The sequence below is a fragment of the Fusarium musae genome, chromosome 6 (genome assembly GCF_019915245.1).
Source record: "Fusarium musae strain F31 chromosome 6, whole genome shotgun sequence".
NCBI lineage: Eukaryota > Fungi > Ascomycota > Sordariomycetes > Hypocreales > Nectriaceae > Fusarium > Fusarium musae.
In genome coordinates, this window is record NC_058392.1 from 1,416,637 (window position 1) to 1,467,457 (window position 50,821).

General features: G+C 48.1%; 10 protein-coding genes across 10 annotated transcripts; 4 read left to right on the plus strand and 6 right to left on the minus strand.

Annotated features, from left to right (window-relative positions):
- Nucleotides 1-14,680: 14,680 nt before the first annotated feature.
- Nucleotides 14,681-15,333, plus strand: J7337_008317 (uncharacterized protein; the record flags this gene model as incomplete). The annotated part of the gene is made up of 2 exons (XM_044825938.1): nucleotides 14,681-15,159; nucleotides 15,225-15,333. The coding sequence occupies 2 exons, from the start codon at nucleotides 14,681-14,683 to the stop codon at nucleotides 15,331-15,333; spliced, it is 588 nt and encodes a 195-aa protein (XP_044678855.1).
- A 3,822-nt stretch (nucleotides 15,334-19,155) lies between these two features.
- Nucleotides 19,156-20,173, minus strand: J7337_008318 (uncharacterized protein; the record flags this gene model as incomplete). The annotated part of the gene is made up of 3 exons (XM_044825939.1): nucleotides 19,156-19,440; nucleotides 19,512-19,646; nucleotides 19,925-20,173. 3 exons carry the CDS (start codon nucleotides 20,171-20,173, stop codon nucleotides 19,156-19,158), a joined length of 669 nt encoding a protein of 222 aa, XP_044678856.1.
- A 6,167-nt stretch (nucleotides 20,174-26,340) lies between these two features.
- Nucleotides 26,341-27,136, plus strand: J7337_008319 (uncharacterized protein; the record flags this gene model as incomplete). The annotated part of the gene is made up of 3 exons (XM_044825940.1): nucleotides 26,341-26,742; nucleotides 26,803-26,962; nucleotides 27,030-27,136. The coding sequence occupies 3 exons, from the start codon at nucleotides 26,341-26,343 to the stop codon at nucleotides 27,134-27,136; spliced, it is 669 nt and encodes a 222-aa protein (XP_044678857.1).
- A 299-nt stretch (nucleotides 27,137-27,435) lies between these two features.
- J7337_008320 (uncharacterized protein) lies at nucleotides 27,436-28,980 on the minus strand (the record flags this gene model as incomplete). Its single annotated transcript, XM_044825941.1, has 1 exon — nucleotides 27,436-28,980. One exon carries the CDS (start codon nucleotides 28,978-28,980, stop codon nucleotides 27,436-27,438), a length of 1,545 nt encoding a protein of 514 aa, XP_044678858.1.
- A 1,284-nt stretch (nucleotides 28,981-30,264) lies between these two features.
- J7337_008321 (uncharacterized protein) lies at nucleotides 30,265-31,281 on the minus strand (the record flags this gene model as incomplete). The annotated part of the gene is made up of 1 exon (XM_044825942.1): nucleotides 30,265-31,281. One exon carries the CDS (start codon nucleotides 31,279-31,281, stop codon nucleotides 30,265-30,267), a length of 1,017 nt encoding a protein of 338 aa, XP_044678859.1.
- A 2,019-nt stretch (nucleotides 31,282-33,300) lies between these two features.
- Nucleotides 33,301-34,171, plus strand: J7337_008322 (uncharacterized protein; the record flags this gene model as incomplete). Its single annotated transcript, XM_044825943.1, has 3 exons — nucleotides 33,301-33,310; nucleotides 33,375-33,858; nucleotides 33,916-34,171. The coding sequence occupies 3 exons, from the start codon at nucleotides 33,301-33,303 to the stop codon at nucleotides 34,169-34,171; spliced, it is 750 nt and encodes a 249-aa protein (XP_044678860.1).
- Nucleotides 34,172-35,266: 1,095 nt separating this feature from the next.
- On the minus strand, nucleotides 35,267-37,284 carry J7337_008323 (uncharacterized protein; the record flags this gene model as incomplete). Its single annotated transcript, XM_044825944.1, has 2 exons — nucleotides 35,267-35,653; nucleotides 35,707-37,284. The coding sequence occupies 2 exons, from the start codon at nucleotides 37,282-37,284 to the stop codon at nucleotides 35,267-35,269; spliced, it is 1,965 nt and encodes a 654-aa protein (XP_044678861.1).
- A 4,609-nt stretch (nucleotides 37,285-41,893) lies between these two features.
- J7337_008324 (uncharacterized protein) lies at nucleotides 41,894-43,651 on the plus strand (the record flags this gene model as incomplete). Its single annotated transcript, XM_044825945.1, is given in 4 exon segments — nucleotides 41,894-41,994; nucleotides 42,006-42,103; nucleotides 42,157-43,528; nucleotides 43,588-43,651. 4 exon segments carry the CDS (start codon nucleotides 41,894-41,896, stop codon nucleotides 43,649-43,651), a joined length of 1,635 nt encoding a protein of 544 aa, XP_044678862.1.
- A 454-nt stretch (nucleotides 43,652-44,105) lies between these two features.
- J7337_008325 (uncharacterized protein) lies at nucleotides 44,106-44,659 on the minus strand (the record flags this gene model as incomplete). Its single annotated transcript, XM_044825946.1, has 2 exons — nucleotides 44,106-44,521; nucleotides 44,584-44,659. 2 exons carry the CDS (start codon nucleotides 44,657-44,659, stop codon nucleotides 44,106-44,108), a joined length of 492 nt encoding a protein of 163 aa, XP_044678863.1.
- Nucleotides 44,660-47,229: 2,570 nt separating this feature from the next.
- On the minus strand, nucleotides 47,230-47,607 carry J7337_008326 (uncharacterized protein; the record flags this gene model as incomplete). Its single annotated transcript, XM_044825947.1, has 2 exons — nucleotides 47,230-47,521; nucleotides 47,570-47,607. 2 exons carry the CDS (start codon nucleotides 47,605-47,607, stop codon nucleotides 47,230-47,232), a joined length of 330 nt encoding a protein of 109 aa, XP_044678864.1.
- Between the last annotated feature and the right edge of the window lie 3,214 nt (nucleotides 47,608-50,821).

Sequence of the window (50,821 nt, forward strand, 5' to 3'; positions counted from 1 at the left end):
CGGTTGAATACAAAGGTATTGATTGCCCGGATGAAGTTATCTTGATCTCATAGACGAGCTTTAACGACAATAACAAAACGCAAAGGACAGTGGTAGGCAGTGTAAGGGCCGAGGATGATGATGAGTAGAAGCACACTTGGAAAGCTTGAATCTAGAAAAGAAAGAAGGAGGGGAAAGACCAAGCTGAAAAATGGAGGAGGATCAAGGTAGATGAATGAATACCTCTGGAAGAGCTGAAAGTACAGTACAGCAGTCACGATGTTGTCGAGATTCGGATCGGGATGATGGGGTTGACTGGGGTTTTTGGGGTGTCGTCAATGAAAAGTCCACAGACTTTCAATAAAGTTTCTTTACCCAAGGTGGCGCTTTGGCGTTCTCTGGTGTAATATGTATATCTGGTCAGGGCTTCTGCCTCGATGCAAGAAGGAAGCATTTACTAACACCACGGGACGGGGGTGCGAGAGCGGAGCAGGGGAGCGAGATGAAAGTGAACGAGCGCAGGGGCCAGCTCTGAGCCAGGACCAACAAAAACGAGCCTAGCCTTAGCTAAAGCAGAGTGAGACTAGCGAGACTACAGTAGAGCGCTAGCAGGGGCCCTCAATTGCCCAGGCCGTAGCTTCTCGCCTTGGCGTCCTTCTGGGTCTAGTATGTATGAGTGTTCATCCCTGCTAGGTCCTCACTGAGACGGGATCTCTGAGGACTGACAACTGGCACTAAAACCGACTAGCGCGGGAGGGCTGAAAGAATCATGGGCCCAGGTGCTGTTGGCCCAAGACCGACCTGAGGGAAGCTGAAGTACGTACAGTACAGTACCTCCTGTACCTCCTGTACCTGCTCAAGTACAGACACCCAGCTTGCAGGACCGGAAGACATCATCGTACTTATCCATCCATCTGCAGGCAGATGAGGGGAACATACATATAGAGTTAAAGTTCGTAAACAGACGAAAGCATGCATTCAACTCAAAAGCAAGGTTGGTTGTGATAGCAACGAGGGGAGGGCTTTATCATGGCCGCCGTACAAGCATTACGCTCATCTATTAGTGGTTTCCATCACATCTCTAGACGAGGATGCATGCCCGCCCACCACCTTGGGCATTGGCAGCTGGATGGATGGATGGATGGATGGATGGATGGATGGATGGCTGGACTGCCTGCTGGTACCACCACCCACCACCACCAGTAGGCCGGAGCTGGAGCCGGAACGAAGAACAGGGGTGAGACCTGGAATGGCATGGGTGGAAACTCTACAGGTGTGGGTACAACCAAGGACAAGACATTCATTGAAGGCACAAACATCACCTTGGGAAGCAATTGTGCGAGTTATGCTCAACTGGGGGAGACAAGAGGCAACGAGACGAGCGTGGGATAAGGTAGCTCCCCCTCTTCAACAAGGCTCAACCATTGTCAAGTACATATGTACTCAAGCACCTGCGTAAGGTAAGCTGCAAATGTAAATGCTCTCCGTCCAACCTGAAGATGGAGTGAGGAAGAGGAGAGTCGGAAACCATGCACTGCGAAAATCCTGCAGTGCACTACACGACAAAGCACATTTCCAGCGGTTCAGCTCTTTGATAGACCATAATTCGCGATTTGCTGCAGTCGCGAGTAATCGAGATTGAGCTTCATTGAAGCAAGTTGGTTCGCCAGTGCAGAAGTCTGTTGTCTGCATCAAGCCTCATCAATGACAGGACAAATGACAAATAACCACAGATCGAGCTCTTCTTGACATGCGGTCTAGTCAGAAGTTTGGCTCTGTTGATCATCGTCTACTGTGTGTTCTGGCACACGGGATCTCCATCCCCGTCCCTACTTTTTACTGCGTGGCTTGGGCCAGATCGGGTACCAGGGGGTGGGAAAGCGGCTGATGCTTGCTTCGACACGCAAATCCCTCCTGTAAAATACCTACCTATGATGATGGAGCACAACTTGCACTTTGATGTTTTTCTTCTTGTTAAGCTACTCTTGGGTTTACTCCCATCAACAGCTCGCTGTTCAGTCTCCTTGTAGCTCTTGGTCTCCTGTGTCATAATTTGTTGGGACACTCCATCACACTACCACCTCATTCTCTCTTCTGCGAATGCCAACCTCATCTTACAAGCCCGGGGATGGCTAGACTGCCAAACTTCTGATCTTTCGACCAACAGCCTATGTTTCTCAAACGAATAACCATGATTTTCTAAAAGAACCAGGCTGATGGCCGCTTTTGGCTTCTGCTTTAGCTTGTCATGGCTGTCTTTTGGAGAAGCCATCTGCAACCCTGGCAGCCTGGTATCCCGGCTGTGGCAGTGGCGGGATCCGACCAGCTGGACTCTGTTTCTCATGCAACCCCTGAAGGCGTCGAACGCACAACGGGGGCGGCGTCCGGAAGGCGTCCCTGGTAGCCCAAAAGTGAAGGGCAAATGCTGCTCAACATTGATGATGATGGTTGTCGTAATGGGGGTGTTTTAAGGTGCTGTGATCCTGGTAGTTCCCAGGCAAGAACGCTTATTTAGAGAGTCACATAGGAGAGAAGTGTGTCTACTAAGAGTGTGAGTGGACGCATACAACGTGGCAGGTGAACACTTTCCAACCGCCCTCACCATCAGTCAGTCGACTTCTGCAGACCCTTCACCAGGCGTCCAGGTACACACGGACCTTGAAAATCTCAGCCCAGGCACACCAAGAAGAAAAATGGCTGTCATGGTCTTGTGGTCTAAGCTGGACCCTGAAGTTATCTTTTTCGGTCATGGCGAAGCTGAAGCTCGCCTGTCTTTGCAGTTCGGCGACTACCAGCAAATGGGTCCGCGTTAGACACCAAATCAACAAGTTCACGGAGACGATCCGGCATGGGAATGGCCATTTACGAGTCGAGACTCCGGTTGCTAGAGCCTAGAACCTAACCTCTATGTTTTTTAGGGCGCGATGGTTGCAACACCAGCGCCCAATAGTCACGGAATGCAGAATTCGTCTCATCCATAGGGGGCTGGATTTTCGGATCATCTTTCATCTGGGATGGACTTTCACATACTCCGTACTCCTTGCTCTACCTTATACTCCAAAAAGAATGGTTCTCATAAGACATCGAGAAGACCTGCCTGGCCTGGACTAAGCCTGGCGATTGGCGTCTGGAAGCAATCGGCTTTTAGCGTCATATCGACGAACTTGTTGTCCAGCAACTTCCAGTCTTGGAGCCCCAATATTAACTCAGAAAACAGTTCATCTTTCCAGGGATGATTGCAATCTTCTCTTGTCTTCAAGAGAATTGGACATTCATTAATGAACAAGCCTCAACAGCCATGTCCCAAATCTCCCCTGCCAAGAGTTCATGTGTTGGCCGCGCTCTGGCCTGAGAGGCCCTGCTTCAACAGCATGGCTGATCTGAAATACATTCGTCGTCATGATACATATATGAGAGACATTGAGACGTTGTAGAGGGAAGCATTTACACACTCCAAATCATCGGACTCCAGTAAGACTCCTAGATCAGGGCCTATGTTCCAGGCCAATTATTACATGAACGACAGTGCTTTCCCATTACCCTTGACTTCATTGTTTAGCATTTTGTACAATATTGTTATTCATACATATCTACAGAGTGTGGCAATGACAATACCAATCACCGATATCTCTGTACCACTGAGCGCCTTGTCTCCGTGCACATTCGGAACCCCAGGGTCCCCTGTTGCACTCCCGCATCTACAGTTCAAGATGCAGTGCAGATCAATATTGGGCTTATTTTTTTTTTTTTCTTTTAATGATGTGGATCCTGTGAGAGTGATCCGCGAGCCTCAATGAGGATGCCCAAGTTGTGATAACGGGGCTTGCATTGATTGTTTTCAATTATCTTTTATACGGCCAGCAGTACATATATCTCTCGGTGGTGAGATACATAGCACAGCGATAATTCTATCCAATAAACCTTTAGTTGTAATACCTGACGCTTTTTATGTACTACGTACTGTAGGATTACTCCGATACCCCTGTCGATTACTCTGCACTGTGACCAATTAGTAACGTCCCTGAGCCCTTGACTGTCTGTGCCTTCTACGGACCATAGGCCCCTTGAGCATTCCCCAGGTTTAATTGTTTGATACTGTATCCGTAGTATCAAGAATTAATGGGACTTTGGCTACGGTCTGTTGTAGGTAAGCAGAAGAGTAAGCGGCGATCTTTGGGATAACGATGAAATGGGTCTGTTAGATCTCTTTTCCTCTTTTTCCCTCCCTTCTATTAGGTAGCACGGCCTCCTTCATCTGCTGGTTTCAGCTGGAAGGAAGCCGTACTGTTTTCCTTTTTCTCTCCAAGAGCTAACGTTCTTTAGATGCACTAACCATTAAAAAAGGTTGAGTTTCTCCCACTGGATCGAAACCCCATGTCCCCTGTCCCGAGTCTTCCTAGACCCCTGCTCTCTGGTGCACACCCCTTCCCCTGACACTCTTACAAGGGCCCCCTCGTCAAACAACCGGGGAGAATGCTTAGCTCTCGCGACCATCGTGGATCCTGGCTGCAACACCTTGTCCCCTCACTCAACTCTGCCCTTCCGCCGCCATCAACGGATAGGCTCAGCCATGCTAACCAAGCTCCTGGGAACGCAACAAGAAAAGAGGCGCTCAACTCCCGCCGGCGAGCGACGCAAGTCATCAGTCGTAAAGTTTGCCAAACAGTAGCTCTTCCCCAAACTGTTCCCCTTTTGGCCCCCGGGCTTTCGGCGCTGCCATCCTTACCTCTGATCCGTCTGCACGATCAAGCCCTTCGGGTAAGGCGGCCAAGCCATCGTCACGTCCTGGTCAGTAGGTGAACCAACTGGCTGGAATGGATATGGGTTGGAATGTTAAATTTGCGATTGACGTAGGTTCTGTGAGGGTTATTAGAATAGTTCATGTATCAGAACGCTCTACGGAGTAGTATGGACGCAAGACAAGATTATATCATATGTGACGGATTGCGAAAGGGAGCATCAATACATCGGTACACCATAAGTGTTGTGTTTGTGCGTGTTATTTCCGCATCGAGAGCATTCATTCGTCAAAGGCTATATCTGTATGCAGCAAAACTCATCAATGTTGCTAGAGTTTGACTATCAACCGGAGAGGGAGAGCGTCATCTCACCTTGAACGCCGAGTTCCAAGGTCTGGATGGTCTGGATTTTTGTCGAGGGGATCTTCATAATCGACGATCATAGCCCGATACGTATAAGAGCTTGCTTGTGTAACAACACCAAACCCACTTTCTCATAAGAAATAACAACAGCTCGGGCCTAGCGACCGGTCAGTTGTACGAAGGCCCGCTGCATGTATCTACTATACCATTAGAACGAAGGCGTGTTCTCCTGGGTCAGACATTGATCTGGGCTGCTTGCTTCGGACAATTCTGTATGCTTTCGAATGCTACACTTGCTGACTTGACGCTAAAGTCTTGGCTGAGATCGATATGGCATTTTGCAGGGAATAAGAATGTCTACTCCGTACCAAGCATGAGACTAAATTTAATGAAGACTAGCTGCAGTCTCCCCTCACTTCTGCCCTCATACCGATGCGACTCTATATCATTGCTTTTGCGGCCGACCGATGGAACAGCATGAACAGTTCAAGACAGTTCCTCAAGATCTGTGGTGGGCTGGTCTAAGACCTATCCGTAGCTGCTGGGACTACGGATACAAGCCCCGGAAATGCTAGTGAGCTGTCTCAGACATCGATCGATACTAAGGCGCCCGTAGATTAGGACCAACGTGCGAGCATCGAGAAGTAAACCTTGTCGGGCAAATATCTGCATCATCACTGCATCGTGGCTTCTCAACGTGTCTTGCAATGTGTTCATCAGCGGCCGATATATCCTAAGATATATCCTAAGAATCGGAGGGCGTATGCAACTTCCACTTGAGACATCGCTCAGTGAACGAGTTGAGCAACCTGACCAGCTTCGGAGCCAATCATACGGACTCTCAGACCACAAGAGCAGCAAGCAAGGCGATTCTAGCAAACAACAAAGAGCTTTCACCAAACAAAGTGCACAAGCATGGGTCAGACCAGTGGTTATTATCCACTCTTTCCAGGGCCTCATTTAGTGCAAGACGCAAGAAGCAAGATGATTATCCACGCTTTGATCCCTTGAGAAGATATCATATTTCCGGACATTTATCGTGTGTTCATTATGGATGCTTGGAACGCAAATCCCTTTTGATTCTGTCTTCTTTTAGAAAATATCGTCGAGCAGGTTGATGAGGGATGCGCGTTGATCAGTTCTCACAATAAAATAGTTCGCATGCCCCATCGCTTGATACGTACACAGTCAATGATGAGTACCCATCGATGCCAAGAAACTCTTTCAGCTTTGTCTTTCTTTATTCGCTTCCCCTGCTATGCCAGTATTCTCAGTCGCTGTGTACTGGATCCGGGCTGTCCAACACGGACGGACAGTACAGGCCGATGACAACATTAACCAATGCTGAATGGCATAGTGGTAGAACCTGGTCTAGACTCAGCTGGGGTGCTTGGACCATTGAGGAACAAGGAGAATGGTCGACAGTCCTAGCTAAGCCTGCTAACAGCTGTGCTCACCCTAAGGATGTCATGAACGAGTATTGCCATGTGCCATGAGTGTGCATTGCTTCCTGGCCATGTTCCACATATCATACCGCATCCCTTAATAACAGTATGTACAGTATAAATGGGAAAGGTAGAATTGGAAATCTGTCAAGCCTAAATGGAAATATGCCGGGTCTCATGGTCGGATCCTCAGGCACGGTTGCGATTAATATTGAGGTAAAACACTGCAGATGCTGGAATCATAATGGAATGTGTACCTAAATCACTGTACCTCAAAACCTGCCTTTGTTCTTGACAGTCGTTGATCTCCCAGACTAAAGCACCTACCTAGAGTACCTGTGTAAAACGAAGTGATGATCAGAGTGTCCACGACGAAACCGCTTGCGCGTTACCGCGGTACGTATCTGTGTGGTAATGTAATCCGGACTCAATCACATGGTTGTATTCGTCTAACATCACTCGATATAGATAAGGTGGAGAGGTTGGGGTCTTGACGTTAATCTGCTTTTTGACTAGTTTATGCGGGAGATGAGGCTCTAGGGCGCTGGGTTTTCGCTCTGTTCGCGAATAGTAAGGAGACATGAAACTAGGCTGCCCCATCGCGGAATGCGAAGGGATATTCCGATTCATGTGCTACGTACAAACTTGACTGATGAACCATACTTGAGATGTAGGTGAAGCCTATCACCAAAATTCATCCATGAGAATTGGATGATGAGTCAAGATCCAGTGAATCTGTAGAAATGTAGACATACTTTTAACAAAGTTGAGTCATAGAACGTATGAAGAACCTCAATATGCGTCACACCTCGATCAGGTAAATGTGTGAATGTGTACTCCGTACAAACCTGTTGTAGATACCTTAGTAGTGGAGATACGGCTGAGATAGGTACCGTATGCTTTTCGAATGGTCCAACTTATTAGCTAGGCTTATTCACGACTTCATCACCAAGCACGTTCTCGCATCCACGGCTCATTACCCTATCACGCTGGTCCGCATTCATTTTCCTGCGGTTCTTGGTACGGTTTGCAACCTGCTCCAGTCAAGTTTATCCAAAGAGCAACATCGGGCAAATAGATCGGTTGTGGCCCATAAGAAGTCCTTGCTCTTGCTTTTGGCTCGAGTATTAGGGTTAGGCTTTATAAAGAGTCCCACCGCAGGAAAGCTTCTTTGCAATGGCGAGACAGTCTGCCTGACACTACGGAGCATATGGCATCGCGTGCCCCAGTTAGGATCATCTGCAAGATAGCTGATGCCACACTAACCGGGCTCCCAGATACAGGGTGTGCGGGGTAACCCAAGTCGAGAGAGATGGATGAGCTGATCTCGAGATACGCATCGTTGCTTGCTTGGACATTCGGTCATGATTGAAACAAGTCACGGGGAACTACAATCATTGCGGCGTTATGGTTGTTCAAACATTGTCAGACGGGGGCAGGCCATCAACCACTCAGTGAAATAAGAGCGGGACAATCGCTCCGTTGCCGGCTGTGGAGACAATTACGAATGCTCAACCCTGATGAAGGACTTGTACGCACAATCTTCGGCGTGTTCCATCAACCGTTTTTTGATCCATGATTCCATCAGTTCTGTCATGAGGAGAGGCGACTCTTGATGAATCTTCAACATTACACAAAGATGCGATGACTAAGGCATGGCCGCTGCCAAGATGTCTAAGATGTCTCCGGACAATGCCCCCTGTCAAAGAGGCTGCGGAATCCTACCGCCACAGTCGAAGCCAAAACCACTCCACTTGCAAGAACCCCTTTCTGAGGCGTGCGGGGATACGACGCCGTGACACAGTGACACAGTCGGCTACCGCTACCTAAGGTATACCTAAGCTACGGAGTAGCTAGTAGGCAGAAAATTAGCTTCGTGCATTGTACAGTACAGTAGAGCCGAAGAGAATCGATAGCTTTGGTTCAAACATTACCTACCCATCAACAATAGGAAGCTTGTTCATAGCTAGCAATCTCGCGTAAGAAACACTTCTGCATCATGGTCGATATTTATCATTCTTGAAAGGCCCTTGGTCCTACTGACTTTGCATTCAATCGTAAGACAAATGCTAACGGAAGATGCCATTTCACAGCCGCGACCAGGTTGCCTTAGAGTATGACAAAGCTGGACTACCAGTACAACACCACCTACCCAAGAAATTATCCCTGCTTTAGCACACCTGTAACAAAGGCATGATGGTTCGGCGTGGGCACCTCCATAAGGGCATAGTATGTAGTTCATTGCATCGTGACGGACAATGCTTGTCAACATCCGTGCCGTGGAAGCGAACTTGGTGCAATGTGCCAGAGGATAATCCTCGACAACCAGGGGCATCCGACATCTCCATACGGACAAGAGTCAAGACAGACTACACCAAGCCATCCGTGTGCCAAATTAACTTGGTGGGCCGCATCTTTGATGGTGTCTGCCGCTGGTGGAACCCTGCAACGCTACGCTAGCCTTACACCTCTATCGGTATGCTATGTATGCATTTTATAGCGACGATAAGGCTAGGTAGCTTAAACGTCACGCCAATGTAAGCTCCGTTCGTTAGCAGCCTAGCCTGAGCATCGTGCCATAAGGCGGAGCAATTGAAGATCGAGACCAGTCGAACATGGTCATCTCGGAGGTCTATCAGGGCTGAATTCCTCGCTCATCCCGGTGGTACGGGACGTGATGGGTCCCACTCCTCCTTGTCGCACAGGTGCAGAGGCCTTCGTTACACCATACCCGAGGTTACTGTAGATTTGATTTCTACGGATAGATAGCAGAAGACTCAAAATCGCCGACTTGTTAGTTGTTACGTATCACAATCACCTCCCACGGTTGGTGGGTCAAACCACCATCCATCAGCCCAATACTCTGGCCACGCTACGCTACCTGCGTCTGGGGACACGCGAAAGATAGTTACCGAGCCGAGACAAGCCAGTTTGGCCCTGGTAATCGCGACTCGCGATTACCCGGATACACGACAAGCGAAGCTCAGACGACAGGAGTGGTAACTAGGATGACTATCTCAATCATGGCAGTTCAGTCCAATCCTATGTGACCATATAGTCACCATCCTGGTCTAGGTATGTAAGGCTTCAAGCAGAAGGGACTGTGCTGGACATACCTAGCTGAGCTGACCATTCTTTTAAAGCACGTTGTGTAGCTGTGACACGGCCAGGAGGGTAGTGATAAACTTGTTCGGATATTGACACGATCCGCAACGCTGGAACCTCGAGAACTACATCGGATTATTCCATCTGTACCGAGTAACGTAGCTTTATTAGTGCGATGTGCCCGTGTCTTTTTGAAAGGGGCCGGCCTCCATCGATGACAGGCGCTATTGTTGGTCGTCCTGCCGGCAACTGACTTGTGTATGGAAGAACCGTTCGGCACGTGTGATCTACATCTTGGCTGCTCAGCCCTCAAAGAAGCTCGTTAGTGTCCGAGAATTGCCATTATCTTGCTAATCTCCGTTCACGGACGGCGGGACAGCCTGGAGGAAGGGCTTTCATCATCAGGGGCCGAACTTCGATCTTCTGCAATGGCTTATTACCACATACGTCAGATTCTGAACGGGTCCGCTGCTTTGTTCTAGGTAATCTGGCTACAACGGCGGAGCAATCTCTTCCAACACCAGGCAACCGCAAATGGCACAGATCTGCATAGAGAATGAATCCCTGCGCAGATCGTTCCTGGTGGCGTTTCGTCTCCAAGCCCTTCCCTTAGGCTAAGTTAGCCAAAACTCTTAAGTCGTTTATTAAGACGTTGGAGTGGCTATCATATGTTATCAAATTGCCATAGACTCAACCTGCTTCTGTCCAAACCCTACCGGAGGTGAGTACGATCTTTTGGCGGAGTTCGGAAGTGTTGCAAGACAATCAATTTGGTAAGGAGACGCCAGATGGATATGATAGCCAATGCACACCCCTCGTCAGGGGCGGCCGCTCATGATTGGTCATCCAGATTTTACTCCCTGTCGAGACATCCATCCCATATTTGTAGACTTTCTTTTTTTTTTTTTTTTTTTTTTTTTTTTTTTTTTTTTTTTTTTTTTTTTTTTTTTTTTTTTTTTTTTTTTTTTTTTTTTTTTCACGGCAACCGGTAAACGAAAGCAGCCCAGTCTGGCACATTCATTGCAGTCGGCGCTGGAGCCGCGCCTTACGAATTCCAATATGTGCTGTACGAGCTGACATCCAACTTTCGGGGACCACATCACACATGCAGCCATCCCATGCACTGAAATATCCAATTCATTTAAATTTAGCACAACACTTATAACATTGGATCTGTACGCTGATTCACATCTCCGTAGAGCGTGGGGGAATCGGATTTTCTATGTCTAGCTAACTCGTATCGTTCTGAGCGATAACACAAGTCTGTATAAACTCCTGTCACAGCCTGCGATAGCGATGTCTACTGCCGTGAAACCTTCAGCTCGTAATGGCAACCTGCCTCTGCCCCGAGCGCCTACGGAGTGTGTGTGTACTGTGAGAATGGTTGGGGGAACCAGGTTAGGTAGCCAGGTAGCATAACTATTCGATACTCCTTGTCGCTTACTTGGTAGATCCAAACTTACCGAGTCCAATAATCACAGGGTTTATTATGCATGTAGACTTGTTTGTCCATACTGTAAGCCTTTGGTCGCTCCCGGTCATCGTTGCTGAGGAGCGCACCCACCATCCGGTCCCGGTTCTAATGTCGTAGATGACGGCTGAACCCGTTCAAGATGATTGTCTCTTCAGCCAGAATGTATATCATTTGAACGATCAATTTATTTCGGTTTGATCAGTGCACAAGAGCCGTAGGTGCAGGGTACTCGGAAAGACTGGATCAACTTACGTGGTGTCGGGCGAAGAACAGCTCCCAGTAGCCAACAGGCATATTCCGTGTGTGGGACTCCTACTACTTACCTATCATGCTTCTGAGTATGTACTTGCTGTGACGCGTTCAAGCTCAATGGCTTGAGAGCTTGTTCTGTTTGAACGGTTTCGCTGAGATGATATAGAATCTTGCGAGCAGTCCAAAGACAGATCCGGTCTCGGATCTGGACAGGCATGTTGATTCACTAACACACGTGGGTTTGTAAGGGCAAGGCTGCAATGTTTAATCAAACATGTCTTGAATACTTTTCTATTTTCATTTGATACTTTCGTGGCAGCTTCATCATACGATGTGAGCCTATCTACCTTCTGTACGAGCCCAGCTCCGTGAGAAACTTCGAACCATGGTACAACGTCCGTTCCTGGCCAAGTCCTTGGATACCACACGTAACACTTTAAGAGATCATAGCTCATCAGTAAGCCTACACATGACATAATGGCCTCCTTATCTCTTCATCGACCCGGTAGGAAGTGATGCCCTACCTCTTGTCTTCTCCAACACCTCATGTAGGCCAGTAAAATATATACACGAACAAGACAGGCCATTACACCAGCAGCGTACCCAAATATGAGATAAATCCTGGCGACTACCCACTGTTTTCGCCTGCCAAAGAGAAGAGTCATTTATCCATGTGTAGATCAATAATTCACGGATAGAAGGAATTCTGGAGTTAAATTACTGTATAACAGGAACTAAACCCGCTGCTCTCGATTTCTTTCCAAGTCGGGAGAAGTCCCAAATGATAACTGAGACAGTGTACTCTTGAATTATTTAATTCTGCATATAGATGATTGCCGTATGATATCTTTGGAAGGTCCCTTTCGGTATCATGATGCTAATAAAATCGCGGCTGAAGTTGGTAGACGTCGGCTGTGATGATCGTTTCAAGGCATTTCCGGTATCAAACCTTCATTATTGCCCACCATTTTAGCCAAAGAAAGATTACGACTGCTCATACGTAATGATTCTATACAATGACACTCGGAAAATCACGAGAGCTTGAGAGGTTTGTCTCGGTGACTTTGCCTCTTTTGCTTTAGGGTAAGATGACTTACATCCATGAGGAAAGCATCTTTTGGTGGGAGTCATTTATATGTGGACGAACTTTGAACAATAACGAGGTAATGAGGATTCAATTATGAAATCTGTATGAGGTTGTTTGCAAATAAAGGTTATCAGCAACTGAATCCCCCGAGTCGATGTGTTTCTTCCACGCAGGTGACTGCCAATTCCTTCTGCCAATTCCTTCTGCCAGTTCTCGTGACTCCTAAGTTGGAGCCGACTCGAACTACCTCTGCATTGATCGGACTCAGTCGACATATAAGAAGATACTCACTATTAGGGGACGTTGTGAGGGGTTTGCGAAGTTATATAGAAAACTGCCATTGCACAGGCGAATGTGCCTCGTCAATAAAACAGTGATCTTCGGCTTTGCCAGCCAACATGTATATAATAGCCTCCACTGCTACTACTTTCAACATATTGGCCAAATACCAGCATAATGTTTCCGGTAGAGGGTCAGAAGCTGGAGGATTTGACCAGAGAGGTGACACCGAGGTGGATGACATGAGCAACGGTGCCCGTCACTGTTAGGTCCTAGGGATTATTCCCGAGACTGGGCGACTTCTATGCATTGGCGTCTGATTCCTTCTGGTAGTTCATATACAATATGTGACAGTCGAGCAATTTTGCCTCATAAAGCTATGCAGATAAGCCTGGCGGTTCTGTAGCAACTCCCGGTATATGGAGATATGAACATGTCGAGGAAGTATGAAGAGAACATCCCAAACTTAAGTACATTTTAACACCATGGAACTTATCAAATATCCTTAAATGGCGAAGGTCAGTCGAAAATGATGCTGTCAGGCCAAGAAGCGAAACGATAAACCCCCCGGAATGGAGGCATCTTCCAATAAGCCTCTTTCGTAGAGATCTGGGATACGTGATTACTTACCTGCATTACCGGAACTTATAGCACCCTGCCTGACTATCTTTGTGTATCCAACCGCAAAGTGATGAGTTACTAAATGGTATTCCGTCGCCACTTGGGCGAAAGGCGATCTCTTGAGATTCTGGGGAGCAGAAGCCATTGCATTCCTTCTGAGAATTCAACTATATTTCTAGCATAGATTCGCCCTTGAAAAGGCCTGATAGGATGTATAGAGGCTCTTATAGGCTGTCATTCAGGTCTGTGATGCTGAGTGTATACTTGTGATAGGGTGCTCTTGGAATACTGGCTCCATACATGACCGTTAACGAGCCAACCTCATCGGGCGCGAAGTCACTGCCTGATCATGGACATGAAGCACAACAGCCTTGCTCCAAGGAAAGAGTAAAAGCTGAATTTAGAGATGTGAGTGAGCAAGCGCCTATCCTTGTATAAGAGCAACACTATCACGGAAGTATCACAATGAACCAGTACCAGCTCGGAAAATATCTTGCAGGGAAGAAAGACAACGGCGCATAAGCATTCGAACTTGATACTGAGCTGTTACAATCGGACTTTCTTTTGAATCATCCGACACAATCAGAATCCCTCGGGATAGTATGAGTCCGAATCGAGGCTGTTTCAGGTTGCTTTGTCGTGGAAATCTAAGATGGCAGCATTAGGAGTCGGCACTGCAGCAGATGTGTTGCTCAAGTTCTGGCTTTCAGAAAGCACTGGACTTCTTCATCACCTGCTAGAAATGTAATTATATATTAAGAATGTGAAATCTCTGGGTAAAGGAGAGTTAGGTAATTGGAGAACTTCAAATCGACTTGTAGGTAGTTGACTGGTGTTGTTGTTCTATCTGACGGGAACTGTCAAGCGGGGCAGTCAGCGGTACATTCGCCAAGTATAGGTACATCCATTGATGCATCGGTTAATGCACCCTGGTACACAGAAATGAGTTTATTTGAGCAAGAAAGTATAACATCGTCCCTCGCCCTCAAAAAGCAGTCCTTGAACATGTAATTTGACTGATTAACGGCAGCTGGCTTCCCCGGATCGTTTCTGTGATTATTTGACTCTTGATCGATACGCCTGCCGTAGCCCAACTCCCTTCCTCTTTCACAGACCATTTATTCATTCATTCATTCACCACACTCAACACAATATACTGGAAATCCTACGAATTTATTAGCCCTGTGCTTTATTTTCTATCGATATAACGTCTAGAAACCGCTTGCTAGGACCCAGAGCCGTCGTGCGCCCCAAAGCATCGATCTATCCATAATCCGCAAACAGCAGGGCTGTTCGCGAACCGTCTTCCTGCTACTACACCACAACTACTATCGACATGAACTTTCCAAGGCACGACATGCCAGGCATGGATATGGGCGACGACTCATCCGGCTCATCGTCGTCGTCGCACGGGTCAAGCATGATGACCATGGTCTTCCAAACCGAAACTCGCACGCCGCTGTACGCCAACTCGTGGACACCAAATAATGCAGGGTCCTATGCAGGAACATGTATTTTCCTGGCTGTTCTTGCTATCATTGCGCGGGCCCTCGTCGCATTCAAAGCTGTCCAAGAAGCTCGCTGGCTTGATCGCGAAGCTGCACGCCGTTACGTGGCGGTCAATGGCAAGATCCCCTTGGCGGAGCAGATAGCTTCTAGCCCCGACGCGCGCCGCATGACCCTCTCGGAAAACGGTCTCGAAGAAACCGTCGTAGTTGTGGAAAGGAAACGAGCAGCGACGAGACCGTGGAGGTTCAGTGTTGACCCGGTTCGGGCATGTCTCGATACCATGATCGTCGGGATTGGATATCTTCTGTATGTCTGCGCATTGCCCCGAGAGCTTGATTATGACTGGACTATATGCTAATCGTGTCTTACAGCATGTTGGCCGTCATGACGATGAATGTCGGCTACTTCCTCTCCGTCCTGGCTGGTGTCTTTGTTGGCAGCCTAGCCGTCGGTCGATACATACCAACAGTCGAGCATTAGAGACATAATCAGAGCGTTGGCAGCAAATGATACTAGATGAGGTCGGGGACACCACTATGTGGTAATTCTCGCAATGGAATGGGCGGCGTTTGGGGTTTTCGATCGAAATCAGCATGACACGAGCACGCGACCAAGTTTATGTGACAGCATTTAATAAAGGTCACCAGGTGTTTCTGTCTCATTTTTATTGATGTTCTTCTCTACCTACCTATGCTTTGAGTCCCATGCGTTAGTACTTCATTTGTCGTTTGGGTGAATTCGCATGTCACTTTTGTACCGGTACGTCAGCGGGGTTTGAAAGCCGAAAACCTTCTCAAATATGCTCACCATCAAGACCATGACAAAGCGGTACTAGTGGTACGAGAACTGCATACGACAGAAACACACCCGAACATAGCCCCAGGAGCGCAAGAAAACTGGTAACACAAGATAAATCAAGGTGCCAAAAATATTTGACTCTTTATCACTTAGGATAGAGGTTCTGAGTTTTGTTACCTCCTCTCCTTGCATGCAAACCTAAGCAAAGTACCTTATTCCTAGGAAGAGAGGACTCTCGTGGATGCACCGGAGTTTCACCAGGGGCACAATATCATTGTTGATGTCCTAGAGATCCGAGAAATGGAAATCGGCACGTCATAGCGAATTTGGGAGCTGCACGCCTTGCAGTATCGTTGGCCATCCAGATTTACCAAGAGACAAGTATCTTCAAATGCCTCAAGGGAGCAATAAAATTCCAGGCAGCAGAGAAGGCGGCCAAAATAAACTCATGAATGAGAGTCTATAGATCCCTAAGCTTAGATTAACTCACCTAATACCTTTTGCCTCCCTTGGATGCCAAAGATGCTGAAGAACTTCAACGCAGCTAAGTCGTCAAGGTTAGACCTGGATCCATCCTCATCATCACTATGTACGCTGTGTTGAAACAAGACATGAAATTATTGCTCATAGGAACAACGGCCACAGAACTCCTAGCTGGCTTGGGTAGGGTGAGAACCGTCGGCGGGTGCTCTTCAATTCCGAGACAGTTACCATCGCGGGCATCGTTCGGACGGGCTGGCGAGAATTTATTGATGGACGCAGTCGAGTAGCCGGCTGTGCTGGATTTTTTATGATCCTTATAGACAAGAGAAAGATACTTTCAAGATTAATTCCATATCGGCAACGCTCCAGCCTCGTAAGGCGCTTTGTTAAGGTGTGTGATGGCTCACGGCCAAGGTTGTTGCCTGACAGGAGGAGGTAAGAAAACGGATCGCTTTTCGAAATGAGAAGAAGTATTAGGCAAATTTTGTATAACCTAGTGTATTTGAGTGAACTCTGGGACCATCTTATCTTGGTTCGCTTATTCAAAGTCAGGAGTTTTCTTGCTCCTTGAGGCTCCAACCACGACTGACTACTCATCACCAGGGGCTTCACTACCTCTACTACCTCCTTATCAAACACATGACTGAGACACTTTCATAGCTCATCTATACTAAATCGTCATCTCAGTCTTGATACTGGAAGGAGGCTTTCGTGTCGCGTGCTCCTGGCCACGGAAGGCAACTCGTTTCTCCTCACTCTTCGGATCTTTCGAGGCAAATATATTACAGCTAACTTTATTGCCTGCAGTTATCTTGCATTGTGCATATAGTAAAATAACATTCTCATCGGATCGTGGGAAATAGCGAGTTGCATGCGTTTCGTTGCAAGTGTGGATGAGCTGGAGAGTTGGTAATGTTGCACCTCGATGCCGCTGTCTAAAGACAATGCTTATATGAACATACTCGGACCATATTAACTTAATGAAAAAAGCCGAGTCTGTGTGAACTTATCTTTGAGTTTATCTCATAATTCCTCCAAACATATCCAGACAAGGTCATAGTTTCAAGGACACTATATGATACCTGAGCAGGCTATGATCTTAGGGAATTGGCTACTTGAGGAATAGAAGTAAACAACACACACTTAATGGCACATACTTATATTTTATTGTTATGATCTGTAATATATTGTAGTTCTTGTCCCGTTACCTTCCACCCTTATCCGCAACCTGATGTAAAAGCTTGAGCTCTCCTGGCTTCAAACCTTGACAATATTCAGCCTATTACGATTGAACAACACTGAAACTTTGGCGAGTTTGTGTAGGAGGCGGCTTAGTTAGCATTTTTGCGAACTGTAAGTGCTTATATAACTGTATCATGGCTGACTGTGGCTAGCATGCGTGGGAGTGGAAGGTTATGTTTATCCGTCTTAACGTTGGGCTGCCTGTAAGTTTTCCGCCCGTTACAGAAGTGAACTTACTCCAGCGATCTATACCATGACTATATATTCCAGTAATGTACCGTTTGATGCAAGGCCACAGAGTTCATGTAGAGTTATTCGGCTCCCTAGGTAGCAAGGGAAATAGATACCTCACTGACTGCAAGGAATACCAGCAGCCTCAGCGCGGGTCTGTTCCCAACACAGTACTGATCTGCTGTCTGCCTCAAGACCTCATTGCCAACTTCCACACACCTACACGTCCGACTCTGACTTGATCTATCGACTCATCCCAACTAAGCCAAGATGATCCTTCATCCCCACCTCACCACCAAAGTGGAAAAGGCCGACCCCAAACCGTTTCTGTCGTAGGTACTCTTTTCCTTCAAGCAACGTCATCTCATCTTGTCAATCCACGCGCACACGCTGAAAGAAGAAAAGAAATTATGACAGAAATAGCAAAGTTCCCACATGGGCGCAGCCGCACACGATCGATCTTACCGGCCGAGAGAACCTCCCAATCATATGCCACCAACTCTCCAAATGCGGTAAGAGATCCATTACAATAGCATTTTACATCTAACAAGCCTGAACCTTCCTCAATCCTTTCAAGGTTCAGACCAGGGACCTAGAGTTAAGCAAAAAGAATGATTCGCCAAATTTGAAGTTAGGCTTTTAACTTACGTGGAATACAATCTGCAGCAGATAAAGCGCAGCATATTTCGAAACCCCGTTCCTACAAATCTGGGGTAGAGTAGCTTTTCAGCGGTGGAATGTCCATATTGGGAAAGTCCGGTTTATACTTATTCATTGGGCCAAACTCCAATAACCCACTTGCAACATCTTGCCTGAGCGCGGAGATGTTGGCTCACTAGTCCAATACATATTTACATTCGACATTCAATGCGAAAAGAGGAACAGTTTGGTAAAACCGCGTTGAAAGCATCCTTCCTTCGTCTCTTTTGGCCCATGATAGACGTCAAATCTGCATGAAGTACCCATTCCGTAAACGTTCGTGCCTTCATCCCATCCATTCCCTGCCATCCCAAACACTCTGATGTAATTCACAAGCCAAACGCGCCTCTTCGTGATCTTCAATGACAACACCTCTTCACTCCAACATGCTTCCACCGCACGCAAATGTCCCACGGTGCCAAGACACCAGCTTCCACGGAGCCTTTGATCACATAAAACCATGGCAGTGCTGTTGACCATGGGAGCTCTCCCGGCATCGGCCGCAGACTGTTGATCTCGAAAGCGACACGTGTAGTTATTCGTGGTCGCGAGGTTGGGATTTACTGCCCGTAAACCCACTGCTCCCAGATGCGATTATTATATTTCCGCTCAAAGGCTCGTCAGACTTGGCTGTGGCCTGAAAGCCTTGATGTAATTTCAAGAAAGTAAAAAAAAAACCAAAGAGAAATGCAGGTGGCAAATCAACACCAACCAACGCCTTTTCACCGGGACCTCACAAGACAGCTCTGGTGTCAAGGAGGGGCGTGCAAGGTCGAGAGACGGCGTCTCGAGAAAGCATTGAGCGCCGGGTATCATTGACCGAAGACGGATCTTTGGAGTCGGACGTCATTATGACTGGTGATGACTGTTAGCAGGCATACCTGGTTGAGGAGGTATGCCAGAGCCATAAGCCTGATTCCGTTGTACGTAGCTCTGATAAGCCAGAGCCTGCTGAGGATCCATGGGCATGTTGGGCATGTAGTTGTTGGGCATGTGAGGGTTTTGAGGCATGCCAGGTCGGTTGCCCTGAGGAGGGAGGTGCTGGTTAGGTGGTTCTTCTGGAGACTCTACTTGGTCGCCGCCATCGACGCCATTCTCGTTGCCTGGAGTGGGCTCAGGAGCATTAAGACAAGCCTGGCCATGATCAGTCCATGGTCTGTGAAGGGACAAAATCTGCCATGTCAGGCAAGCAAATAGTTACGTACCTGGATCAAATTCTTGCCCTCAGACTTGGTAACCAGGGGCTGCAGCTTGGGTGTGGTGAAGGTGTAAACGAGACCGGTTTCTGAAACTACGAGAAGTAGAACCTGGGTACCTGTGAGGACAGAGAGTTCGTAGGCCTGATGAATTAATATAAATTAGCTTTCCGTGCAACAAGGAATCGGGTTGCGCCAAAGTTTGGCGCAGACGAGCAAACGCGGGAGCTTGTTTTGACGCGACGGGGATCTCAACAGCAACCAAGATGCGTCAAAGAGACCAATGGATGCTGAAGTTTGGTGTAGTAGAAACGTCGAGGTTTGCGCGTCCAGATTGCACGCGATTTCAAACTTGGGGTCAAGCATCATGGCTGCCATAGCAAACCTGGTGTTGTTGGAATCGTCGAGAGGTTGGACCATACCTTCTTCATGATTCCAGCCTTGCGCTTGGAGAACGTAATGTGTCGACGAGATTTATCGCTGATGAACTTGATCTCAATCTTGCGACGCTCGCGACTGCCCTTCTCGTCATCATCGTCGTCGTCGTCGCCAGCTGAAGGACGCTGGCGCTTGATGCCGCGAGACTCAGTGGCGTTGCCATTGCCAACGTTCTGTGAGTCGTCGAGCTCAGTGGGAGAGGTCTGGTCGTGCTGGTCTGTGATGTCGGCCATGGTGTCTGCGAGTCGATATTCGTCTCAAATTGGCTTGGATTCGATTATCTCAAAAGAGGAAGAGCTCTTGTTTGTATTACCACGAACGAACCGCGACAGGAAGAACAAAAAAAGGTGGTGGAGATACTGCTTTGAGCGTGGTGCCGATGGATCTATACTGTATCTGGAGTGGGAGCGGAGAGAAATGGAGGGAGCTGCGGTGCTCTGCGTTTAATTGTCGCAGAAACCTGGTTGGGCACGCTCTTGCTTGTTTGCTGCTTCGAGTCTGGTCTGGGTGTGTCTGGGTTTGGGTCGGGGGGGCCTTTCCTTTTTCTGGGTGCGGACTGTGGAGAGCGTGGGTGGCGCGGACGGGAAAGAGGCGAGGCCAGGCGAGGCAAGAGCAAGTGCGCGTGTTGGAAAGCCCAGTGAAAGAGTGCAGGGGATGAAGTAGAGATGGCAGGGTTGGACTATTGCTCTAAGCAGACAAGACGAGGGAATTTACCTTAAGCAAAAGAGACAATGATGCTCATTGGTAGAGATGATTGCGGCCGCTGCGCACCACAGGTGCTTGACGAGACGCTTGACCGGAAGCGGAGATGACAGGGTGTGGGTCGGATTGTAGAGACAAGAGTGCAGCCAACCTAAGGCCTCACAACTGCCAGGGTTCAGGCTGATGGGCGGCGGATGGGGGAGGGAGCATTGAGCATGGAGCGGGGGAAGAAGAGCAAATGGGTCTTTTTTCTCCCACTGTGCGCGTTGGCCCTGTGCGGGTAAGGGATAAATTAGATAAAACAGCAGGGTATTTCGGGTCTTCTACTAAGTATCCGATGAATAAATTGCGCCTGTCCAGGTAGGCAACCGGGGTGAGGCCTGCTGTGCTTTGCTAATTTACGAGGGGCATCCGGTATGCGACGTGCTAAGGTAGCTACAGTACAGTAGTAGTATGTAGCAAGCTTTTGGCTGCTGCAGCGGGACGGGCACCCAGTCTCCATCCACGAGTGGAATGAGCACAAGATGAACGAGGGTGGAAAGGATGCAAGGTCAAGCTTTGACCAACCACAGTCTTTGAATTAGCCTGTCTGTTGCTGAGTTAGGGAGTCAGCGATTCAAGCCGTCTGGTGGGTTGCTACGTGCAGCGCGCCATTGCTGGTGCGACTGGGATTGCATGAGTGGACTGTGGCACGCGTGTGGTGGGTATTCGTGAGAGGATGTGTGAGAATCAAACATGACGGGATGGGCCCTTGAGCTTTTACACATGCTACAGAGCTCAATATGGTGTGTAAGAACGGATGCAATTGTGAGGGTTGATGAGTGATTGATGAAGGGCTTGAATCATCGGAATGGAGTTGGAGTGAAAGAGTGAACGAATTCATCTGGACTGCGCAGGTGTTGAGTGCGAATTCATAGATGTTCCCCCGAATTGGAAATTACAGATGCGTCAATGGTGGTCGCTGTAGTATCGTTCACCAAGCTTTATCGTTTCTGCAATCGATTACACGCATTTGCCCTTATGTTCATGGATAATTGGTTCACCACAGCCTATCGTATCTGGGGATACCGTTCCTACGTCTGATCAACAACGTCATCAAGATCCGACAATTGAAACGAGGATAGTGATGTTGTAGCCGTCCTGCACACGGACTATCCTGTGGACAATGAAAAGATCGTCACACCTTACCAGAAACCCTTACTGATGCGGTTGTCTTCGTCAATCGATGCATTCATCACTGATCGAATGGAGCCGTTTGCAAATCGCTGTTATCAGCAGGGTTCTTCTGTTTCGATCTTCTCGCGCAGTTAAAGTCGCCAAATTTCAACGTTCAAATCCGTCGTCTTGACCAAATTCACACCGGCCAACCTCCATCTCAGGCAGAAGAGCCTTCGTCGATGGCAACAAAAGACAGGGTGGGACGTCAGTGATGACGGACGGCGCGTCCTGTACCTGACGGTGCCTTGTTTCGGCCTCTCGATCGTTGCTTGATGTATCCTCGTGAAGGCTATGGAGAGGGTATGAAAGCGATCGCCGTTGCAGGTTTGTGTGCAAGGCGTTATCGGCTTCCCTTTCTGGATTGCCATTTCGATGCTCAGTCACTTCGTAGAGCACGATATTCAAACAGCCCTTGAAAGTAATGGACAGAGTTTGGCTGAATGTGGATGCAGTGGTCCACGACTCGGCCCATCAGGCAAAGCTCCACTGGGATCCCGCTCCGCCCGGTCATCTTCCAAGCGAGTGACAGTGCTGCCCTACCGCAAAGTTGGCACCTCTTATTACATGCTTCTAGTAGTTATGTACGTACATATGTACCTACCTGTCAAAGACCCTCGGTCTTATCCTGGATATCGCGAGCCGTTGAATTAGTGGGCCTCTCTGCGCCGCACGCGTGCCGCCGCGTGACGAACCATAGCGTGGCTGCAACTGCAGAAGGGCTTCCACATCTCCAACATCAGAGCTCCGTATCAAGGTCAGTGCAGTATGTTTGATTGAACCTGAGCTTTTACACAACGATGTTGACCTACATACCCTTTATGCTTTAGTAACCACGTGAAAACGAAAAAGACAAAAGAGCAAACAGCCAGGGCAAAGTCTGATTGCTTACCCGAGCTCCAGCCTCCCTTTTACAATCAAATCTCGACTAGCGCAGATCTGTCGCACAGTGTCTCCATCTCAACATCCTGGGGATCAAACTGAACACGAAAGGCTCAAATTGTCGGTCCTCGATGGACACATGGTGCTACTCCCCTGTCGCGCGTGCATCTGTATCTGGGCCTCGACCTGTCGCATCATCCACTTTAGCAAGTGGACCTGGCTGGTACTTGGCCAGTGATGAATCGATGAGTGAACGAAGAAAGTCTTCTTTGTATTGGATGTCCAGGAGCTTATTGCTGTAGGTAGATGTCTAGGGAATCGGGAGTGTCGAAAATGTTATCAACCACATGATCTTCTCAATATTGCTAGCCAAAGGCTCAACATAAGCTAATATGTTGATTTGACATGTCGCTGGGAAGTACGTTGGAATTCAACGTATACCTAAATGAAAATGGTTTTATATTGACTTGTCCGTACTCCGTAGTCGCTGATTAATCGCAGAGATGAAAATCGCAGGATAGGCGGGCCTAATTTCTCGGCTCTGGCTGCCCCTGGCTACCAGGGATGGATGTTCAAAGTTCAAACTGATCTAGACCGTCCTGCAAATATGCCGCAACGGTGTATAGACATGATTGGCGGGAGCTTGCTCAAACTTGTGCTTCATCGGCTTTCAACAAAGACGAACTATGAACATCCACTTTGGGATCTGCTGTATAATGTATTCAGGCAGTAATGGTATCACACAGGCTGAAGGGCTCGAGAACAAACATCGTCCTTGTTGTCTCGTTGTCTGGAACAGGATAAGATCTTGTGCAGCGTTTGTGTCAACCAAATTGATAGCTCGTTCACTGATCATCACTACTACTTGAAGCGGGGAACACAACAAGTACACGGGATTGTAAGAAACTTGAAAGCTCGAGAGCCTCTATTTTACATGACATAAATACCTGAGTAAATTCAGTATAATTTGGCAGGCGTTGGATTAGGTGTTTTTGGCGCCTTAATAGTAGCTTAGCATCAGAGCATCAGAGGTTTTCTTACTCCCTGGGGGTACAGCTCGATCCCGGGGATTGGTGGACAAAACCTCGGCTCCGTGGGAGGGTGGCGGGGAACGGCTTCATGGTTTGTTTGTTCCGCGATAAGGGGCAATCTAAGTGCGGAATAAAGACCTACTATTGACATGATGAGATGCCGTAAAGTCACTTGCACCAAGCCGTGTCAAGTTTGGACGCGACCAAAAGTTAGTCTAGGTGGTTGGGAAGCCGTATCAGTGAGGAATGAATATCGACAATAGTACGGAGTATCCATAGATGGATAGAATTCTTGATGTCCTGAGACTGACTGATCCTTCGATCTCACATGTAAGAGTTCAATCTTGCATTTAAGGCTGGAGGCACAGACGGAACAAGAATGGATTCATCCCACAGGAGGAAAGGTGCCGCAAAGCAATTCACGAATGACCATCAACCAGATGGCCAAGATGGGACAGTCAGAGACGCTGTCGTTCTCTCAACTTGCAACTCAGCGCACGGTCCATGGGTACATCGAGCGGGGAAAACTACCTTATGTTCAAGGTGCTCGGAGCTAACCTTGCCAATGACAAGCAACGGCGAGCGGTAGCCATTGAATTCTATCAGGCCAAAGCTCAGGCTAGTTGCCAAGGTTCTGAGCGGGCCCTCCACCTCCATAAACTAAGCTTAGCTGGAACAGGAAGCTCCCCAAGAATGGCACAGTGTCAGCATGGCACTTGGTGCTGCAAACCATGTTTGCTGTGAACGTGGTCAGCCAGATCATCTTTCGATACGCCAGTGAGAGTGGTATCGTAGCATTGCGTGGCGTCAGTAACATAGCTGGCTGAATACCAGATCTAGAGTATTCTTTATAGATGTCCACTAAAATAGAGTAATGTTCGTGCTTTAAAGACGATAAGCCTCGAGCACGCTCAAAAGCATATCGTTCTACAGGGCCACGAAAGTTCCTCTGATAGTTACCTAAGAAAAAAACAAGAGCTCGCCGATGTGGGGTCGGCGCTTGGACTGTTGGCTGGCACTGGTTTGTCAATGGACAAGAGCTTCAGAAGGTCCTCCCTTTGATCTCAGGGATTGTCCGAGGCTTGGTCGCTTCCATTCTCACGTGCAGCAGCATAAGAGCAGCAAGGTTTTATGCGGCTCATATTACAGATATCTGCCAACTTGACCGTGACGAGAGGCTTCATCGCCTCTTGCAGCGAGCATATCGCTATCAATACGCACAAATCAGTGATAGCCTGATAGGCTAACCTTTTAATGCTGCATTGCTCACCGTTAAATTTGCGAACATCAACCCAGTTGTGAAGTTCGGTTCGTCTAATCCTCCCTACCTTATTAAGTCCACTATCGATATCCTACAGAAGGGTGACAGGATTGCCCGGGACCGGAATGCCACGGCACCAAGGATGACGACTGAGAAAGAAATAATCATTGCGTTGACAGTCTTTTGTCCAAGTGCGAGATGGTGATGGTATTCAGTTTTTATACGAAATTCTCTGTCAAGGATATCATCAATTGCTGACATGTAGTTGTTCGGCTAACACAACACCATCCCTCAAGGAGTATTCATCGACGTCTTTGGACGATTAAGCTCATAAGAGCTACCGGCAGGCTGGGGTTTGCACCCGCAGACGTTGCAACAGTTAGGGCATCCCTTGATGGACCTTTCCTCATTTCCCCTAGCTTCAGGCAATCGCATAAATCTCAACTACCGGAGGGATTGATGTTCTGGAAACCTCTTGACAAGCGGTTGTGCGTCAGAACGTAGATCCTGCGAGCAAAAGAAACAAGATCACGCCAGAAATCAGATCAGAATGATAACTTGGCGGCTCCTGCTACAAGTTTGAACAGGTTTCCAAGCATTTCGACTCCCCTTTTGTGGTTTTACGATCATCCCTAAGCCACTGTCGTTGGCCTCTAGTAGGCTTTTACCGAGTCTCAAGTTTCTTGGCTCCAGAGACCATTATCCCAAAGGGGGTATTCAACTACAGTTTTGAGGCCTGTGATTGGCCACCGCCTCCTCGTGGCACCACCATCAAGGGGGTCCGTTGACAATTCTGCGGCAAAAATCCATCTCCTGAAACAGCATTGGCAGCGGAACTCGTCAACAATCAGGTGTTTTCCGAGACGTTTGGACAGAAGTCTCGTTTCATTGTTGGTCTCGGTCTCGTTTGGTTTTCCGTGACTCGTTGTTCATGGGCCGGTCGGTTGTCGTGTTCTTCTCGTAGGCTCAGGGAGTCATCGTAGTCTTTCACCTCTCTTTAATACTATACTACACATTCTCTCCAACGGAATTTCCGTGCTCGCTTCGGCGCGTGCTGTTTTATTAGTTGTTTCTCTCTTTCTTTTGAATATATTTGCAGTTCTCGAGGGTTGACCTCTTGAGAACGCTCCCTTCATTCATTTCGACCTCTCGACGAGGCTCAATATACCAGGCGCTGGACGTCTCACCAACCATATTTCCTAGCGAATCTACTCGAGAATATTCGACATAGAGATCAAACCTCGAATCAAACAGATTATAAAGCTTCCTTACCGATTCCCTACAGCGTATTGTCTGCAGCACCGCCAATATGGTCGACAAGATCTTCCTCTCGACGGTCGTTGCCGACGCTCTCTTCCTAGGTTCGGGTGTCATGGAGTTGGTTTTTTCGCTGGTCGTACAGAGCCAGATGAAGAACACGCCTACTGATGGCGAGGATGTTACAAGGAACTTGCTGTACCAAAGGTTTCCCCTGACCGCCGGTATCGTCAATGCCATTTTCATTCTCGTCACGTTTGCAGTAACACTGCCCGGACTCGTCATGCCCGCTCGAAGCTTTCTCAAGGTGTCGGGATATATGGTGACAGTGTGTGCGATATTCACTATGTGTGTGGCTGTGTTCCTCTGGGTTATGACGTTGAGGATGAGTGAGCAATTTTTCAATATCTACATCGACCAAGAGCCAGACGTACAGAGCTTGATCCAGGACTCGGTAAGTTTCACTGAGATCTGACACCACGAGGCGTATTAACCCGAATCCTTACAGTTTCAGTGTTGTGGTTATTTCAATAGCACAACTCCGGCTTTTGTGATGGATTCGACTTGCAGCAGTCCTGCAAGTGCAGCGCTGCTACGTGGCTGTGCGGCATCAATCTCAAGTTTTGCAAACCTACATATCGACAGCATTTTTACTGTTCTGTTTGGAATCGTTGGTGAGTTCAAGCTTTCATTTCTTGCGCAATTGTGCGCCGAAACATTGCAAACTAATTTCCCACATAGGTATCGATGCTATCTTTATCTTGTGCATTGCATGTCTGCTCAAGGACCGCAAGGAGCGCGAACGCTACCGACATATCGATGAGAAGGCTGGCTACCGACAAATCTAATGCAGAACACTTTGCAATCTTACTTGTGATTGGTGGGCTGTGCCGCGTATTCTTCTAGAAGTCACTACACTGGCATCCTTTTTTTCTTCCTCTTTCAGACGGATATGTGACAAATTAAGCGAGTGGTTTTAATATTAATACTTGATTCCCGTTCTCGATCATCAAGTGGATGGGGGCGGCATGCTGCCTAGGCCGTCCGGATCACATCACAATTCCCGATATTGAAGTCGTTTTTGATGGGCCATGTGGCAAGCGATATATATAATTCCCATGACCTATTGTTGTGGCGGGTTACGCTATCAAATGATTCCAAACGTGGTGACACCTCCTGTGCGGTTCTTCTCTCTTCGAATCTCAACCTCTTCCAATTCAAGACCCTCGCCATTCTCCATAATTGTTTCTCGATGCCATGGCCCGACAAACATGCCCTGAGGGTCAGCATCGTTGCGTATGGCCCGAAACGATTCAAGTTGCTTTCCATAGAACGCTTCAATCTCAGACCGAGTGGTTCTAAAATTCTTGGCCCAGTGCGGTCGACCTCCAAGGTCTTTCATCAGCCACTCAAAAGCCTCGTAGTATCGTTCGCGGCAAGGAGGGTCCATGAGATAGGGGCGATATAGTGTTGCGTTGAGGTACAATGTAGGTCCGTTTTCAACAGTGATATCGAGGTATGGCCGTACGTTCGAGGTGAGAGTGGTGTCACTTACGCGCACTTCGACAGGTGCGTGGACGTAAAGACCGTCCGCAGAGAAGGGGATGTCGTGAGGAACGTAATCAGGGTCATCAGGAGACAAGTGGTTGAGCCAAGAGCTCAGTCTCCGGAGCGCCTCAGGGCCCTTATCAAGAGGGATGGCCCACTCGTTAACAAACTGGGAATATAGGCAGTTCATGAGCAGTGCTTTGCGGCTTGGTTGAACAGCTGATGAAGTGGTTCCATTCCGAAAGCCATACTGCATACCGAAGACAAACCACTCAACCCATGGCAGGATTCGCGGAACGTGTTGGGCAAGATAGAGAAGATTGTGGTAGACATAGTAGCCGATTGAGCCGTCATACCCACTCTGAGGAGGGTCGCGGTGTTCCTCGTCGGTTTGTTCTGCCTGCCACACCACTGCACGTCTTGTGTAGGGGAACCACCAGACCCTGACAAATTCACTCTGTGTCCATAGGTTTCGGTTCCAAGACTCAAACATCTTGTAGTCTGTGTCAATGCTCTGTTCCCACTTCAGAGTAAAGGCTGGAACTGCCTGGAAGGAAACTTCGGTAATGATACCAATAGCGCCGAGAGAAAGAAGGGCAGCTCTGAAAAGGTCCGTCTTGGTGTCTTTAGAGCAGTACACCGTAGTTCCATCTGCCATTGTAACCTTAAGAGAGAGGACATCTTCGGACATCAGTCCATGGCGTAGACTGCTTCCATGGGTACCTGTTGAGATAGCGCCACTAATAGACTGCTCATTGATGCTTCCAAGATTTGGCATCGTGAGTCCATGCTTCTCGAGCTCTTCACAGAGGGCGTAAAGCCTGATTCCACCCTCCATGGTAACAACACCCGTTTCTTTGTTCACCGAGAGTACCCTGTTGAAGTTGTCCAGGTTGACGAGCCAACTGGATGTACAAGTGATATTGGAGGGCGAATGGCCACAACCAGTCGTCACTAGACGCCGACGGCATCTTCGCGCCAGATTCACAACTTTTTCAACTTCAGGCAAAGACTCGGGTTGGATGAAAAGCTCTGGGAGGGACGAAAATGTGCGCGCCCAAGTGTGGTGGACATGTTGTGGCCGAGCACGGAATGCCACACTATCGTCGAACTTTTCCAGTTCTGCGGCCACGAGAGGGTCCATGGCTCTGCTCAATTTACAGACGGTAGCAAATGAACCAAAAGAATGAAAACAAGACGGTATCAAGAGGATGCCAGGTTCAAGCTAGTATATCAGAGGATGAGTGGAATATAAATTGCTTGATGCCGAAGTGGGTGTAGTCGAATTTGATCGTTGGCAGGTGGGTCGGTATCGGAATCACAAATCTGCTGGCACAGTGACAAGGCCGGTTATATTAAGCATATTCTTCTTTTTGTGTCATTCTGGCTTCCGTATGCATATTATAGGTATGGAGAGGCATATACATCATTTTGACAATTTCGGGGGGGCAAACCCCGAGTTTTGTAAGTCAAAGGCAACCCAAAGCACGCAGAAGAATAACCGAAAGCAAAAAAAAGAAATGGCCGATCATCAGAGGTCCCTGGATCGTTATGACAGGGTACTGGCGATGGCGCTTCTGACTCTGATTGGCTCCGATATAATTCTAGACGTCAACGATATTCACCGGCTCAGGCCGAGATGGTTACTGTATGCTTTCTAAGCGACGACAGGGATGTTAAATGGTGTCATCCTCTCGCCGCGCATGTGCAGGCAGCTACCCTACGATCCTGTTTATAACTTGAGACATTTCTTGATCAGTTTGTCTCACGCCCCAAGCAATCACTGCAGATTCGTTGAGTGATCGATTGGCATAGTCATTTATTTGACTTTTGTCACTACAGTTGAGTCGGGCAAATGAGTGTTGGTTCATAAGTTATTATATAGCTATATAGTATTTAGAGATATTAGTCTTTGAAACCAAAATCCAAGGGCCCTCGTCAATAAGATACAACTTCGGTGTAGAACAGTTTCTCAATATCATCATTTACTTACTTCACCAACACGCCCGACTTGGTCTACTCCTCATCAGTCACAACAAGTAGCAGTTGGTTTGATCGTTCAATTAAACCAGAGGATATGACATGATAATAATTATATGATTATGTAAACCAGTATGAACACACTGCTCTGATACCAGTATCTATGAGTCTGCGATTGATGGGCTCTTTATGATCTGCTAGAACACTGCTCACAATAATCGAGTTAAAATTACCTCAAGAATTAATAGTCTTGAATATGGGCTTCTAGAGAATGATGACAACTAGCTATGAGCCCACCTGAGTCATTTAGCTTCGTATAAATATATACATATATATCACATAAGTACCCGAACCGAAAGCGTATAGTATACATGGACACATAATACTCGTTTAGCCAGTGTTGTTTCGTGAAGGCCTGACAGCATTGATCGAGTTTACTAGTCACGTATCATGAGACTGCTCGACGGAACTGTGAGCTCCCCTCGCCGTCAATACTTCTCTTTGTATCATCTACTATCCCTTCTTCAAATATTCTCGCCCACACGGCTGCTAACGAGGCAGTATTCCAGCCACCAAGCCGCACAATACCATCTTTTATTGCTAATTCGGCAACCACAGAGGTGACAAGCTTACCTTCAAGGCCACAAGGAACAAAACGAGCCCAAGGATTAATAACATCGGGACCATCTACCGAAACGTCGATGTTGATAGCAATGCCAAGGGCTGTGACGTGTCTCCGATGATGAACCCCAATTGCTGCGATTTTGCGTTCTGGCTGACCGGCGGGGGTACGGACCCAGACTCCAGGTTCATCTCGGGTTGTATAAGTTTCCAAACCGAACAAACGTGCCAGCAGGCGACGTGTGGTTGCCTCGAGATGGTCCGCATACGACATGACTGAGTAATGCGCATACAGAGGAGAGTGCATGTCTAGCACGGGCCACAAGACAAGCTGACCAGGACCATGGTAGGTTGTCAAACCCCCACGGCTTGTCTGTTTGACCTCAGGAATGAAGCTCTGCTCTTCGACAGGGTTACGCCGATGAGGAAGACTAACGTAGAGGGGAGACTTGAAGTAGGAGGTTTGCTCGGAAGTGAGGGGGCGCTGGCGACGCCCAAGCGTGAGAGTTGGTGCTGGTTCAAAAGAAAGAAGATGAGGGCGGGGTATGGGGCCTCTGTCTTGTTGCTGTTCCTCGCTCAAACTCTTCCACTTGAGAAACGACGAGCGGAGTTCTTCCTGCTCATTATTGGCAGTGTCATAGGGAACGAAAGCATCAGGGCCCGATCCTGTGAGATGTCGATGAACGAGGAGGTTGAGTGGAGGTAGGTCTGACGTCGGAGTGGTGTAAGTGGATGACCACCGGCTGAGGAGGACATGACCGGCCGATGTCCCGGCTCCGATACGGAACGAAGTAGATTTTATGGCGGAGGACGGAATGGCCTTCAGCCGCAAGCCAAACGGCATTGTGGTCCGGCTTCCAGGCAGATCCCCCGGCGAAGATGCCGATCACAGAGCCCGCAGAGTAGCCACGATCAATTGGGGTCGATCTGGCTTGTCGTACTGTATGCTCAAGATCACAAATCGGGGGTAACCTCCGTACAAACTCTGGCGTACAGTAGGCATGCGCGATATGCCTTGGTAAGAAGTGAGTTTCTGGTGGACGATCCCGTGGGGCACAGAAAAGCCAGTGGTGGTGACGTCGGTAGCTCAGGGCCGAAGATCAACGGACGGAGGCCGCCGAGAGTCTAATTTCGAAACTGACCTTTGCATGTGATGTCTGCTTTTAATTGACATTCGATATGGAAGAGAAACCTTGTGCGCACGTTGAAGTGTTTGAGCTTCACGATTGTGGCTTTGGCAGTTGAAAAATTCAAAAGTAACCACACACAACAAGAGGCTGCCAAACGACAGGCAGTAGGTGACACTGGAGTAATTGTACACAATGCCAGCTGAAACTAAGAAACTAACAAACTAACTCAAGACTAAGCTTAGGTAGCTGTCTGAGACCCATACCTGGAGAGCCGAGAGCTGAAGTGCCTCGAGTGCCTTGATGGAGCTCGTCAGTTGAAAACACCAGTCCATCAGTGGGTAAGAGCTCTACTTTTGATCGGAGCTCCCGGCTTGAAACTGCTGGTACTGTAATACAGATAAAAAACATCTCAACTCAATCAACTCGACGAAGACCATGTCTCAACACTACCTAACTTACCTAGGGTAACTCAGAAAACGTAGCACAAGCGAATGCCAAGCTCTCGATCTTGGTAGCTTGGCGAGCATTGGCAGTCTCAAAAGCGACCGTCCCATCCATCATCGACAATCACTGCCTTTTCGTAGACGTCGCTGTCGCATCATTCACCTGTGTCTCATGACATCAGGGAAGTGGTGCGCTAAACCCCAATAGGGACAAAATGATCGCTACAGCTTTGCTCCATTGGGTAAGATGTTGTGGTGCATCTCTGGTCCATCGTTGCCCACTGTCGTCATCACTGAGCTGTCGTGCACTCGGAACTTTTCTTTACCTTAAGATGCACTAGTCTAGCAAGTTCCTTTCGCTTCGGGCATCGAAGGGTGCCAGTTAGCCAGGCTAGATCCGTACTGTAGGAATAAGGTGGAAGCATCATCTACTGCTGCCCACCAGACTCCAGAGCATCCAGAGTCTCTGCAGGGATTTCCTTTAGTGTGATTCAGTGTACTGTTGCTGCAGCTGGGATCAATGTGCCCTGGGCCTACCTAAGGCGAGCACCCGTCAAGGGTGGCACTGGGCAGCCCATGGAGACCCACGTAACGCTTCGATGGTGATTTTATTTGGGTTGCGTTCCTTTCCTAAGTGACAAGTCGTATGCTTGCTCCCTACAATCATATCCTCTCGCTCCTCTGCAAAGCCATTCATGCACTGGGAACTCCGTGTCTTTCCTCAGCCGAAGGGAGAAGAAACATACTAATCGCCGTCGTACAATTCGACTGAGACACACATCTCCCGATCCCCACACCGACAAGCCAGTCCGTCTCCAGAGCATCACATCACTCCTATGGAGTAGACGCTAAGGAAAAGGCTCCAGAAACAAAAACAAGAAACCCTCCCAGAGCTAATGAACAAGGTTCATAAGGATCGTCAATCCTCAACCCAGGCCTTATTTCTCTTCCGGCTCCCTCTTCCTACTTTTATAAGATCCATCGCCATCTCTCAACAATTCCAGACGCCTGTTCTCTACAACGCAAACAGACTCTGAACCCTGGTCGAGAGCTACCTATTAAATAAGACGCAAGATCCCATTAGCCGTGGTTTTTAGCTGCAGCCTTTTCCTTGACGGTGACCCTGGCAGCGTGACGACATCCAATCCCCGGCGCCCCATCCCAGTAAATTAATCCTTTCGAGTTCGATCTTTTGGGCAGAAGTGCTTGCATCAACGCTTGAGTTTGATCGGTTGTGGTCAGATACTTTTCAGCTGGAGAGTAGTGTATACTTTCCAACGGCATATAGCCATGGCGAAGAGTAAGTTTCTCTCCTGACTCAGTTGTATGGCTTGACCAACAGATGGCTGACTGACCTGCCGCAGACGCTCCTCTTGGCCTCGCTGGCCTGGTCCTCCTCGCTGTTTCCCTCCTCTTCCTCTGGTTCATCATCCTCTCAGGCTTGACCTCTACCACGCCATTCGATAAGACGTATTTCCTCCGCGCCGACACTGGCGGTATCTCGGGTGCTCGTGAAGTCACACAATGGAACTTCTTCTACATTTGCGGTGCCGGCAACAACGATTGCGATGGCGCCCGCGCTGCCCCCGTCATCGGTCGCGCCTGGGACTCAAACCCACGTAATGCGCCCAGCTCGCTTGTCGGTGGTCGTGCTGGTGATACCACATCGAACAGACAGTTCTTCTTGTGGCGGTTTGGCTGGGTTTTCATCCTGATCACTCTTTTCTTCGAGACCATCGCCTTCTTCACTGGCTTCATTGCCTGCTGTGGCCGTCTTGGTGCTGGAATCTCTAGCCTCATGTCCATGTTCGCCCTTTTCTGCTCCTCAGTTGCCATGTCCCTAATGACGTACGTATCTCTGACCCCTGTATGATGGTTTAGATGTTGACTGACATCTCTGGTTAGTGCTACCTGGGTTCTCGCTCGCAATGCCTTTCACCGCGACGGTCGATCGGCCTCGATCGGCCGCTATGCCTTTGGTTTTGCGTGGGCATCATGGGCCACTCTGCTCATTGCTACCATTCTCTTCTGCTTAGGCATGCGCGGTGACAAGTCGTCAAGCGGAGGTTACAGCGGCCGCTCATGGCGCCGTAGACGAAGCGTGCGTAGCAGCCACGGCCCAGGCTATGAGGGCCGCCGTGTTAAGGATGACTATTCCTAAACTTTTACCTGGCAACCGTCTGTTAGGCCAAATCCGATCGACTCTCCAACTTTCGGCAGAGCTCGATGAGGAACGAGCATGAATAGCCGCAGTGATCGTGTCCACAACAGCCTCAATGGTTGTTCGCGCCCGACGCTGCAATTTTGTCCCGTCTATATTTCATTCATCATCCATGATCTGCGCTCCTGTGCAGGTATGTATTCACGATGTGTTTGGCGAGGAGAATGGATTTTCTCAGAACGTAATGTTGAAGTTATGGGCGAGATATACGAGAAGCTTGCTTTCATCAGCTGTCTAATAGTTACTATGAATGTATGATATTACAACAAACAATACAAGCGTTTTTTATTTTTAAGTCTTAATATTCTAGTTTCTGTTCTCGACATTTCCACTTGAATCATGTAGCCATTCTCGGGCAACGACCCCGGGCTTATGGTTTCACACAAGTTATCACTCATTACGTACTGCTGCAGTGAGGATAGGTAATGTTATCATTGCCTAGTCCACGAGGTACTTAGTATCATAAGCTCAAATCATTATGCATATACCATATTGACGTTATTCGTCCATTCGCCAAACTATGAAATGCATATCACAGCCGACCCCGACTCTCGTTAAACGATTGAAGGCTGAAGTCACCTCCAGATCCCTCTCTTTTATCCTGTGTTGTTCGCCGCTGTCCCTTTCGTTCGAGTACATGAAATGAAAACAACAAAATGCTATCCTGGTTCGTTTTCCAACTTGGTCATTCGCCCAGTTTTGTTCTGACGAAAAACAAATGCCAAAATCCGGCCCTAATTTGTCTAAACCCCATCCTAAAGCGTGTACAGGAGTAGGAGTGTCCTCCAAAAAATGCAGAAAAAGAAGGTCAAAATGATGTAAGTAACACATGCTGATGCATGGGGACTTTGTGTTGTGTTACTGCCGATGATAAAAGGTTAACACCTTGGAAAGAGGGCCGTTAAGCAGATGGTTGCTATCCATAGGTAGTCCTGTAGCCAACTAGATACCTGCTCCGTTGGCATGCTTCCTAGATGGCCGAGTATTTCCCCCGAGAAGCAGGGTTGGGCCGGGCCGCCCCGGCTTTTCAAACTTTTATGCATCCTTTGGGCTCGACATAGGACTGACGCTATCAAGGGGTGCATTGTGTAGTGCCGGTTTCAAGGGCCCGTCCTCCTTCAGACCATCTTTCTCTCGTTGTAGAACGCCATTGACCCAATCTGCTACTTCAGCATCTGCAGTTGATGAGTCCAAATTAATTTTACCAACAGCTTCGGCGACCGTATCAACTCCGTCGCCTTCCTCAGCTTCTTCCGCAATTGTTTGAGGCTTTGTAAATTCAACGAGCCACGGATGTTTCAACAGCATGGCGTAGGTTGGCCGCTTCATAGGAATCTTGTGAAGACAGCTTTTCACAAAATCCTTGGCCATGTCCGAGTAAGTGTCCTCTGGCATTGCAGGTGGTTCACCTTCAACAATGGCCTGTAGCATGTTAGTAACCCATGACTGGTTTAACTCAACGGCGGAGCGCTTACACTAAGTTGGCTGAAAATAGTAGAAGAGACCTCCGGTGGGTAGGGATAAGCGCCCTTAGCACACTCGATGATGGTCAGGCCCAAACTCCAGACATCGCTCTGAACGCTGTATGAGCCATCGGAGTTACCAGCTTGCGCGAATCCGCCACCAGAGATTCTCTCGGGGGCCATATAGCTCTGACAGCCGATGTTGGTTCGCGCTATACTAGCTACCAGATTACCACTGACACCAAAATCGCAAATCTTGACCTGGCCTCGTGTATTGACCAGGATGTTTGTTGGCTTGACGTCACGATGGATAATGCTGTGCTCCTCCTTCAGTGATTTTAGACCCATCACAGTAGAATATGTGATTTTTCGAAGAACATTCTCCGGGATTCCACCATTATACAACTTATCGATGGACCCGCCATCCATATACTCAATGCACATGTAAACAGCACCCTCCTGGAAGAAGGCGCCATAAAAGTCGATGATATACGGAGAAACACACTCGTGTAAGATGACAAGCTCCTTCAGAATGGTCGTGAATTTGGCGTCGTCAAGCTCCAAGCGCATTTCTTTCATCGCCATCACTGTGCCCGTTGTACCGTCGGTGGTCTCTGACAAGCCCTCGGCAGAGTCTTCCGCAGATCTGACGGGAGAAGGGTCCGACTGCGAATACTGAACAGGGAGAGGCTTTCTCGAGAGGCCTTGTCCGAAGCGAGGGACTCTTCGCTTGGCATGCTTGACTTTGTAGACTGTTCCGTAATTTCCTTTACCCAGCTCGGTCAAGACTTCAACTTCATCAAGAGATATGCTGAAGGTTTGGCCATTGGCAAAGTTGACACCTGTCCGTGTGATTGTGGCAGCGCCATCAAAGGTTACCCAGCCCTTCTCTGTGTCGATATATTTCTTGAAGTCGTCCATTTTCGACCCCTGACCACCACCTGCTCCGTTGGATCGTTGGCTACCTGGCACATCACCTGTAATATCAGAAAGCTTTCCAGGAGGCCCCCGTTTCTTACCAGTGGCGGTCGCAGGGCCGGGCCTACCCATATCAGACAGCTTCATGCCCATACCGCCGCCCATGGCTCTTCTCTCGCTCAGCGAGGGCTTCGTTATCGCAGGAGCTGAATTGACATGTGGTGCGTGCGGTCGTTGCATATTTGGCGGCAATCCCAGGTTGGTAGGGAATCCGTTAGCGACGCTGGCCGTAGGCGATGATCCCGAGGGTGTCCCGGGGTTTCCAGCGGGAGACATGCCCTTCTCCATGCGATGTCGATGTAATGCTCGGGCTTTGGCCATTATACTGTTTTCTACCGAGGCACTACTACTTCCAGCAAAACTCGAGGATGTTTGTACAGGTCGCCTGGCCATGCCTAAAACACCCATAGCAGTTGAATTCGGGTTCATGTTGCGAGGATCGGAGACGGAGCGCAGAGATGGTACTCTTCGAGGAGGCTCACTTGGGCTATCATGACTGGGAGACTCGAGCGGCGTACTGGGTTCTGACGAATCTTCAGAGCCTGGAGATGCAGGTGTCGACAGATCCTTCCAGTCCTCCGGCGTGGCCGGGATCGAGTCGGAGGCAGACATCGGATACGAGGTGCGTCGATGGAATCAGAATACAGAAAGGCTGATTCTTTTGACTATGTCGTTGGATGGGTTCGATAAGAGAGTGGTAGGGAGGAAATAATGGCCAGAAAATTCAGAGCAGCGTGGAAATAACGGCGAATATCCTAACAAGACCGCGGGGAGCTATCGATCGGGAGACGGGACGCGATCGATTAGAGATGGGTACATGAAGGAGCGATGGAGGGGAAATAGATGGTGCGATTCTTTCGGAGCTAAATGGAGTCGAGTAGTGGGCGGTCTAGGCCTTTGAGACTCTAGTACGGCTCAACGACTAGGGGCTCTTGTAGTTGGAAAAGAAGAGCAACAAAAAAAGCCTGGGGCTAAGTAATGAGCCAGAATAAACGCAAGCTCTGATAAGGTTGCTGCCAGGATTGTTGACTTTGAAATGGGCTTGTCTTGCGTTATTTTGCAATGATATGTGGCCACAGTGAGTGAATCTTGTATGGGAGTACCGTATGGCAACCTGGCAAACTTCACGTTGAAGTTCTTTCAGGTATCCTTGTGTTCTCAGATTCGCCGAATGGACAGGAGTTGGTAAATATGAAAGCTCGTATACCCCATACGAAATATGAGGGTTGACAGATAACTGGGACAAAAGTTGTTAGAATAAGAAAGGTACTTCCCTGAGCTTGTTGTGGTGTGTGCAATGTACTCAAGGACATGAGGGTAATTCAAGGTTGTATGCATACCGGAGGAAACGTCTGGCCGAGATCAAGAAAAAGTGACGAAGTGTTTCAGTCCTTGAGTACCTTAAGTAAGGTAGACAGATACCACATGTACCAACGCAGTGTGATGGGCAATGGCTGGATGCGGGGTCAAAGGTTCTGCAGACGAGCAGAACAGCAACGAGACGGAGGAGGAAAGGTGCTAATGAATTGTACAAATCAACAGCTCAGCCCAGCTTGCGAATCCTGCGAGAAAGTGATCTGATAAGGTTGGCGCAAGAGGTATTTGTGATAAATGGGGGCGAAGGCGAGGCTGAGGATGTTGGTAACATGGAGTTTAGGACAGAGCATGGAACGACTATGGTGTGGCAGTTTTGACAAGCAAAACCAGGCCGTAGCACACAACAGAGTGCTCTGGCTTGGATACAGCGCCACTACCAATCGCGTTTTCAGGGGCCAACCCGGCCTGCCATTCATGCCCGGGATCACACCCAACTCATGGATCATATTGGGAGATAATGCCCATCAATTGAGAATTCCCTGCGGCGGGCGCTACGAAAGACCCATCATACAGGGCATAAACTAACATCGCCTTACGAGAAAAATTGTACCAAAATTCTATCATAGGCGATAATGATATTCCATCAAGATAAAATCTAAGAAGTCTACTGGCGTCATGATGACAGCATTTTATATAGCTCTGCGAATACTAAGGCTTCATGTAATATTTCACCAAATAGAAGCATATGTAATATTGAAAATGATAATTAATTTCAAGGCTCTGTGCACAAGTTGTCCTTGATTTTTACAATTTGCGACGCCATCGTTGATGGAGAGCAGTCACCGATGACGTTAATGTGGTCAGTGTCAGACCTTGGTTTGAGGTGGAGACTCATGTCTGTACGACAAAGTAGGCGTCAAAGCCGACAATAATACCCAAACATATGAATGTCTTACCCGACATCCATCTGCAGAATATCTGCTGTCGGAGACCTTGTGGTCGTGTGCATCCTCTCGTTGAACGACTAAAATTAACAGCACCTGCCTACGACTGGGTTTCTATATCCCTGAAAAAGCACATTGAATGGATGAAGTCATCACGTATAGAACTTTGCATTATTCACGGCTTAGATAATTACTATACCTAGGTATCTACCTAACTCGCCTAAGAGTTGCGGAATATGAATATCTCACTTTTACAGGTGCGTATGGACGCCAGTAGACCAGATACGTGTTTGACAAAGCTCTAAACGCCAAGATGCTGAGGTTAAACGAACACCCTCTGTTAGTCCTACCAGAATCGACAGGAGCAACGTTATCTGTCCTAGTTGCGGCTTTTGACTGGCTTGAGACAGTATGCAAGACAAAATGTCCAGTACGTCACAAACTTGATCGATAACTTAGGCCCCAACTTAGTTGGTTAGGTAGATTCCAACCCGATAACCAGTGGAAAGATGTCTACGATGAGGCTGACGTTGTTACTAGAAATTTGGCTGATTGCGACAAGAAAAGCCGGTTAGGATTCACCGAACAGCTTCCAGAGTGCATTCATGTAACATGAGCTTCACCGGTACTATGCATGCGCATGTTTCTCAGAGAGGTTGGGAACAGAAGCGACGCTATAGGCAAGTACCTAGGTAGGTAGGCGATCAACGAGGCAACCTTGTAGCACTTGTTGCCAATATTCCATGAGCCAAATCTTTCCAGGCGGCAGATAACCTTTGGCAGGACGGGAATCTCCTATGGTCATCGTCAAGCTACACGATGGGATAATTTGAGTCCAACTGATAGAGAAGTAGGTAGCTATCATGCGTCTTATTCCATATCTGAAATAGTAACGAGCTGAGAGACCCTGACCTCAAAATGCTGGTAAGAATATCCGAACCTGAAAGCTTCCGAGGATTATCGAGCCCAACTTGAAATAGACTTAAGACTCCGGGGAAAACATCGATCATGTTTCGAGTTGCTATTATATATATCCTCAACTCACCTTGGCATAATTTGAAACACGGGCGATATCCATGCAGGTCATACCATAGTATCAAACTCTAAATTCCCAACGTAAACAAAAGGTCGTCGGAACAACTGCTCGAAACCTTTATGATACAGACCGGATTAAAAGTCACCAGCAACCCTGAATCATTGCAACTCTGCAATGTACCTACACAAGAACGCTAATAAAACACTAGCTGCTGTAAAGTTTCCCCTGAGATAAAAATAGCGATGTTTGATATTCATTATAGTCAAAATGGAATATGAAACCCTGTTTGAGATACGCAAAAGTCTTCGTGTGCTCCGTTTGAAGTGCATATATGCGAGGTGGCTGGAGATGCGAGGTCGTTTTGCTATGGATACGTTCGGAGGTAGACAGGTAGACAGGGGAGATGGGAGAGTAACTAAACATTGGAAGCATACATAGCAAAAGCCTGCTAAGTAATTGTACTGACGAACTTCCACAAATCCAGCACATTAAGGTAGTGCTCCCGATGATATTCGCTGCATAATGTTAGGTTTGATCTCATAAAGCCTCACGTGACTGACTACGCATCGATAGACTTCGCCTCTGATATCAGTGTACATACCACACAACCCTGACGATGCGATCGCCAGTAACACAGCCTCGTTGCAGTTACCTATGTCAACATCGAGACGTGATGGGCTGCAATTTTGCTCCGTGCCTTTCTTGGCCTGACCCTCCAGCCTCTCAGCGTGGAGGGATAGGCAACGTGCCCGATAGCACCATGACGAAAGATTGGCGCCACGCTTAAAAGAATCGTGCGTCGCGCCCGTCTGAAGATCACTCCCACCCACAACCCTTGTAAGCGGGATCGTTTCCTACTCGGTAGTGGAGCCACGGAGGCTTAAACAATTTTGAGGCGTCTGACGATGGGATCTGCGCATTTCAGAATCGCTTGCTGTTGTTTGTTTCGTGCTCCTGGCTATCACACAACAGGGGCAACCCATTTGTTTGCTTGATGCCACTAACGCGGCAGCATTTGTGACACAGCAGCAGAAATCATTTCTGGATGGGTGCAAAGGCAGAGGGAGCCTTTATCGACGAAGAATTTGCCCCTAACGCCTCCCATGCCGCGTGGCATTGTTAACCAAATCCCGTTCCTAGTTGGAGGTAAGATTCTACTAAACCCTGGCTTTGGACAAGCTCCGGCGCCACAGCACACATGGGAGGGTTTCAATGGCCAGCATCGCATGGGCCTGGATGGTAGGTTGGGTTACCTCAATCAGGGTGCTGGCACAAGCTTGCTAGAGTCCAGCTGTTGCGCCATGTCAGCGACAGCGTTGCAGGTGAATCGCGATGAGACAGAGAGTTCCTCAAGGAGCTGAAGCCCCATATTGAGGTAACCAGAGTGAGATGTTCAGATGTAGATGGAGCCTAAACAAGGCAGTTTAATGGGGCTTTTGTCATAGCTTATATCTAGCTCGGGTTATCAATCGATGATGGAGGTCTCAACGTGCATCGTCCTCTAAACTTACTCTACCTAACAACGGCACCGCCGCCTCGCCCCAAAACGAACCCACTCGCCCTGCGTTTTCTTCATTAGATTTCGCCATCACTACCTGGGCCTCTTTCACTTTCTTCTCCTTTTAACATCCCACGGCACAATCAACTTGGACAATTAAAAGGCATTACCTTTGAAAATACCAACGGAAACTCCCAGACGATTTTTTTGCGCCCTCAGCTTTTGTGCAATTTCTCCAGAGCCTTATCAGTCGTCTCATATCCACGTGCGCGCGCGCCGAGAGAAGCAGCATCAAGGAACTCCCCAATTCGCGCCGACCCTAAATTATTCTCCCAAAACAACGACGCCAACTGCATTGCTGATATTTGATGGCTTCTTGGAAATCGTTCTCGGTTCCGTCGTTTCGGCTGACGCAGCTCGCTCAAGATGCATATGAACTCCCCCTACAAACACTCGCCAACACCCATGAATCGCACCCTTCCATCGGGCATCTTTGCCTACTCGTGTTCGAGGCTGTCCTCGAAGTAGTATGTGTCAGTCTACCTGGTTACATCGTTGCGCGACTTGGACACTTCGATGCCGAGAAGCAGAAATTCTTGGCTAATCTAAATGTGATGCTATTCACACCATGCTTGAGTATGTTGTTGTTTCGCACTGAACCAGTACTGCCTACTAATATATCGCTACAGTTTTCACCAAGCTCGCCTCCCAGCTTAACGCTGAGAAGCTATCCGATCTCGCTATCATACCGGTCATCTTCGTCGTCCAAACGTTTGTATCATGGGCTGTATCATATGGCGTCGCAAAGCTGTTCCGATTTAACAGGCGGGCATCCAACTTCGTTACAGCCATGGGTGTTTTCGGAAACTCTAACTCGTTACCTATCTCCCTTGTTTTGTCACTCTCTCAAACGCTGAAAGGCCTGCATTGGGACAAAGTTCCTGGCGATAACGATGACGAAGTTGGCGCACGTGGTATTCTCTACCTCCTTATCTTCCAGCAGCTTGGTCAGCTCGTCCGGTGGAGTTGGGGTTACCATGTCCTTCTTGCCCCTAAGGATAAATACCCCGAGTACCGCGAGGAGATTGCCGAGGAAGGCCAACGTTATCACGATGACGAGAATCAGGATGACTACCAGAATGCGCCTCTCATTGATGGCCTTGACGGAGAAACAGAGGACGAGGGAGACAGCCACAGCATCGATTCGCAAAACTATGATCCTGCTGGCCGTACTCCTGTGGCAAATGCCTCCAGAGTTTCACTGGCAGTCTCTAGCGATGATGAATATCTGCCCAAAAAGCCGCATCTCAAGAATAACGAACAACAACCGGATGTTGTTGCGCCCCTTAATGGAAACGAAGGTAGCATGGATTCCTTCCCCCGTGTCCCGGCATTGGAGGATCATGAAGAGCCGACTGGCATCGCGGACCGGACTAAATCTGCCATTAAATCGCCCTTTATCCGTCTTGGAAAGGCAACATCCCAAACCCTCAGCAACTGGTACCAAAAGTCTCCAGCTCCTGTCAAATCTTGCTTGAAATTCACGAAGCGAGTGGCCGGGAAATTCAACAACTTTATCTGGGAATTCATGAACCCCCCTCTCTGGGCTATGTTGATTGCCATCCTCGTTGCCTCTATCCCGGCTCTTCAACGACTCTTCTTTGAGGAGGGCTCTTTCGTCCAGAATAGTGTGACCAACGCCGTTCGCTCTAGCGGAGATGTCGCTGTCCCACTGATCCTTGTTGTTCTCGGCGCCAATCTTGCTCGTAATACCATGGCTAAAGACGAGGCTCTAGACCCTGAGGAAGAGCGCATTGGCAACAAACTACTTATTGCCTCACTTCTTTGCCGTATGGTTCTACCCACTGCCATCATGGCTCCCATGCTTGCGCTTATGGCCAAATATGTACCCGTTAGCATTCTTGACGATCCAATTTTTGTTATCGTTTGTTTTTTGCTCACCGGAGCTCCCAGTGCCCTCCAGCTTGCTCAAATTTGTCAAATCAACAGTGTATTTGAGAAGACAATGGGCAGAATCTTGTTCCAGAGCTATGTCATCTGGTAAGTCATGACACCTGATGCTCGGTGTAATCCATCCCGAATTGCGCTAACATATGCAGGATTCTTCCCTCTACTCTTATTTTGGTAATGATGGCCCTCGAGGTTGTTGAGTGGGCTCGATGATGCGCCTGTCGTCTACATACACTAGGTTGAGAAGTGAAATGACCATGTCTTTCATGCGTCAAATGCTATCTGATGAGTTTGTTTGATCTGTCTTTACAGTTGTTTGTCTGCAAAGGCGTCGGGTGGCTGGAATTGATTGGGATTCAGGAAAATTTATACTGGCTTGGCCTTGCGGCAACCTGGAGGCTCACAAAGCTTGATGGTGGAAGGGCGATATGATGTGGTTTTTTTTGTTTGCCTGCTTTTACTTCGTTGCGTGAGAAAGGCACTGGTATTGAGGAATTGATCTTCATGGTACCCTACCTGGAATGCCTGTGCCTTGCGAATAATAGAGTGGTCAATGTTATCACATTGAATTGCCGAAACCAATAATGTACCTTACTTCATCTTTGAAAACTGATTGCTAAAGTACAATGATGAGGCTCTGGCAAAGGATGTGGGGATTGCGACCTGATCATTCTTGCTGAGTTCCGTTGACCAGGTGACCTTCTGGCACGATCGCCCAGTCTCTTACGGTGCCCTTCCAATCGCTAATGCGTACATCCTTGATATCGACCGAAACAACTCTTACTTCCTCACCAGCTACAAAGCAGTTGCGGCCTCCATCCTCGACAGGTCCATTGTCCCGCTGGAAAGGCTGCGCCGCGGACTCATCGAAAGTATTGTTCTCCAGATGCTGCTCGCGGTAATACTTTTCCTCATCTGTTCCGCTAGGCACTAGACGAGCAGCACCTCCTATGGTTGCACTGATGCTAGAGAGTGCTGAAGTGTTGAGGTTCAAGAGGAGTGAGGCGAGACTCGATCGGTGCTCTGGGCCAGGAGAACCACCAGATGGTCGGCGGCCGTGAGTAGGTGGTCGATGGGAGACCCCTGAAAGTATTGTAAATATGTTTTAGGGTTCACTAATCTCGAACATGAAATATGCGACTTACAATCGTGGACAAGAAGGGATACATTGGGGTTGGCGACCAGGTTTGTGGTCTTCCGTGATGCCGGGTTCGTAGTCATGATGATAACGGGATAGTTAGAATAAGGTGACGAGGGAAGATATGTGTAGTTCATTAGAGAGACATGGGGCACGTTATCGGTGCATGTTGCCAAGTGAAGCTATATGGATTATCAGCCTTCGATCTGTGATGGCATTATTGGTGGTGCGGGGAAGGTTTACAAATCGAGCATTGTCGAGGCATTGAACGACATCCGGCGGAAGCGTCGACGTTGTTTGCTTGTGGGTATCACCCTGAGAAGCTTCGGAGTTGAGAGGTATTTGATCCATGATATACTGGCTGCGATGATTGATGATGCTGTGATCCAATATCTTGAGGTAGTGGAGGGGCTTATGCCGCAAATCCCGGCAGCATATGCTGAGTCATTCGCGGGAATATGACGTAATGACACTGGGCGCACTTTCCCCCAGAGTTCGTTGGAGCTAAGCTTCTAAACTGTCGTCTGGGGAAGGTACCTAGGTACCGGTTACTTGCGCGTCAGTCCTTGCCGACTTGAACCTTCAAAGCCGACTGTTAAGGTACAGCGGCTAAGATACCGTTAGCGCTGTCTTCCACTCTTGTCCCCTGGTCTCGCCTGCCAACTTGGACCGCATCCACGTCTACTCAGTACTTCGCTAGTGATACACTCGCTCGCGACCCAACCACACTTATTATATTCCCTAACATCTCTCAGCACAACAAGAAGGCACAGGATTCTTACACTTGCCTTCAAGAGTCATTTATTAAGAAAACGCTCTGTTTTATTTCTCTGAGATTAGTCCCTTAGCCCGTTGGAAGCTCTGCTTATAAGCTACTAGGTTTTTAAGTCTCAGGAGCCGGATCCTAAAGGCAAAAAGACAGAAAAAGGGCCACTAACTGGCTTTCAACTTTCTCTCCTTTAACACACCATAACCATATCGACCCTTTTAGTGGTACCTCAGCCACATCAATAACAAGCAACACTATTGGCAACCTTAAGCAAGACATCGCACTCTCAGACCCCCCTACCGATACCATCTCCAACCTTTCTTTCTCTCTTACACCAAACGGACCTGACTTCCTAGCCATCTCCAGTTTCTCAACTCTAAATGCCTTTATAGTGAGAAATAACTTACTATTGACTTTACCAATCAACGCTTCTGCTGATAGTCAGACAATCCTCAATCCTCAAGACTCGAACTGACGATCTACTTCCATCATGTCGGACTGGAACAACAACCAGGGTGGTTCGGCCTATCGGAACTCATTTGGGCAAGATGACTGGACCAGCGGTGGCCAAGCTGAAAACACATCCACCAGCAACGACGGCTTCGGTAATGATGGTTTTGACGATGGCGAGGGAATTTTCAATCCCAAGACCTGACGATCTACTTCCATTATGCTAGACTGGAATAACAAACTGGAATAACAGTGGACAAGCTGAAAACACATCAACCAGCAACGCCGGTTTCGGTAACGATGATTTTGACAATGGCGAGTGCTTGGGGCACCAACCCTCAGGGAGCAAGAAAACTCTGGACCTTGAGATAGGGTGTCAAAATAAACCCAGCAAGAAGTCCCGGTCGGGGCAAGCTACCGCGATGGCGCTGTCGATACGCATCTTTCCAAAACCGAATATAATGACAAGCAAAAGAAGAGGGCGATGGAGCTCTACGGGGCGACTTTCGTCACGGTGGAGGTGTACGCCGTTATTGACCGAGACGTCGACGACGTCAAGGAGGCGGTCGGCAACATTACCTATCGCCAACTCCAGGAAGCCTGACTGATATGTCAGCGCCAAGGATGCGGTTCAGGAGTATATAAGGGGCGTAGATGGCAAGGAAGTCAGGTCGGGTCGGAGAGCGCGACGCCTTGCTTGGGATCGCCAACAGAATGTTAGAAGCCTACCACTGATCTTATCACCAACCCCTAATTGGAGATGGCAAGGGAGTTAGCTAAAGGAGGAAAGAAAACTTAGCACCTTAACACTAAATAATAAAAAGGGTCAAGTAGTATAGCCTAAGCTTAGGATAATTTTTACTGGGTTTATTTAAACACTACCTTAACTCCTAAAGTTATCGTGATATTATTATGTTCTCTACTGCTTCTTCCACTATCTATCATTCTTAATACCCCTAGAGATGCTGTTAAGTCTACTATCCACTCCAGTGCCTGGGCTGCCGATCCTATCGCCAAGGGGGTGGCCAGCGTTGCCAGTCCTACCCCTGTCAGTGCTTTGGCATTCTGCAAGGAGCACTCCGGAGTCTCTTGATATGAGTAAGGCTTGCCTTTGAGGTACCGCAAATTTGGGTTTATTTCTATTGTAAATAATCACCTTAATGCCTGCACTACAAACTTATCCTAATCTAGGTATAATGCAGGCGGAGATTCACCAAGACTTTAAGAAATGGTACTGCAGGCAGATGATGGCCTTGTGCACGCGGTACTGATCTTTGCCGCATGAGATTACGGTGAGACGGCGCATATGTATTACTTGTATGATTAGATACTCAATTATCATATACACGGCAAGCGGATCCTCGTCAGACAAGTCGATTGTGCCTGTTTTCGCCTCCTTGAACTTGCCATCGCAAGTTTACCTAAGTCTTTTTATCACTTGGGATCAAGGTCCTGAGTTTTCTTTCCTCCCCTAGTTGCGGTACTGATCTTTGCCACATGAAATCGTAAGATCGGAGTAGTCGCCCGTTTTGAGAAGGTCGACGAGCGCTTTGCTCTGCGCGCTCTGGGCGGCCATGATGGCCGAGCTTCGTTGCGGTGCGGAATGATTTGCCATCCCGCGGCCTTGAAGAAGTTGGGTTGCGGGTAGATAATCGCCTTGTGTCCTCGGTATTGATCTTTTCCACATAAAATCGTGAGATCAGAGTAGTCGCCTGTTTTGAGAAGGCTAGAGAGTGCTTAGCAGCTTGATTTTGTGGGTGAAAGTGATACTCACCTAGCAAGCGCTTTACTCTGTGCGCTCTGAGCGGCCATGATGGCTGGCTGCGCTGCCGTTGTGGTGCGGAGTAAAAAAGTGTTGTGAAGGTGAAATTTTGGTCTTAGACTCGAACTTGCACAGAGCTAGGGGTTATATGCTGTACTTTTCGCTGATGGTGTAGATTTTAGCGTAAAGATGAAGGTTTCCACTGGGAAGGGATTGCTGAAAATCAGACAGTTGTAGAGGGAGAGTACTGATGTAGGTAACGTGAAAGATGGTGATTGATTAGGGGAAGCTTGAGTGGCTTATAGCCTGAGGTCTTCTGATTCTTAAGAAGCAGTAAGTGGTGGTGGTTGAGGAGAAAAGGGCAGGTTGAGGGAGCGCTTGAGTGAGTTATGAAGGTTTCTCGATACAGGTAGTTAGTTATCATCTTGTAGCTATTAACTAGAAAAGAGCTACTATCTTATTAAACTATTATTGCCTATATTTTTATCCATTTGGCTATTAATGTGTATGCTCTGTTCACAGCCATGTATCTCATATGAAAGTCACGTAATAAGGGGCCCGAACTGGAATAGAGTCACATTCGCTGTCCTACCAGTGGTAGGTGCAGCCGCACTGCACCCCAGATAACTTAGGAAACTCGTCTGACCAATAGACCAACAGCCTCTAGTTCTAGAATCCAATGTCTCCTTGCCTCTCGTTGGTCTGAACTGCTTCCCAGCCTGTTCTCGCACGTAATCGATCCTCTAGGCCAACTGTGCCCAGTCCTCACCTTCAGGGCGCCTCCTCCAGGTTCCTTCACTCCTTAATATTAAGATACCTAACATCACGGTCCTCTTATAAGGCCCTCTTTGCTGAGAAGGTTGAACCCCATAAGTGCGCACGGGAGACCAAGGCGAACATCAGCGCTCTGGTATAATTGTTTATTACCAACCCATTAAGAGTAAATACCGGGTAACAGACTCTGTTGGCATAAAGAAAGAAGGTGGTATTGGAGCAGGCCAGCAAATCATATCAACCTCTATCGTGAACTATAGTGGATACATCATACTTCTCCCTGTGATGTTGCATCAACAAGTCCTTCCATCTGTCGTTGAAGGGCTTCGCTTTATACCTATGTGCTTGACATGTCTTAGAGAAGTTGACTGTATGATACCTATCTCTGGAATATTAGCTCTAGGACTATGAATGGGCTGGGGGGATAACCTGCATTTTTCTGAGTATGTTGGATAGGTCATACTGACACCCTTTATTGGACTTGATTAACGCGTTTAGCAGCTGGTCGGGTGTGTCCTAGCCACTATAGTTCGCTGCTGTAGAGCCGCTTGGGGATGACGATTGAGTGGATGGTGTTTTGAACTGATCTTGATGGGAGGTCTCAGTGGATTTTAGAGAGGGTCTGAATGTGGTTGAATAAAGTGTGGGCTAGTGAGCCTTATTTCTTGATGTGGTGTTTGTAATTTACATGTCAGTTGAGGTAAATCCTTAGCCACTTTGTATGAAGACCGCTTTTTAAAAGGTAATGGCAGACTTGCGTGTCGATGTCGCATGGCTGATTGGCAGCGTGGTATGGAGGAGGATGGTGAGCAGATAGTCGGGTGCCCCCGCAGAGCATGAGTTCATTGCTTTCTCATCCATCAACTAATCTGTAGTGATTTCAAGGGAGGCTCGATCGAGGGTTGTCCAGCTGTCGTCCACAAGGTGCGCAATTGGCTATTGTAGTGTTAGATTGACACCTCTTCTTGGCTTGCCTTACCTACTCTAAAGCTCAGGGTCTGCTTTCTCATCATTCATATAATCACTCACAATCGCCTGGGGTCATGTTAGCTGGTGCATTCATCCATCACATCTGTCCACATTACCTTTCATCCTCGCCTTTCAATCGCACACTTCATCCGCCTTTCCATCCAGCATCACATTCATCCCAGGCCTCATCCCGGGCCTCATCCCAAGCCTATTTCAACCTCATCATCAGTAGAATAACACGCTGTTGTCATGTTATCACATTAGCTTTGAAGCATCTCTACCCCTTAGACTTGCCCTCCATCCATCTACCATGTAGTTGACTCGCACCCTCGACCCTCGAGGCCATATCGACAAGAAATCCACCCTTTCTTATCGCTTCATTGAGTACACAGATCGTCCTCGCGAGCTTAAAGGGCGGCCCAAGAGCCGCAACGAACTTCTCTCTCGTCTAGATGACGCTGGCGAAGTCCTGGATTGAGAGGTTCCTCTTTACTTGAAGATCCATGTTGGTGAGAACCTGGACGAGAGTTCGCTCAGTATGAATGAGTCAGAGGCCAATCCCTTGATCAATCAAGGCTTCCTGGAGCTGGTGATAGGTAATATCGCTATATATGGCCTTGATATACTCCTGAATAGCCTCTTTGGCGTCGTCGACATATCGGTCTAATCAGTCGTCGCCATGCGAATGTTCCATCTCAACTCTCAAACCCGACAGGCACTTGTGGCAACTTCCAGCAAACAGCTACCCAAACAACAACGTTCGGCGCCGAACATAAATTTTCAATCCGGATCAGGAGGTCAACGAGATAAAGGCGATACTTGGCAGCGTTCTTCCTACCGATGGGGTTTCGAATTGTCTATCGTTTTCTGCCCTCTCGTTTGGCCTCTCGCAAGTGACGCTTCAGACGTATCATTGATTCCGGATCATCGGCTTCAGTGGGTTTCTCCGAGGCAGATGCGCCAGGTAGTAAAGGGTCGATATCTATCTCATTGAACTCGGCTTCATAGAAGGAGTCATTGTCATTAGAGAGTAGATCATTATCTGATTCTTTGCTATAATAGGGCAGCGTCTGTGAAGTTAACTGATCAGAAGTGCTCAGCTTTGTAGCTAGTGTCCCAGAAATCCCACGAAACGTCGCCCTATTTTCTTATGGCGAGGAAGTCAGGTTGAGTCGGAGAGCGCGACGCCTTGCTTAAGGTCGCCAACAGAATACCGGTATCGGATGCCCACTATTGATCCCATCACTGATCCCAATAGGAGATGGCAAGGAAGTCAGCGACGGCGAGGAAAGAAAACCCAAGACCTTGATCCTAATAATAAAAAGGTTTAGGTAATATAGCCCAAGCTTAAGATAACTTTTGCGGAGTTTATTTTGACACACTATATCAAGGTCTGATGTTTTCCTTCTCTCCGAGGGTCTGGTCCGTTTGGCGCCGGGGAGACGGAAAGGTCTGATGTAGTATTGGTAGGCGGGTTAGAGAGCGCAACGTCTTGCTTGTATCGCTAATAGTGCTGCTTGA